This window comes from Hypanus sabinus, chromosome 2, assembly GCF_030144855.1.
Source record: "Hypanus sabinus isolate sHypSab1 chromosome 2, sHypSab1.hap1, whole genome shotgun sequence".
Taxonomy (NCBI): Eukaryota; Metazoa; Chordata; class Chondrichthyes; order Myliobatiformes; family Dasyatidae; genus Hypanus; species Hypanus sabinus.
In genome coordinates, this window is record NC_082707.1 from 70,529,505 (window position 1) to 70,601,593 (window position 72,089).

The window sequence follows — 72,089 nt, forward strand, 5'->3', positions numbered from 1 at the left end:
CTGCTTGCAAGGGTAAGTCAGGAGGGAGTCCAGTGGGGAGGGATGAAAAGACAAGGGAGTCACATAGGGAGTGAACCCTTCAGTGAGAGGAAAGTAAATGGAGGGAAAAAATATGGTGGTGGGATCCCACTGGGGATAGCAGAGAATTATGTGCTGGATGCAGAGACAAGTGGGGTGGCAGACATGTGCGAAATGGGAGAGATGCATGTTAGGGCAGCGTTGCTGGTGGAGGAAGGAAAGCCCCTTCATCTCAATAGTGCTGGAATAAAATACCTCATCTGGAGAGCAGGTGCAGTGGAGATGGAGGATGGTGGCATTTTTACAAGTGACAGGGTGGGAAGAGGTATAGTCCAAGTAGCTGTGCGAATCAGTGAGTTTATAAAATATATCAGAAGATAACCTGTCTCCAGAGATAGAGACAGAGATCAGGAAAGGGGAGGGAGGTGTAGAAAAAGGACCAGGTAAATTTGAGGACAGGATGAAAGTTGGGGGCAAAGCTGATGAAGCCGATGAGAGTATAGGTGCAGGAAGCCCCACCAATGCAGTCGTCGATGTAGCGTAAGAAAAGTTGGGCAGTGATACCAGTGTAGGTCTGGAACATAGACTGTTCAACTTAGCCAAATAACAGTCAGGCATAGCTGGGACCCAAGTGAGTGCCCATGGCTACACCTTGGGTCTGAAGGAAGTGAGAGGAGCCAAAGGGGAAATTATTGAGAGTGAGGACCAGTACCACTAGGCAGAACAGAGTGGGAACAGGTTGGGTCTGTTGTCTAGAATGAAGTACAGATGGGGGATGGAGGTGTAGAGTGAAAGGAGACAATCGGGGCTGGGGAGCTTGAAGTCATTGAAAAGATCCGGAGCGTGTGAAGTGTTACAGATTTAGGTAGGAAGGGGCTGAACCAGGAGGGATAAAACACAGTCGAAGAATGTAGGTATAAGTTCGGTAGAGCAGAAACAATGAGTCTATCTGGTTTGTGCACTTTGAGTAGGAGGTAAACACGGGAGGTGTGGGAACTATGAGGTTGCTGGCAGTGGATGGGAGATCTCCAGAGTTAATAAGGTCAGCGATAGTGTGGGAGACAATGGCCTGGTTCACTTTAGTGGGACTCTGTTCAAGGGGTAAGTAAGAAGAGGGGTCTGATAGTTGTCATCCGGTCTCAGTAAGGTAGAGGTCAGTCCTCCAGACTAGTACAGTGCCCCCTTATCTGCAGGTTTGATGGTGAGATTAGGATTAGTGTAAGAGGGTGGAGAGCAACACATTTGGAAGGAGTGAGGTTTGAATTGAAGAGAGGAGTGGTAAAGTCAAGATGGTTGATGTCTCGTCGACAAGATGCAGAGCAGGCAGAAGACCAGAATAAGATGTCCAGCACGAGGAGGAGGATTTCAGACAGGAGAAGGGGTCAACCAAGTGGACTGGAGAGTACTTGCCAAAGAAGTAGGCACGAAGATGGAGGAGGCAGAAGATGGCAGGCACAGAACTCACTGAGGTGCACGTGTCCTTACTGTGGACAGAATGTTCTGCCTCAGAGAGGGGAAGTCCAGGGGGAACTGTGAAGTCCCACCATGAATGAGAGCTGGGATCGGGGAGGGGGGAGGAGAAGGTTGGTAATGTTTGAGGAGAGCGGAGGGTTGTGGTTTTCAGGGAAGGTGTGTTGGGAGGAAGGTGGTGTCTCTGAGGACCCAAGAGCTGATGGAGGGACCTACGAGACATGGGAATGATGGTGGGGGAAGAGGAAACTGGGATTCTAGCGGCAGCATGTAAAGTCCCAGCCTGGAGATGCTGTCGGTCAAGGTTCAGACTGGAGTCAGATTTGGAGGTTGAGCTATAGGCCCTTTGAAGGTGTCCAGGGTTGTTGGAACCTACATTGATGGCGGTGGAGTCTAGATTCTGAATCAGGAGAGGCTCTGCTTGGCATCAAGGCTGCAAAGCACAGTGTAAGCATTAGGATGGAATAAATGATCAGTTATGGAAGTAACTGTCAACATTTCGGTTGAAAAGTGGGCAGATCAATGGAGCACTTGTAGATTCTTGGATGTTCTGTTTTGTATGCACCAATGAATGAGTTTCTTTATTAGGAGCTCAGCCTCACCATCAGTAGATGACCTCAGCACTACAGTGATCCAGGTTTTACAGAGCTGTTTCAGAACACCCCAATTGCTGAACAATGGGCTGAGTGAGGTGCTGAGATGCAACAGAGTCCCTGCTCAGTCAAAGGCTTTGGCTGAGGTTGAGTTTGGGAATCAGTGATCTGGAGGGGAGGATAGAATTGCTCAGTATTTTACAATTACATGTTCCAACATAGACAAACTTGCAGAAACTAGGTATAGTAAAGCATCAACTTAATTTTTACTTCCCAAACTATTGTCTTCTATGAATACTTGACTACTAAACGGTATGGACACTGACTAAAATCATGATAGATTAAAAAAATAAATTACCCAATTCTTGGCAGAAGTAAAGTTAAGATTATTTTTGACCTTCTTTCCATTTTTGGGTGAGCATTTAAACTCTGGTACCCAAAATGTGAATCAGTTGAGAAATAAGTTATGCAAGCCATTATATTATTCAGGGAACCACAAAATCACCCAAAAGAGACCATAAGACTGTAAGAGGTAGGGGCAGAACTGGCTGCTTCACTATTTGATCATGGCTGATCCAGTTCCCTCTCCACACCATTCTCCAGCCTTCTCCACATCACCTTTCATGCCCTGACATGAAGAATCTAGGAACCACTGCCTTAAATACACCCGATGATGTGTCCTCCACAGCTGCCTGTAGCTGTAAGTTGTATCACTGCTATGTATGTTTAAGTATTAAAGCATGAGATAAGTTCCATGTATACCAATTATATCAGCAATTGTTCGGGAATGACTTCTGAAGCTTTGATAACGATTGGAGTAGTCAGGCCAAGTAGTTAACAGTGTAGCAGATGCAATAGTGTTTATATTAGGCCTTTTCAACATGGACAGAGTAACATTCATTCTCTCACTTTCATCATGAATCACTCTCATCTGTTTTAATAATCCAAAAACATAACACTAGAGACAATATGGTCCCAAGTCTGGAACATGAAAGATCATCATCCAATACTGCTAAGCAAAAGAGTTCTTTTTTTGTTCTGAGAAATATGGCAAAATAATGTATAGTTACGTTGCTACAAATAATAAATCATGACACAATTTTCCTCAGTCAAATATGAATAAGCATTGTATGTAAAAATGTTTGCTGAAATTTTAAATTTACATATTCTTATGCACCCTTTATTTATATTGGCATACATATGCTGTAGACTGGTAATAATCAATAAATGCAATGGAAGATTTTTTCTCTATAGTATTGCATTAGTTCATGTCCTCATAGGGACATTTGATGGCATCCATATTAAACTTCCTGCTAAAAATTCCCAATTATGTTCAAATTATGTTTAGGTAAATTCTGAACTGGAAAAAATATATAATTTGCAATGAAGATTGAGCTTCTATGCCAGTGAGCAGAACTTCCAGAGGAAAGTAGATTTAGTCAGAAACAACTAAGTTACTCTCCTCCCAGCAATGTACTTACAAAATCTGTGAGGGAGTGATTCACATTAGAAGATAATTGAAATCAAATGCTTCAATGTGACATAAAGAAGACAGTTTTATATCATATATGAAACAATATAAACTCTCCTAAAGCTCTGGCGTCTGCCATCTAAATAGTCCAATATGGCATTATTTTAAAATAATTGAAGACTTCCAGCAAATGCTGTCTTCTCTTAATTTAAGAGAGTCAACAGCTGCAGCTGTGTATGTAACATTCTGAACATTTGCAGTGTAGAGAAATTCCTAGGATGTATCATTGAAATTCTCTCAAGTTACAACACTCATTTTATTTTTTTCATTGCATTTGAAAACAAGCTGCTGGATTATCAAAGAAAGACATTTAAGCAGCTAATGCTTTTTATTTTAATTCTCAGAGAGAAAGGGAGGTTAACAATGTAATTTTCCAGTGGATAAATCAGGTTGTGTCGTTGCAAAAATGTGTGTTAATTATTCCTTCCAATGATTCCTAAACGACTTAGAAGATGAATTTATGGAGCAGTATGGACTTCTGCTGTTTCATTCTGGAAAATATTAATATTGTTACAGAAAGTGTGTCCATCCCTCATCATGACTATTGAAAAATGACATCACCAATATACACAAACATTGATCATGTAGTTACCAATGAAGATGCCACTCCACAATTTTCACCACACAAACTGATTTCTGCATCATATTTGCAAGAATTGTGAAAGGCAGTCCTGATGAAGGGTCTCGGCCTGAAACGCTGACTGTACTCTTTTCCATAGCTACTGCCTGGCCTCCTGAGTTCCTCCAGCATTCTGCGTATATTGTTTGGATATGAGGCATGTAGCTATCAGTACATTAGCAACAGTCATAAAGTAACGGTCCAGAGAGTCTGAGCTATCACCTTAGGTCCCAGGGTCTGCCACGTTGGCAAATAATTTGTACTTCGCCATATTTGATTCGGATAAATTAAATTCTGTGTGAATTTTTTGACCATGTTCATCACGGCATGCTCTCCATGCACTATTCACATAGCCATCCTGTGTCTGTACTGTAGCCATTCTGCAGAGTAGAGCTGTCCACAAGCAGCCTTTAGATTTCATGCAACATGGATGAATGGATCCCATTCCTGGACTTTCACTCCAGACAGAAGTTTACTTTAACTGATAATAAAAATTAACTTTGAAAGAGATAGCATAGATTTAAATAAACAAATTGAATGAAAATTAATTAAAACGTTAGGATTATTCCAGAAAAAAAGGACAGTTACCTGCATTTAGCTTTTCCATTCAGTTCTCCAACCACCATTCAGATGAATGGATGGGGTATTGTTGCAATGGACTCATGTTGTATTTTTCCACATGGTTATGAGTGGGGACACCTGAACACACCGGAGTAAACCTGAGTGGCCCGGTGAGATGCCACAGCTGAGCACGACTGAAGTCTGCCCCTTGAACTCAGCACTGAGCCAAGCAAGGAGAGGAGATCAGTTGCATTCATTTGTGCCTTCTGTGTTGCAGTACAGAGATATGAAGATCAGCATGAGCTTACCTGGGTACCACAGAACTGCCCACCAATGAAACGCATGATCCAGCCACTTAGTAAAGGTTTAAAAGGACAATCAATTGACTACTAACTGAAAACGCTCATTAGATTTCTACCTTGGTATGAATAGAGCACCCTTCTTTTTAAATCCAGAGTGACATGCAGTCAAGAGGATGCCTCAGCGCCTGCTCAAAGCAAACTACTTTGGTTGGAAATGATACATTACTATTCCGTAATAGTTGAATCAATATATCTTCCCGATCTGGGCATAAATTGAATATCAGCAAAGAAAAACATAATTTATATAATAAAACTACATTCTGGCCAGAGTCATCAAATGATTTATCACAATCCAGCAGAACCTATATAAAATTCCATCATCTCTGCCTTACGTTTTGCTTTACTGGAAAATAGATCATTCAGCAAAATCACATTTTGCTCTCCCTTGTTACATTTATTGATAAATGGAGGGTTACAACAAAGTCAAGAGTCTGCAAACTTGCCAGTAATTGTGATGTCATTAAAAATAAATGTGAACTTTTGCAACTAAAAATAGACAAAATCTGTAATTTAACTCTAAACTCTACTGGGTGAAGAAACGTGTATCTGCAAAACAAAATACTTGAGCTTATATCATAACACACTGCAATCTGGTCTGAGCTATCAAATAAAGCTTAAATTCAGTGGAACATGCGTAAAAATTCTATGATGCCAACCCTATAAACCGAGGTTACCATCATGACACTTTTAGCTAACTCAAAATGCCTTGTGAAAGGAATATTGGGTTAAGTGTGACCTTAAGTCATTGTAAGGCCTGAACCATGGTTTAAGACACAATTAAAAGATGGCCCCAAGACTGAAACTTTCTGTTCTTAATGAAAACTGGGTGATGCTGCTGTACAAAGCTACTGTCCCGCAACCCTTGTACAGCTCCTTACTGAGAAACAGAATTATCGTCCCAGCAGCAACAAATATAGCATGTGAGTTACAGCTACAGGAGAAATGAGATCCTGATGACTTTGGGACCCTTGTTCCAATCAGATGGACATTTGCAATGAATGACAATAGACAATAGACAATAGGTGCAGAAGTAGACCATTCAGCCCCTCGAGTCTGCACCGCCATTCTGAGATCATGGCTGATCATTCACTATCAATACCCAGTCCCTGCCTTGTCCCCATATCCCTTGATTCCCCTATCCATCAGATATCTATCTAGCTCCTTGTTGAAAGCATCCAGAGAATTGGCCTCCACCGTCTTCCGAGGCAGTGCATTCCACACCTCCACAACTCTCTGGGAGAAGAAGCTCTTCCTCAACTCTGTTTTAAATAACTGACCTCTTGTCCTCAATCCATGCCCTCTGGTAGTGGACTCTCCCAACATCTGGAACATATTTCCTGCCTCAATCCTATCAAATCTTTTAATTATCTTAAACGTTTCAATCAGATCCCCTCTCAATCTCCTCAATTCCAGTGTGTACAAGCCCAATCTCTCCAATCTCTCTGCGTAAGACAGCCCTGCCATCCCAGGAATCAACCTAGTGAATTTGCCAGAATGTCCTTCCTTAAACCTGGAGACCAAAACTGTACACAATATTCCAGGTGTGGTCTCACCAGGGCCCTGTACAAATGCAAAAGGACATCCTTGCTCTTGTACTCAATTCCCCTTGTAATAAAGGCCAACATTCCATTTGCCCTCTTCACTGCCTGTTGCACTTGCTCATTCACCTTCATTGACTGATGAACTAGGACTCCTAGGTCTCTTTGCATTTCTCCCTTACCTAACTCTACACCGTTCAGACAATACTCTGCCCTCTTGTTCCTGCTTCCAAAGTGGATAACTTCACATTTATTCACATTGAATGACATCTGCCAAGTATCTGCCCACTCACCCAGCCTATCCAAGTCTCCCTGTATTCTCCTAATGTCCTCTTTGCATGTCACACTGCCACCCAGTTTAGTATCATCAGCAAACTTGCTGATATAGTTTTCAATGCCCTCATCTAAATTGTTGACATAAATCGTAAAGAGCTGTGGTCCCAATACAGAGCCCTGTGGTACCCCACTAGTCACCTCCAGCCAGTCCAAGAAATACCCATTCACTGCTACCCTTTGCTTTCTGTCTGCCAACCAGTTTTCTATCCATGTTGAAATCCTGCCCTCAATGCCATGAGCTCTGATTTTACTCATCAATCTCCTATGTGGCACCTTATCGAATGCCTTCTGAAAATCTAGGTACACTACATCCACTGGCTTACCCTCGTCTAACATCTTTGTTACACCCTCAAAAAACTCCAACAGATTAGTCAAGCATGATTTGCCCTTGGTAAATCCATGCTGGCTTGGCCTAATCCTATTACTGCCATCAAGATGTGCCACTATTTCGTCTTTAATAGTGGACTCAAGCATCTTCCCCACGACTGACGTTAGTTCTCCATTTTCTCCTTCCCTCCCTTCTTGAAAAGTGGGATAACATTAGCCACTCTCCAATCTTCAGGAACTGATCCTGAATCTAAGGAACATTGGAAAATGATTACCAAAGCATCCGCAATTTCCTGAGCCACCTCTTTTAGAACCCTCGGATGCAGACAATCTGGACCCGGGGATTTATTAGCCTTCAGTCCTATCAGTCTACTCATCACAGTTTCTTTCCTAATGTCAATCTGTTTCAATTCCTCTGATATCTTATGACACTGGCCCATCCATACATCTGGGAGATTGCTTGTGTCCTCCCTGGTGAAGACAGATCTAAAGTACGCATTAAATTCTGTTGCCACTTCCCTGTTTCTCATAACAATTTCTCCCAATTCATTCTTCAAGGGGCCAACATTGTTCTTAACTATCATCTTTCTCTTCACATAGCTAAAAAAGCTTTTGCTACCCCCTTTTATATTCCTGGCTAGACTGAGCTCATACCTGATTTTTTCTCTCCGTATTGCTTTTTTAGTTAAGATATGCTGTTCCTTAAAACTTTCCCAATCATCTGTATTCCCATTCATCTTAGCCCTGTCATACTTCTTTTTCTTTAATGCTATACAATCTCTGACTTCCTTTGTCAACCACTGTGGCCCCTTCCCCCCTATGAATCCTTCCTTCTCATTGGAATGAACTGCTTTTGCATCTTTTGTATTATCCCCAAGAATATATGCCACTGCTGATCCACTGTCTTTCCTTCCAGGGTATCCGCCCATTTAACTTTGGCCAGCTCTTCCCTCATGGCTCCGTAGTCTCCTTTATTTAATTGCAACACTGACACCTCTGATCTGCCCTTATCCCTCTCAAATTGTAGATAAAAACTTATCATGTTATGATCACTACTTCTTAATGGCTCCTTTACTTCAAGATCACTTATCAATTCCTGTTCATTACACATCACCAAGTCCAAAATAGCCTCATTCCTGGTTGGCTCAAGCACAAGCTATTCCAAAAATACATCCCTTAGACACTCCATAAACTCCCTATCCTGGGGTCCAGCACCTACCTGATTCTCCCAGTTCACCTGCATGTTGAAATCTCCCATAATGACTGCATTACCTTTAGCACATGCCAATGTTAACTCGCTAATCAACTTGTACCCAATATCCACGCTACTGTTTGGGGGCCTGTACACAACACCCATTAGGGTCTTTTAACCCTTACTGTTCCTCAGCTCAATCCACACAGACTACTTTCCCTGTTCCTAAGTCACCCTTTGCTAAGGACTGAATCTCATTCCTCACCAACAGGGCCACCCCACCCCCTCTTCTCATATTTCTGTCTCTACGATAGCACGTATACCCTGGTACACTCAATTCCTAGGCTTGATCCGCTTGCAGCCATGTCTCTGTTATCCCAACAATATCGTAGTTCCCCATTTTCGTCTAAGCTTCAAGCTCATCTGTCTTATTTCTGACACTACGCGCATTTAAGTATAGAATTCTTAGCCCATTCCTCCTCTCTTTGCTTAAAACACTGTCTATTGTACCTAACCCAGCTCCTTGAACTTCCATCGGGCTAATTGCACCTTGAATTTTGATGACCTTCTCAAGATCACTCAAACCTTCTACACATTTAACCCCATGCTCCTTCTGACCAACCCTCTGTACATATAACTTTTCCAACACATGTTCTGTCTCACCTTTCTCCTTTACACAATTAATATTTGGGAAACGTGTATTCCCCACCTGTCCCTTATCCTTCATCATATCATCTTCTCTCCTATTCTGGATCCCTGCCCCCTGCACATCTAGTTTAAACCCCCCCAAGCAGCACTGTCAAACATTCCTGCAAGAATGTTAGTACCCCTCCGGTTCAGATGTAGACCGTCCCTTTGAAACAGATCCCAACGTCCCTGGAACAAAGACCAATTATCCAAAAACCTGAACTCTTCCTTCCTGCACCATGCTCTCAGCCTCGTATTAATGTGCATAATCATTCTATTCTTCGCCTCACTCGCACGTGGCACAGGTAGAAATCCCAAGATTGTCACCCTGGAGGTCCTGCCTTTCAGCTTCACTCCTAACTCCCTGAACTCTCTAAGCAGGACCCCCTCACTCACCTTACCTACATCGTTGGTCCCTACATGGACCACTACATCTGGGATCATGCCCTCGTTCTCAAGAATAGCCTGCACCCGATCTGCTGACAATGACTGTTTCAGCCTAGTTCAACATCTCAATCAAACTACTGTCCTCTCATTTTACAGGGCTTGTATTAAAACATTTGTAATGTTATATGTAAGTGGTAGCATGTTAGAATTTAAAGGCAGTCGGCTGAAATATATTAGAAAGAGGAACAAGTTATACTTTGGTGAAGGTGACAATGTATCAGTTGTTTTAGTGGATCCTAGAAGCAGTCTATTTTAAGATAGTGTGTGATCTATTAGTGCAATGAAAAATGGTTGTAAGTAGTACAGAGCCACAGCAATTTAACGACTCACATCTGAATCTGACCTCAGATGCTGTCTGTGTGGAGCTGGCATGTTCTCTCCTTGATTGCATGAGTTCCATCCAAATGCTGCTCTTTCCTGCCAAATCACAATGATGTTCTGGTAGATCAATTGGCTACAGTGCATTATCTTTAGAACAAATGGGTGGCAGGAGAATTGGAGGACTTCATGGACATCTAGAGGACCATAGGTTACACGGAAGGATGTGGGTGAATAGGATTCCTGGGAAAGTCTGAGAACTAGCGTGGAGTCAATGGACTGAATGTTATATGAAGATATGAAACATACATTTTACATTATTGATGAGCTCATGGAATGCGTTATTTGATGAAGGTGGAGTGATGCAGATTTGTTGTTGGTGGATAATCATATCATTAAGATGTTATTAAGATACTGCAACTTTTTGACTGGCTAGAACTTCCTGCTGGCTCATTGTCCATGTCAGCTGCTTGCAAATTTGCACTTCCTGTTCTTATATTGAATGGGTTATCCAGTGAGAATCTTGCTCCATCAAGCAATGCTTATTGCAGTCAGATCATATAACTGAAGCCACATCCACAGGACTGAAATCCATAAACATTTAAAAATAGCTCTGACATTCATAAAAACATAAATTAATTATAATTCATAATTTGTATTAACTAAATTTACACAAAAATCATTTTAAAACATCATATGAAAGGTGATCATCCAGAAATGCTAATCTTGTTTCTCTTCTCAGATTCTGCCTGATCTGCTAAGTATTTTCAGCATTTTATACATTTAGTTCAGAATTCCTGAATCCACAGTTCTTTTTTTGACTTTTGGATTTATCTTTGAATGTCATTCAGCTTTTTGAAAGAATCACTTCTACGACCACAGAATGATGGATGCACGAATTATACATAATGTAATTAATGCCTTCAATGGCTTAGAAGCGTAATGGTTAGCACAATGCTTTAAAGTACCAGCGACTCATGTTCAACCACAAGCAAGAGAAAAATCTGCAGATGCTCGAAATCCAAGAAACACACACAAAATGCAGAAGGAACTCAACAGGCCAGGCAGCATCCATGGAAAAGAGTAATATGGTGGAATTCTTCATTAAGATGGAGAGTGACATAGTTAATTCAGAAACAAAGGTTCTGAACTTAAAGAAGGGTAACTTTGAAGGTATGAGATGTGAATTAGCTAAGATAGACGGGCAAATACTTAAAGGGTTGACGGTGGATATGCAATGGCAAGCATTTAAAGATCGCATGGATGAACTACAACAATTGTTCATCCCAGTTTGGCAAAAGAATAAACCAGGGAACGTAGTGCACCTGTGGCTGACAAGGGAAATTAGGAATAGTATCAAGTCCAAAGAAGAAACATATAAATTAGCAAAAAAAAGAGCAGCACATCTGAGGACTGGGAGAAATTCAGAGACCAGCAGAGGAGGACAAAGGGCTTAATTAGGAAAGGGAAAAAAGATTATGAGAGAAAGCTGGCAGGGAACATAAAAACTGACTGTAAAAGCTTTTATAGATATGTGAAAAGAAAAAGATTGGTCAAGACAAATGTAGGTCCTTTACAGTCAGAAGCAGGTGAATTGATCATAGGAAACAAAGACATGGTAGACCAATTGAATAACTACTTTGGTTCTGTCTTCACTAAGGAGGGCATAAATAATCTTCCGGAAATAGTAAGGGATCGAGGGTCTAGTGCAGGGGTGGGCAAACTTTTTGACTTGTGGGCCACAAAGGGTTCTAAAATTTGACAGTGGGGCTGGACCAGGAGCAGATGGATGGAGTGTTTTGGTAATACACCTCATAAGAGAAAATAAAATATCATGGGATATGTAGAAAACATGTGCTTTTATTTCAATTGAAAATGAACAAATGCATTACAACAAAATATCTGTCTTTGAAGTCCCATGGTATTTAGCTATTTATTGAAATGACTTTTAAAACACTGAAAATTAAATGAATAAAATACAGCTATTTTTAATAGTAACAGTTATTATTTTAAAGCACTGAAAATTCTGTTATCCTTCAAGATATTATCATCATCACTCTCCTCCTGCCTGTCTTTATTTCAAAAACGGTAGGAGATGCAGGTCTACTTGTCCTGCTCCTTCTTATTCAATTGTCCCCTGTGCCAAAACTCAACAACGACCAGCACAAGGACAGAACAGTGACAGCGCGCCAGTATGCGGAGCGCGTTATTTGATCTGGAGAGCATTTTTTATTTTGAGAACGTACGTGCACCTGCGCACTACTCATGTCCATCACTTAACAGAAATGACATGTAACATGTAAGGCTTATTGAAAAAAATATTTTCAAATGCATTTTTTCCATAACACAATGAAGAAACTTATTTTTAATTTCAGTGGGAACAGTGTTGTTGGTCTCCCTTTTTAGCCAGCGCATCAAAGTCTGGATTTAGTTTTGTTGTGGCGATTCTCAGGATGGATATGAGGTGTTGGTCAGTTAACTTGGATCTGTGGCTGGCTTTGTTGATGTTCATGACGCTGAACGCCTGTTCACACAAATAGGTCGAGCCGAACAAAGAGTAAAGCGCAAATGTGGAGTAATACGCTGCACCTCAACAAAGGTCAATGTGTAGCGGTGTGCTAAACGCAGCGCTAAAATTACGACACGGAGTTGGTAACTGCAGTCGAAGAAAAAAACTTTATTCGAAATGCCGAGCCTCACTTTTAAGCCTCCCTCAACCTGCCCCCCGTGGCGCAGAGGCTCCAAAGCTCTGTGCTCGCAAATCCCCGCAGGCTATCTCCCTTAGCCGGAACGGTAGCTAATTGTGAGCCGGTTCGGATGTTTCAGGAAATGGGTCGCCACAAATGTATATAGAGTGCGTCATCTATTGGGAAAACGCCAGAATTGCGGGGAAAAAACGTTAACAAGGTTTATTAATATAATTTCATCAAGTTCTGCGGGCCGGATTAAAAAGCTTAACGGGCCGCATATGGCCCGCGGGCCGTAGTTTGCCCATGCCTGGTCTAGTGAGATGGAGGAACTGAGGGAAATACATGTTAGTAGGGAAGTGGTGTTAGGTAAATTGAAGGGATTAAAGGCAGATAATCCCCAGGGCCTGATGGTCTGCATCCCAGAGTGCTTAAAGAAGTAGCCCAAGAAATAGTGGATGCATTAGTGATAATTTTTCAAAACTCCTTAGATTCTGGATTAGTTCCTGAGGATTGGAGGGTGGCTAATATAACCCCACTTTTTAAAAAAGGAGGGAGAGAGAAACTGGGGAATTATAGACCGGTTAGTCTGACATCGGTGGTGGAGAAATTGCTAGAGTCGGTTATCAAAGATGTGATAACAGCACATTTGGAAAGAGGTGAAATCATCAGACAAAGTCAGCATGCATTTGTGAAAGGAAAAAAATTTCTGACGAATCTTATAGAATTTTTTGAAGATATAACTAGTAGAGTGGATAGGGGAGAGCCAGTGGATGTGGTATATTTAGATTTTCAAAAGGCTTTTGACAAGGTCCCACACAGGAGATTAGTGTGCAAACTTAAAGCACACGGTATTGGGGGTATGGTATTGATGTGGATAGAGAATTGGTTGGCAGACAGGAGGCAAAAAGTGGGAGTAAATGGGACCCTTTCAGTATGGCAGGCAGTGACTGCAAGGCTCAGTGCTGGGACCCCAGTTGTTTACAATATATATTAATGATTTAGAGAGGGAATTAAATGCAGCATCTCCAAGTTTGCGGATGACACGAAACTGGGCGGCGGTGTTAGCTGTGAGGAGGATGTTAAGAGGATGCAGGGTGACTTGGATAGGTTAGGTGAGTGGGCAAATTCATGGCAGGTGCAATTTAATATGGATAAAAGTGAGGTTATCCACTTTGGTTGCAAGAACAGGAAAACAGATTATTATCTGAATGGTGGCCGATTAGGAAAAGGGGAGGTGCAATGAGACCTGGGTGTCATTGTACAAGTCATTGAAGGTGGACATGCAGGTACAGCAGTCAGTGAAAAAGGCAAATGGTATGTTGGCATTCATAACAAAAGGATTTGAGTACAGGAGCAGTGAGGTTCTACTGCAGTTGTACAAGGCCTTGGTGAGACTGCACCTAGAGTATTGTGTGCAGTTTTGGTCCCCTAATCTGAGGAAAGACATTCTTGCCATAGAGGGAGTACAAAGAAGGTTGATGGGATGGCAGGACTTTCATATGAAGAAAGACTGGATCGACTAGGCTTATACTCACTAGAATTTAGAAGATTGAGGGGGGATCTTATTGAAACATATAAAATTCTAAAGGGATTGGACAGGCTAGATGCAGGAAGATTGTTTCCGATGTTGGGGAAGTCCAGAACGAGGGGTCACAGTTTAAGGATAAAGGGGAAGCCTTTTAGGACCAAGATGAGGAGAAACTTCTTCATACAGAGAGTCGTGAATCTGTGGAATCTCTGCCACAGGAAACAGTTGAGGCCAGTTCATTGGCTATATTTAAGAGGAAGTTAGATATGGCCCTCGTGGCTAAAGGGATCAGGGGTATGGAGAGAAGCAGGTACAGGGTTCTGAGTTGGATGATCAGCCATGATCATACTGAATGGCGGTGCAGGCTTGAAGGGCCGAATGGCCTACTCCTGCACCTATTTTCTATGTTTCTATGTTTCTATGAGTACAGTCAACACTTCGAGCTGAAACCCTTCGCCATGAATCAGTCCTGCTGAAGGGTTTAGGCCAGAGGCGTCAACTGTACACCCTTCCACAGATGCTGCCTGGCCTGCTGAGCTCCTCCAGCGTTTTTATGTGTGGACCCAAGTTCAATTCCTGCCGCTGGCCATAAGGAGTTTGTACTTTCTCCCATGACCATGTGGGTTTCCTCCAGGTGCTCTGGTTTCCTCCCATCATCCAAAGATGTACTGGTAGGTTAATTGGTCATTGTAAATAGTCCCATGATTAGACTGGGATTTAATTGGAACATTGTTGGGCTGGGTGGCCTGAGGGGATCTTCCTGTTAAAATGGTGCTACCAAATGTGTGCGACAGCTTCTGGTAGTCAAAAAGCTAAGAAATCCGACGTATAAACATCACTTTATAAACATCATTTATAAACAACAAATTATTCTAAATTATTGTCACAAACAGTAAAGGAGTAGCGATGTCAAGGTGGGGGTTCGGGGGGGGGGACTTCACGTGATGACGTAGTGTTGAGACGTTGGGAACCCAGCTCCCTCGTAAAAAGTAATGAAATAAGGTTTAAATGAAGAAGAGTTAACAAGTATCTATTAGAAACTATTTATAAGTAACTCAGGATTATCTTTTGATCTGGCTCCTAAACCAAAACAGAAGAAAGCCACAACTTCGAAGACTGCGCAAATCGGCGGGGAAAAAGGCTTAACAGTCTCGGCGAAGCCTCGGACTCAAGTTGGATCTCCTCCCAGCGAAGTGCATGGTACTTCCGATGATGTGGGACCGGAAGTTGCAGCAATGTTGGCGGTCTCTAAGAAACCGCAAGAACAACGCATGCGCGGAAGTACGCATGAACAGATATTAACAAAACTACAAATCCCAACTACGGCTGGAAGTGAAATTGGAAGTGGATTGGAAGTAGAAATAGACTCTTTGGGAGATTCAGAGGAAGAAGAAGAGGAAAAGAAGGATGAGATTAAAGGAGACATAAAAGATATCCTGATATATATGATGAATGAATTAAAAGCTATAAGAACAGATATGATGAATGAATTTAAAGCTGTAAGAACAGATATGATGAATGAATTAAAAGTTGTAAGAACAGATATAAGAAGGATACAGAATACACTTGATAATGTGGTGGGAAAACAAAAGAAGATGGATAAATAAAGTTAAAGAGATGGAAGTAAAAGTGGATGAAAACACTGAAAGAATAGACAAGATAGAAGTGAATAATCTTGCCTGGACAACAGAAAGAAAACGGATGTTGGAAAAAGTGGATGCGCTTGAGAATTCTAGTAGACAAAATAATATTAAAATTGTAGGTCTTATGGAAGGTACAGAGGGAGAAAATCCAATAAAATTCTTTCAAGAATGGATTCTGCGGATTTTGGAAATGAAAGAAGGAAGTCAAGTAATTGAAATTGAAAGACCACACAGAGCTTTAAGATCAAGATCTCAACAAGATCAAAATCCAAGATCAATTTTGATAAAATGCTTAAGGTACCAAGATAAAGAAATGATCTTGAAGGCAGCTACTCAAGGTGCTAAAAAGAGAAATGGGCCATTGATAATAGAAGGAAAAAGAGTTTTTTTTAATCCAGACATCTTCTGAAGAGGCGGAAGGAACTTAATCCAGTGAAAAAATCTTTATGGGAAAAGGGCGATAAATTTTTATTGAGCTACCCAGCAAAATTGATAATTTTCCTGGATAATGGAGAAAGAAGTTTCTTCGTTGACTACTGGAAAGCGGAGGAATTTGTACAAGAATTACCTGATGTCCATGAAGAGGAGTAAAGAATTATAGAAATGAAATGGACTAATGATGAAGACTGAAACAAGATTGGACTTGATGGACATTTATAAAGGAAAAAATAGTCGAGGAGTATTAATTGGGAGTAGAGACATTAATTATTTGTCTTTTTTTTCTTCACTAATATACTTTCTTTTTTTTTGCTGGGGAGCTGGAGGAGCTCCTGATCAATGGCTACGAGTTTCACATGTACAATCATGGCGATTGCCATGACCTGTAAAATGGGGGGGGGGGGGTAATGTTGTGTTCTTTTTATTCACAACATTAGTGGGGGGGGTATTTTGTTTTTTTTTCTTATTTATTAGTTATCTTTCTTCTATTTTTCTTCTTTTTTGCCTGGATGGTTGCGGAGAGACTCATAGCAATATGGAGAATTTTAAAGAGCTCACAAGGTACTATAAATGATTAATTTACTTAATTTATTTTAATGTTAATGGAATTAATGGACCTGTGAAAAGAAGAAGAGTTTTAACATATATTAAGAAAATGAAAAGATAGATTAAACTCAAATATGTCTCATCAATGTTTTCGATGTAATCAAGAAATTGGTACTTTTTTTACATTCTACTTGGTCTTGTTTTAAAATTCAACCATTTTTGGATAAACTTAAGACCGTTATTGGAACGAATTACTGGAGTACAACTTCCATAGAGTCCACTATTATTTTTATTAGGAGATATTGAAGGGACTTATATTTAACTATGAATCATTGGAATAATGAAATACTTAGTTGTATTCCACTTGAAAAAATTATGTATAATCTAAGAAATGAATATGATATATTTTTGAAAATTTGGTTTCCATACTTATAAAAAATAGGATTAAATACATAGGTCCTTTGAAGATAAAATTATAGTAATTGGGGAAAGTAAAAATAAATAACAAAATTATTTTGAACTCCATGGAGCATGTGGGGATCCTCCGATATCCAGGCAATTTTTCTCTTCTTTTCTTTTTTTTTCTTCTTTAGATAAGGGTTAAGGGGGGGGGAGGGTAAAGGGGAGGGGGGAGGGTTAATATTATTTTTCTTTTTTTTATTATCACATTTATTCTTTGTAATTTCTAAAATTTAATAAATAAATAATATTTTTTAAAAAAAGGTTGGGGTTCAGGGGATGAACCAGAATGGTGTGTTGCAGAATTAATTATTGCAGTTGGAGTTCTGGTACTCATACATCTAGGCTGGGAGCAAGGTTGGATTGCTCTGGGCCCAAGTAGAGGAGATGCTTGTACAACTGGCCAGGGTATGAGGTTAGGCTGAGTTGATTTGTAGAGCTTGAGTGCGGCTTCAGACTGGACGATGAAATCTGGGCCTGGAGCAAGTCACTGGGTGGCATGATCTAGGCCCGAAGCCTTTTGTATCAGTGGTGTCTGAGTCACAGTGCGAAGTGTGATACCCTGTTTAGACAAATTAACTACTGGCTCAGATTGGAGGTGAGAGCTGATTTTGCTCACTCTCCACGATCTTCACTCCTCTCTCCAGGGCGAGAGCCTCCTGCTGTTCTGTTGTTTGGTCAATTTGAACTCTGGCCCAGATACACTGAAAAGACAGGATGTCGACTGGGATGAGATCCAATTTCGCTTGCTCTCTGCGACGGTCAACTCCATGGTGCTGAGTCTAAGAAGACTGCCCCCGCCACTGTGCCCCATGCCCGCTAATATGATTAAGTGATAAGCAAGCCTTTCGGTCTAGTCTGGGTTCAGGTCTGAGGACTGAATTTTGGTTTCAAATGCTGTTGTTTGCTTCAATTGTTTGCATGATTTGTAGTTTTTTCTTTCTCTCCCACATTGAATGCTGATTTTAATTTTATTCTTTTTTTCTTGAATTGGGTTCTTTCAGGTTTCTTGCTTTGTGGCTATCTATGAGCAAGCAAATCTCAAGGTTGCATAATTTATACATTTATTGATAATAAATGTACTTGATTCTTAAAGGGCCTATTCATGCTGTGTTTCAATAAAAAGAATAAAATAAAATAATATCCAAGAAAATATTGGAAATACAGAGCAGGTAAGGTAGCATCTGTAGAAAAGACACCATCTAACATGAAGTTGATTTTCTCATGTCATCATCACTTAAATGTCATCAATAATCTGTTAGAACTTGTCTCTAAAGTTATTTTGGGCAATTATCGTGATTGTTGAATATTGATCTGTTGGAACCATGGAGTGATTGATCTAAAAAAAGTGAAGGAAGGGTGATACTTGCTCTGCTATTTCACTTGATATCTAAACTGCAAGGGTTGTCAAGAGACTTTACAAACCATTTGTTTTCATGATTTGAAGTGAGGTGGAGAGAGACCATTATAGAGGCTATTATAGACATTGGGTGAAGGACAAATGGATTTTAGAGGCTATTTTAATTTGTTTTATAGTTTAAGATCACCATTGCACTTATATCAAGGAAATTATACATTTTAATGGCGCTACAAAAATTCTTGAATCTCCAGCTTTTGGGTTCATGGAGCATGAATCAGACCTGTTTTTGTTTGACAGGATGTACAGATTCATGAGATGAAAGATGCATTGTGACAACCGGTTAGAACGGACTTCCAATAAATCATCCAAGGAATCACAAAAAGGAAGTCATAAGGAAATCACAAGAAGGAAATCAGTTCATGTGTCACAACTGTAAAACAAGTTGAGTTTGATTTAATAATTTATGAATAAATTTTGCACACTATTTCCACTATGGCTACAAATCTGACAACAATCGGCAGACAAGACCAAGACAAACAAAGCAGTAAACTTCAGATGTTATCTGAACATCGATAAGCCTCAGAAATATGTGCTCACCATTTGAACAATGAAAATTGATTCATCTTATTAAGCGTAGTTACGAATGAGAAGTTATCAATGAAGCTTTTTCACAAAAGGTTCCAATGTGAAATCTTAAGGTAACCACCCAGTTCAGCATCCAACATGAACAAAAATGCTAATTTAATGAAGTGCCATACTGGTGCCATGGTTATGTATCAGTGAAATACCTTGAACCCAGACACTGAAACTTCAACTTTGTCATTTTAAAGTTTAAAAACAGATAAACAAAAGCACATGCTACGTGTTCTTTCATAAGTCACATGCAATATTTGATTGGAAAGATTCTGCTGCAACTTCAGTAAATGGTCCAATATGTATGCTATTTGTTCATTTGTTACAGCGTAGAATCTGTGTGTAAGAATATGGGGATTTGTTAAGTTACTGCTGCAAACTGTCTTAATGTCTTTACTTTAGAAAGTGAATTGCTGTGCCGCGAAGTTCAGGACTGCCAAAATCAATATTCTTTCAAGAAATTTCTGCTTCAAGCAATGCGAACGCAAGCCAGCACCTCACCCCTAGTTTAAAGTTCTGATCCTTATCAGGATTAATTCAATAAAGATGTAATGTATTTCAGTCACAGCTTACAGAAAACTGTCAGATCTCACCAGGTATAAACTTTCAACAGAGGACACTCACACCGTGGCTTTAATTTAGGCCTAGAATGTTGTTTTGATTATATACTTATCCCTTCTTTTCCCCTCCTTTTGGTTAAAATTGAGAACAATAAACCCTGGACCACAAGTGATTACTGTAATTTAAGGCATATTCAATTAGCTGCTAATGTTCTGCTCTCTCCTGCAAGTTTAAAACCATTCTGGTGTCACATTCAAGATAACCACATGCACAAAGCATTATTCTGTTTTGCAAATATAATTACCTGCAAAGGGGAAAATAAAGAAAAATAAATACATTTTATTAAATAATAGTGACCCTGAATTTGGCCAAAACAAAATGAATTAATACCATTTACATACCAGATTTGAATTCATTGTATATTTCATAAATTTTGAATTGTTTATATAAAGCTATCAAGATGTAAAAGAGCACGTGATGTATGGTTTACTGGGGTGTCTCTAGTATCTAGTTATAAACATATTCTACTGATATCCATCACAGTAGTGTGAAAGAAGCCTTTATAGACGAGTCATAGCAGACCTAGAGTATTTCAGTGACCATTAGAGACATTTAATGGGCAAAATACAATTACAGGTTCTGATGAAAATTAAGTTAATATGGAAAACAGATAGGGAGTAAGTTAGATTGTGTTATTGCGCTTTATGGCCATAAAAAGAGGAATTCTGAAAGACTGTCACAGTAATAAACTACTGTTCAAGTTATAGGAAGTGTGATTTTTATGCAGATTCTCTTTTTATGGTTTTCCTTTGAATTGAGTCAATAAATCATTTTGGTCTGGGGCGGGGTTTGCCTTCAGTTGCCACTTCATATTTTCCTGTCACTAGCACTTTCCAAGTTGTAGCCAAATGCAAATGCAAAGGTGGATGAATACTACCAATACTGCACTAACGGTAATGCTGACGGTGCAAAGCAGGACTGGCTACAGAATAGTTACAACATGGGAGCAGTACACTCGGTCCATTGAATCGACACTTCACAGTAGTTCAGATAGTCCTACTCCTGAGGCCTCTCCTGTAGTCTTAAAATTTCTTTCTCTTCAGCTTCTCATCCTGCAGTCTACTGAACACTATCATTGATCATGCCTCTGCTGGCAGCCCTGGCAGTTCATTCAAATCCTACCAATTTGCTGCATAAAAACATACTTTCATTATGTCACTTTTAATACTTTTAGTAATGACATTCATCTCATATCCACAGATCTTGATCCTTCACACTAACTCTTCTCTCTATTTATCTTTTTCTCTCTCTATATATTAACCTTTCATAATTCTCAATATCTATATCAGATCACTTAGCCATCTTCAGTCTCCCAAAGAAAATTAACCCCGGCTTCTGCTGCTCATTCCTGCACGCTGTGCAACACAGGAAGAAGGAAAGACCGAAAGAAATATGGAAATAAAAATGCATATGAACAGAAAAAATTATAACAAAAGAGAAACAGAGGAACAAAGAGAAACAAAAGAACAAAATAAAGCAACGCATGGAAAGGTAAAAAAAATCATAAAACAAAGAGAGAATGAAGAATAAAAGGAAATCTGAAAAAGAAGTAAAGAGGATAGAATGGTTCAGAGAACAAAATGAAAGGAAAAAGTAAATAATGAACACGAGGTGCTAGAAGTCCGAAGCAATACATACAAAATGCAGTATCTACAGAAATGAATAAACTGTTGATGTTTCATGCTAAGACCCTTCTTCTGGACTGAAATCAAAGAGGGAGTAAGTCAGAATAAAGTGGGGGGAGGGGAAGGAAGCTAGCTAGAAGTTGATAGGTGAAGCCATGTGGGTGGGAAAGGTAAAGGACTGGAGAAGAAAGACTCTGATAGGAGAGGAGAGTGGAGCACAGGAGAAGGGGAAGGAGGGGACACAGGGGGAGATGACGGGCAGGTGAGAAGAAATAAAAGGACAAAGTGGGGAACAGAAGATGGGAGGGGAAAGAGAAAAAAAATTACCAGATGGAGAAATCGATATTCATGTCATTAGATTGGAGGCTACTCAGATGGAATATAAGGTGTTGCTCCTCCATCCTGAGGGTGGCCTCATCAAAATAATATTTTCATTGACGTACAATGTGAAATTCACTGTTTTCGGGCAGCAGTACAGTGCAAAGACATAAAATCTTTAAACCACAGAAGTAATAATGTAGTGTACCTGGGTTCATAGACCATTCAGTAATCTGATGGTGAAAAGGAACAAGCTGTTCCTGAATCATTGTGCATGAGTCTGCAGGGTACTGTACCTCCTTCCTGATTGTAGTAATGAGGAAGGGCATGCCCTGCCTGATGAGGGTTCTTAATGATTAATGCCCTCTTCTTGAGGCATTGCATCTTGAGGATGTCCTCAATAGCAGGAAGGATCGTGCATCCTGTGCATTGGAGGCTCCATATCTGGCTATAATGCTCTTCACCATACATCGATAGATATTTGCAAGAATCTTTGGTGACAGATCGAATCTCCTCAGACTCTGAATGCTTGCCTTCTTTGTGACTGCATCACTGTGTTGGAACTAGGATAAATCCTCTGCGATGTTAGTGCCCAAGAATCTGAAGTGTCTCACCATTCCCACTACTGAGAGCTGGTGTATATTCTCCTGCCTTCCCCTTCCACAAGTCCACATATCTTTGGTCTTATTGATGTTGATTGTGATGTTGCTATCTCACTTCTGTAAGCCTCCTCTATGACATCTGAGATCCTAGTAACACCAATGGTATTATAGATCAATTTAGAGATGGCACTTGAGCTGTGCCTAACCACGTAATCATGAGGGTAGAGTGAATGGAGCCACAGGCTAAGCATGAATCCTTGAGGTGCCCTGGTATTGGTAATGAAAGAGAAAGAGATGTTATCACTGATCTGCACTGTATATGGTCTCCCAATAAAGATACTGGGGATCCATTTGTAGAGGAAAGTACAGAGGCCCAGGTTTGAAGCTTACATGAGTACCGAGGGAATGATTGTGTTGAATTCTGAGCTACACTTATTTGATAATCAGTAGGCTGGTGAATGTCTTGCAGTTGTCTATGTTCTCCAAAGCAGAACGGAAAAGCAGTGACACTGCATCTGCTGCAGAAAGAAAGAATGAATGAGAAAGAAATATTTGGAGGCAGAAAGATGCATGAGCATATGTTTATACTGTATCTGTCATAATGGAGTGGAGAACAAATTTGTAAATCTGACGGGAGCAAAGGATGTTGGGAATGGTGAAGGTGGAGTGCCATGGGAGGGGTGTGGGACAGTGGCAGAGAAGGAGTGCTAAGGGGCAGGGGTGGCACACCCAGACACACCCAGCCCCGAGACACTACAGAAGTTCATTTGATTCCAAACATTTGGTTTATTGATCCACACAGAATGTCTCTCGGGTGCTTTCCACTCCCTCCCCTCACCCTTCCCCTTTTCCCAACCATGATTCCCCTCTTCCTGCCTCCTTCCCACTCTCAGTCCATAATAGAGACTCATTTTAGAATTAGATTTATCATCACTCATGTGTCATGAAATTTGTTGTTTTTCTTACAGCAACAGTAAGTGCAATACATAAAATTACTGCAGTACTGTACAAAAATCTTAGGCACCCTAGATTTATATATGTACCTAAGACTTCTACACAGCAATGTATATCCTGAATCACATGATAAATGAACAACTCCCATTATAAAAGCAATTGTTAACATCATTAATTTGCAAAGACTTTCAAGCATTTTCTGTACTTCCCTTTATAATGCCTTTATACTTTATCAAGACCAGTATCAAGAGACAGCTGGCTGCTATTTTATTCTATGTGTTACTGTACAGTACTAATTGTCTTACAAATATGACTCAAATCTCCTTTCTCTGAAGAGAATAGTATTCTAAGTTCCATCAAAACACTGCCTGAAGTATACTATGTGCAAATTGTTGCAAAGCTTTAGTTACAACAGAAAATATTAAAAGTTCAGTAGACCCAGATTTCATGTCTTTTTATCAAATGCTATTTTGTATCACCAAAACTTATTAACATTCTGTAGGAGAATTTCTGTTTTTTAACAAATATTATTTCTTTTGGACAGTTTTCCAAACAGTTACCATTGCATGCCCAAGGGGAACATTATATTTATAGTAAGTTCATGTCAAATCTTCCATGTCAGAGTTGACACCGTTTTATTGGCACCCATTTAAGAAATTATATGGAACAATTAAAAGTTATATTGAATAATAAATTGTCTGGCTACTTTACACTTGGATAGTTTTCTGTGACTGAATATTCTTCAAAACAAAAGAAAGGAACTCTGTCCAAGAATAATGCATGTTAATGATGCAAATTAAGGTAAATTATCTGGTTTAAATTCCATTCAGGAGGGGATGGGATGAGGGAATAGAGATTTTTTTCCCCAATCACGATAATTTATGAATAACAAAATCAATTTATCCTTTTTTTAAAGCTTTTGCAAACATCAGAATTCAGGGAACTGTTCAACAGTAATGCTAACTGAAAAGCAACAGTTACCATGAGCTAACCTTTCCAGGGGTATCATGTCCACTACAGTTTACAACCTAGATCACATTCGGAGAAATTTTATTCAGGATGTATGACCAACACTTGCACCCACCCCCCATGAATCCCCCTCGGAGTGATTAAATTGGCTCAAGATGAGACTAATAATTGGCTCAAGATGCAGCTTCAGCAAACCCAGTGATCCATATCTATGTCAGTTCTTAAAATCAAACCTTTAAATACTGTATTACATTTTCAATGGTTTACCTTGGCTGGATTACAAATACGTTATTAGAATCCCCAAAGAGGTTTTAAATTGGTGATATCATAAGATACTGGAAGAAAAGGTTATAATGTGGACAGAAATCTGGATAATTTTCAGCTTTTTTTTTGTTCTCAGGAAAAACTATTTGTTAAGTTTGATCAAAATGAAATAACTGCAAATATCAACACAGTAAAACTAAAGCCTAAAATGTGAAATTGCTTCCAACTAGTTTTATTACCATTTGAAGTAAGTGTATGTAAAGCAGCTAACAAAACACAGTATGTAAACTTGAAATTGAAGGATAAAATGCTTTAGATCGTGAAGAAAATTCCACAATTTCAACAAAAATACAAACAGTATTTTTACAGTATCCTTAGATTTTAAACTGTCATGTTGAGTTATGTCAATTCATGGTGAATGTCAGGGTTGGTTGATGCAATTAACTGGAAAATACAGTAGGTTTTACTTCATGTTTAAAAAATAAGCATCATCTTTAAACTATTTTATGTTGATATACATGCAGTCATTACTTAACTTTTAATTAGTACATTAACTGTTTTTCCAAACTGAGGATTATTTAATGTCCTTGCACTGTTCTGAGTTGACCAATTATTAAGATACTTTCACACACATTACTTTCTAATTTTGTATGTTCCATTACTTTAAATTTTCAGACACACAGAAAAACTTCTCCTGCCAAACCTGATTGTATTGATTGTGTGGCTCTGCTCCCTTGTCACTAGAGTCACTAATTGAATTTTCATTTTCTATGCTCAGAGCAGGATTTCCTGATCAAACACTCAAACCCATTCCCATCCATTCCCTATTAGCTAACATGTTTTATAAGCAATGGGGTCATAAGAAGTGTAATTCCCTGAAAGAAACTCTATACCTGTTTCTTTGAGAGTGAGCAAATGGCCACTGAAAAGATCCACATTCAGATTGTCAGAAACATGAACATGACAAAAATATTCACTTTAATAGAAGTTATAGTTATGATGTTAAAACCCTGGATGTTAAACTCTCTGTCAAAACTTCCTAATATTTGTTTTTGTTATGCTGCTCAATATTGTGTGTGTGCACACGCGCATTCACTCTGAAATAATGTTAATTGTTATTTTTGTCTCGGTGCAAGGAATGGTTTTTTTTCCACAAACTGACAATGGTGATTTATAGCAATCTATCATACTGAAGTTATCACAAAATATGAAGTTTATTATTGAAATTATTTGGAGTCTGACGTGGGTTTTCTTCACACCTTTTCAGTTGGAAATTGAGAAATGTGGTTTCAACTTTGCGAAGCCATTGAGTAGTTCAAATAAATGCTTCTTGGGCTTCCAGCCGTGTACAGATATTGATTTTAATCGGCATTTCAATAACATACTCTGCCATTTTCATCGAGGATGATGCCTGGGCATGTCTGGTCCAGTGGTATTTATATCCCCATCGTTGGTTACTCCTGATTGGTTAGTCATCACCCAATCAGGTTTCTGTTGTCCTCCCTTATTTACAATTGAATTCCAGTTATTACTTAGAGTAAGACCTTAATTTTTGTTAAAATTTTTTCCCACTAGTTTTATTTCAATGGTTTCCTTCACCAAGCAGTACCAAAAGCCATTATGTGGCACAGTAGTGTTGATCTGACGAAGTCAGTCCTATGGCCATTGCAAATGCAGTGTTCTGCCATCGCCATTTTATCCAGGTAATCCAAACGGATACACCTCTGTGCTCCTTGATGTGAATCTCTACTGTGTGTTCTGTCTATCTGATAAATGCTAGCTGTCTGGAATCCCAATTAATCTTTGACCTGCATAAACTGTGATTTGAGCATTATGGGGTTGTGGGTGGTATTAATCCAGTAATTCATCAGGATCTTGCTGATCCTTCCAAAAACTGTGGAAATATAGGTAGCGATGGGTTCCTCCTCATCTTTAGGTTTTCTGGTTTCTCCATTGGCCCTTTTAAGGGCCCAATTGAGTTCCTTCACCTTGTAGCCATTCTGTAGGTATGTCTTGCATGATTGTCTTATTTCCTCATGGAGATTCTCAGGGTTCAAAATATTTGTTCCACGGTTAATCAAAGTAGAAAGAACTTCTCTCATTGGGAGGTGTGATGGTGGCTGTTATTGTTGAAGTATACAGTAAATCCGTGGGAGTGAGTTTCCTATAGACACCATGTCCAAGGCTATCTTCCAGCTTACATAGTATTAGAATGTCCAGGAATGGAAGGTAACCCTCCTTCTCCATCTCAGTCATAAATTGATTGCTTGGATGTATGCTTTTCAGATGGTCATGGAACTTTTGGCATGTCTGGAGTCCATGAGCCCACACTACAAAGATGTCATTGACATATCTGAAGAAACATTTGGGTGTAATGGCGATTAACTCAGAGCCCACTCCTCAAAGCCCTCCATGTACAAATTAGCAATAGCCGGTGACATGGGCAATCCCATGGCCACTCCATCCACTTGTTCATACTTCAGAGGGTCGTTTTCATTTATTCTTAATTCTTATATTGGCACATTTAGTCTGAGGTGGAAACTTTTCCACGTGGTCAGTGGGGTAAGTTTTTTGCCTTAATTGCTTCGATTGAGTACACATTGCAGTATTACAAATAAATACTGTATGCCATTTTTACTGTATCAGCTAACATTGTGAAAAAAGAATAATAACAAGGAAGTATCAAGTGAATAAATATACAATAATTTTCATTTAGCTGCATCATTTAATAAATATCCTAATTAGATTACTGTTTTTGTCTTAACTACTTAGTCTCAAAAAATTATACATTTCATTGATAATTGATGCAAGACATTTTCATTTGTCAGATAACACCATGAGAAAAGATGGTCTTAACAGCAAGAATTGAGAGTGAGTATACAATATTATTTTTAATACAGTTTCAATATTTTAAATATATTCTATTACATTGTGATGATATTATGAAAATAACTGAAGCAAGTAATTTTTCAGCAACAAAACAAATAGTCTAGAATGATTACAAGCTGAGTGTTAATACTCTATTAGGTCTTTCTCTTTCAAACATACAGAGTAATTCTAAACAATTGTGAATCAAGTGTTCATAATAATTCTACATGCATGACCCCGCCTTTGCAATATAATTAATATATTTCTGCACATAGCATTTTCCAAGTAGCGGACACATTTTTCTTTCTTCTTTACTTCACTATATGAAAACGATAGGATTTGTAAAAAGAATCACAGTGAGTTTATTGGTTTTGGAATCTGTACTTAGTAAAATAAACAAAATACCAGTGAAATAATAATATTTTTATTTTAAATATTAAATTGAGCAAAATTATTGATTCTTTTTTAGCATTTAACACTTGAACACTCCCAGCTAACTCCCAATAAAAATCTATGATATATTCTGTTTATTTAGTGCATATTCTTACACTCCATTGTAAGTTAATAGGTAGTTCAAAGTATTCTGAAACTCTGTCATCATTTGAGGGACAGTTGCTGTAATATATTTCAGACAATTTGTTTTGAGATAGGTTAAGAGCCATAGTTGTCATGTATCTTTAGGCAGTAAAATTGTATTCTCTTTTTGTGCATATTGTGAACATGAGTGTATCAGTTTTGTAAAATGTAATAATTTCACAGATAGCCCAGAATTAAATTATTACAATTAATACAACTAATTAAAGAATTAAAACAGTTTAAAGTCCTTTTAAGTTGATGGATTTTTAAAGGTATTATTATACAAATAAAGCTTCACCTCCTTGGAAAGGCACGTGTTGTGTGTCACTTCTTTTATAAAGACATGAGAAATTATAATGAGGATAGTAGTTTTCCTTTTTAATTGATAGAAGACATTACTAAGTCGTGCTTCACAACTTTTTGGCAGATTTGTAGCACCAAAACTGATTTATGTTATGGTTTTCAGGAACCATTTCTTGAAGTCTCATTTTAATTCTTTTTGAGTTTCATCAGGTATGACCTACAGAAGGTCATCTTGAGTGCAAAAAGGCAATTCAATGTGAAGTTACATACACTATCAGGTGGCAGGGTTTACGATAAGGCTGTCATTTACGATAAGGCATAATTTGCCTTAATTAGCTGCATAATTTGCAGTGATGCTTCACTTCCTGATGAGACAATGCCTTTAATGCACATGTTGAAAGGGAGAATAACACTATGCCTGTACAAACTGCACAGCATCTAGCGATGCTGTGATTTCCAACTTAGGGGCCCAATATTAGACCATCTTTCAAGAAGGTGAACCCTTGCAGCATTTGGCATGGACTAGAAGGGCCGAGATGGCCTGTTTCTGTGCTGTAATTGTTATATGGTTATAATGCTGCAAGGTGCTTGATAAGAGCCCAAGAGAGTAACTGTAGGAAGTTTGGCCAGATACTGTTAGTAGAAAAGTAGTCACGTTGATTGAGACAATTCCAACCATACTGCAAGATTACCTTCAGCATTAACATTTCAAAATAGCACTTCAGTACATTATTATGTATGCATGCAGACACATTCAAATACAGCTACCCTGACATTCAGAGGTGCAACCTCTTCATATCAGATGCAAGACTGATTATTACAAGCACAGGCTAGTTCTATATGTTCCGAAGAGTCAGGTTTAGAAAGAACTAGATGGACTTGAACAAAATGATAATGCTTTTGAAAATGAAATCAGAATGAGCAGGTCTCTCCAGTTCTGGTTGGGCCTAGGCATGTAGAGTGTGGCTGTAAACAGACTAAAAAACAGTGCCATTCTGGGCGGGGGTGTGGTCAACAGCCTGCCCCTGCATTTCTAATGAAAAGTATTGTTTATTTTTCTTGTGTTAAGATGCTTGTGTGGGATTATGGTGGAAAGTTCCAGTTCGTTTATTGTTACATTTTAGCTTTCGTTATGCTGTTATTTGCTTGTGTATTTGTGGATCACCCTAACTGTAACCAGGGTGTGTGACGGTCACCACCCCAGTCTGCAGGAGACTGGTTGGGTTCATTCTCCAAGTCGTGATGCCCGCTCTGTTTTGTGTTTACCACAATAAAAACCATTGTTGAGTTAAACAGCTTCCTTGTCTGTCATTATGGATCAAGTGCTCACTACTTTGGTGTCAGGAGTGGGATGCTAGATTGAAGAGATCAAAGAAGAGATTGAAGAGCTACAACGTTGGATAGACCCAAGAAATAAGACGAGGGACTGAGCAGTATGCCTCCCCGCACCTACGTGCAGGGCTCGTGAGGATGGGACCTGGAGGGAAGAGCTGGGAATCGAGCATTGTGCCTTCCAGGGGAGCCCCGATGGAGTGTGCATACCCAGGCTCCCCAAACCAGGGAACAGTGTGGAGCGCATCACTCGTCTTCATAGCGATCTGCATCGGGGAACCCAAGACGCTGTAGTCATGAGAAGATGGGCGCCATGGCAGACGGCACTAGAGCAACAGGAAGATCAAAGGACCTTGGCGATTTGCTCCTCAAGGTCTACCTTGAAGCTCCCCAGATATGACGTTACCAGCTGCCTGGAGCCTTACCTGGCAGAGATCAATCTTGCTGCATGGCAAAATGGGTGGAGCTTCACCGAGACAGCGGAGCATCCTGCCCTGGCACTGAAAGATGCCCTGCGGGCCCTCCTCAACCTAACTCCAGTGCAGCAGCATGACTATAGGCCCTCGTAGTGGCGCTCGAGCGGCATTTCGAACAGAGACCGTGGGCAGAAGCACTGAGGGAAGAACTGTGCAGCTGATGGCGTTGTATGGGAGAAAACTTGGGGGCGCTTGCAGCAGATCTCCACCACTGTGCTCAGCGTGGCCACCCCGAGTTCCCTCCCACGGCCCAGGAAGAGTTGCCCTCCAGGCCTTTGTAAAGGCACTGACAGCATGTTCGCCTGATGTCGCCATCAACACTGGATGAGGCGCTGGCCCAGGTACAGAGAGCAGAAGCAATCTTGGCCACCCAAAGTGTTCCAGTGTCGCCCCGCATTCAGCAAATCCGGGCTTGTGTTGCCGAGGCAGAGGAGGAAACAGATGAGGAGGAGTCCGACCAGCCGACCCCACTGCCAGCCACGAAACGATCTCTGTTGCCGGTGCAGTGAGGCAAGTCATTTAACCCGGGACTGCCCCACACCCACACCACACCAAGGCCCACCGCAACCATCGGCAAATGCCAAGCGGGCAGCACCACCTGAATCCTCCACAGAACCCCTCTGGGTGGGCAGTTTGGGCGAAGAGCAAGGCTTATATGTGGACTGTGTGGTGGAGGGCATCAGATTCCGGACGTTGGTGGACACAGGGTCAACCATCTCCATCATCCGTCCCAGTGTTCTCCCCAGCATGTACCAGCCACCCCTGTGGCGATGGTCACCGGTGACTGTGTGGCGATGCAAGGGAGCAGGAGGCTGTGCATCACAGTGGGGGAAAATGCAGTGGAGCTCGAGGTGTGGCTCGCCAGCATCTGAGAGTCCTACATCCTTGGCCTGGACCTGCTCTGCCGCTGGATGTGTCGGGGGCAACACTCTCCCTCGGTGCTGAAGCCGTGGCTCTCCAGCAGGGCAGCTCCAGGAAGCGGTCCCAGCGGGAGCAGCAATCACCTCCGGTTTCACAGCAGCCCGGGGCAGTGCAGCACACCCGGCAGCAGCCCAACACCACACAGCCGAACCACAGGCAAGCAACGGTGACAGCCGCCAACAGCCATCCCTCCATGGACCAGCAGCGAGCAGGTGAGCGATCCTGTGTTGGCCTGGGTGAGGGAATGGCCGGGTGTGGGACAACAGCCAGAGTGGGCAGAGGTCTCCACCCTGGACCCAGAGACCAAGGCCCCTATACTCACAGTGGGGAACACTGGAGGGTGCGACAGGTTGCTGTTCCAGCGGCAGCAGTTGTACGATGGTGCCAGGGTGCTGCAGTCAGTGGATGGGCTGGTGGGGGACGGCCATCTCAGAGTTGCAAAGACATTGGGCAGGCTTCTACTGACCTGGGTACAGGCAGGATAGGGAACTGTTCGTGCACTGTTGTGTCGTTTGCAAGTCCCAAAATGGACTGATCTGCCAGTCTAGGGTGCCAATGCAGTAGTACATGGTGAGGGCCCCAGTATGGGTCTACTGCCCTTCCCAGAAGAAGGGACTACCCCCAGGCATGGATACCACTGGAAGGAGCCGACCACATCTCTGATGTGGTTTATTGGGTGCGGTTGCCTGAGCGGTGGGAGGCAGTCGTGCTGCACTGGGACCGGCTGGCACCGTGTCAGCCCTTGGCCACCACGAACCAGCAAGGCTGAAGGAAGGGAGGGACACTCCGAGTACCCTGCCTGCTGCATCACAAAATCAGGTGGCAGTGCCAACGTCCACCAAAACTTTGGACCTGGATATGGACTCTTGGGGTTGCCGGGGGTGGGCAGTCTGATGTTCTGGGTGGGGACATGGTCAACAGCCCACCCCAGCATTTCTAATGACCAGTACTGTTTATTGTTCTTGTGTTAAAATGCTTTGTGGGATTATGGTTGAAGTTCCAGTTCATTTATTGTTACATATTAGCTTGGGTTATACAGTCATTTGCTTGTGTATTTATGGTCACCCTAACTGTAACCAGGGTGTGTGATGGTCACCTCCCCCTGTCTGTGTGAGACTGGTTGGGTTCCCTGTCTGGGTCATGGTGCCTGGTCTGTTTTGTGTTTACCAAAATAAAAACTGTTGTTGAGATTAAAGAGCTTCTTCGTCTGTCATTATGGATTAAATGCTCGCCACACAACTATTCTAAATCAGGCCACAGGATGATCAATATCCATTACTAACTTCATAAGATTTCCAAGTAGAGTTAGAGTATTCAGAAAATTAGACTTCCGACACTGAATGTAACAAAATCGTTTGGCAGTAATTGATCATCAACATATGCGAAGGGCTTTACTCAAAAGCAAATCTCTCCTTTGGGGTTTTGTCACCCACATTTTACTGAGACACAACAAATACAATCTCATAAGGAATGAGTCACTACTTGTGTAACAAAGATAACATAATTTGCCATGAGCCCAGAAAAATAGAACCTTGTAATTTTGTTGGAACTGGTCAGGAGAATATACAAGTAAACTATGAAACTGAAGTAAAGCAAATGCACATTTTTTGTTGCAAGAAATGGTTTATATTGCTTTGAAGGTTATTGCCAGCCAAGATAAATCTTAAGGCCATCACCAATACGCTAATGACTTAAAATGTACTAGAGCAGAGTTTGTTTCCAAGCTTATTGGAGTACCTTTCAGATCTTGTGATAGTGATCACAAGTTCGCATCTCTTACTAAAAAAGGTATGCGGAGCAAAAAACAAAGTTGGTAGAAAGCACAGCCATACTGTGTGCAAGAAATTTTTAGCAAATGATTTTCTCCTTGTTTGTTACTATACCATGTACATATTGAAGGTGGTGTATAATGTATCAGATGATAACTTAGTTTCAGTGATGAGCATCAAGATGGGGAAGGGAACGCATTCCCTTTGCTACTTGGACTATCACTAAAAGCACGAACAACTGCAATCTAGAAGAAACTGTAGAAATAACGCTTGTAATCAAGCAATTTGATCAGCTTTTATTGAACAGGTACTTTGCACCAGTGGTGAAGACTACAAAGTTCTGGTTAAGGGATGCAAAGGAGTGTTCACAGGACTGCTTTGAATCAGTGGACTGGACGATATTCAAGGTTTCATTTTCAAATTTGAAGGAATATGCCACAATTTTCGCTGACTTCATCAAAACCTGTATAGAAGGGTGTTGCCATTGAGAACATAATTGACATACTCCAACCAAAAACCATGGATGAACTAGGAGATTTACAATCTATTGAGGGCTAGATCTGTAGCATACAAGAAGGGTGATTCAGAACTGTACAAGAACTCCAGGTACAACCTACAGGAAGTTTTTATTTAAAGAGCAAAAAGTACAATTCCCATCATCAAGAACATATATATATATACAGATAGGTGGTAGACAAGGGCAGGTGACATCATGAAGGATCCTACCACCCTCCACATGGACAGTTTTTCCCCACTCCCATCTGGGAGGAGACTATGTAGCATCCATCTCAGGACAACCAGGCCTTAAAACAGTTACTTTCCCCAAGCAGTAAGGCTGATAAAAACCACCACTCACAAACTCCACCAATACTTTATTATTTCCAGAGTAACAATTACTTTGTTCTCCTTTACACTTGTGTATAGGAAATTAAACGAAACTATCTTGAATCTTCAGTTAGAGACAAAATCAGAAGTATGTCAGTTTTGACAGGGTTTGCAGACCATTACCTCCTGCAAGGTGAAACCTAATATCATGAATGGCCGTGATGCTTCAACTCCCTGATGAGCTCAACACCTTTTATGCATGCTTTCAAAGGAAGAATGCAATTACACCTGTGCGAATGACTGCAGTGTTTAATGACGTTGTGATCTCTGTCTCAGAGGCCAAAGTCAGAACATCTTTCAAGAGGGTGAACTCTTGCAAGGCATCGGGCCTTGATGGTGCACTGAAAACATGAGCCAACGTGTTCAAGGACATCTTCAATCTCCCACTGCTGCAGTCAGTTCCATACCTGCCTCAAAAGGGTGACAATTGTATTTGTGCCCAGCATGAGCTGCCTCAATGACTATTGCCCAGTTGCTTTCACATCTATTGTGATGAAGTGGATTGAGAAGTTGATTGTGGGCAACATCCACTCTTGCCTAAGCAAGGACCTGGACTCGCTCCAATTTGGCTATTGACTCATTAGGTCTACAGTGGCTGCAATTTCACTGGTTCCCCCACTCAGCCTTTGACCACCTGGACAATAGCAATATCATGTCATTCAACATCTTATCCTCAACTCCAAATTCAGTTCTTGTTTTCTCCCTCTGCCTCTGTGTCCTTGACTTCCTTACTGGTCAGTGTGGATTGGAAATAACATCTCCTTCTCACTGACAATCAACATTGGAACACCTCAAGGATGAGTGGTTAGACTACTGCTCTACTCTCTTTACACCCATGACTCTGTTGCTAGGCACAGATCAAACACTTTGCCAATGACAGTACTATTGTTGGCAGAATTTCAGATTGTCATGTGGAGGAGTATAGGAGTGAGATAGATCAACTGGTTGAGTGGTATTACAATAACAACCGTGTGCTCACGTCAGTAAGACCAAGGAATTGATTGTGGACTTCAGGAAAGGGAAGTCTAGGGAACACACACCAGTCTTCATCAAGCAATTAGCAGTAGAAAGGGTGAGCAGTTTTAAGTTCTTTGGTGTCATCATTCTGAATATCTATCCTGAACCCAACATATTGATGCAATTACAAAGAAGGCTCAACTGGGGCTATATCTCATTGGGAGCTTGAGGAGATTTGATATGTCACCAAATTTCTACAGATGAATCATGGAGAGCATTCTAACGGGTTGCATCACCGTCTGGTATGGAGGGATCACTGCACTGGATCAGAAAAAGCTGCAGAAAGTTGTAAACTCAGCTATTTCCATCATGGGCACTAGCCTCCCCAACATCAAAGATATCTTTGAAAGACAATGCCTCAGAAATGCAGCTTCCACCATTAAAGACTCTCATCAGCCAGAACATGTCCTCTTCTCATTGCTACCATCAAGGAGGAGGTACAGGACTGTAAGTAAACACAGAACATTATACGAACAGCTTCCTCTCCTCTGCCATTAGATTTATGAATAGACATTTTATTCATAATTTAATTATGTATTTATATATTATTGTAAGTTACAGCTTTTCTTAGGTTTTCTTTGATGTATTGCACTGTACTGCAGCTGCAGAACAACAAATTTGACAATATATGCAAGTGATATTTCAAGCTCCTTGATATGCACATCACTGAAGATCGCACCTGTTCTGTCACTCCGGCTCCATGGCAAAAAAAAAGAGCACAATAGTGTCTCTTCCACTTCAGGTGACTTAAGAAAATTTGGCATGGGCCCACAAATCATCAAGACCTTCTACAGGGGCACCACTGAGAGCATGCTGACTGGCTGTATCACCGCCTGGTGCAGGAACTGGTCCAACCTTCATTGCTGGGCACCGCAGAGAGTGGTACAGACAGCCCAGTGCATCTATGGACATGAACTTCCTTCCATTGAGGATATCTACAGCAGCTTGTAGAAAGAGGGCCTGGAAAAGCACTGGGGACTCCAATCACCCCAACCATAAACTGTTCCAGCTGCTTCGGTCTGGCAAACGATACCACAGCGTTAAAGCCAGGACCAGCAGGCTATGGGACAGCTTCTTTCCACAAGCCATTAGACTTTCAAATTCACATGTCTGTACATTATAACAGAATCATAACACAAAGATTTTTACTCCTTCATCTTTTGGAATGGATACAAGATTTCAATAAATTCTAAATTCTATTAAACCTGATTCTGATTCTTTATCTTAGGAACTAACCAAATGTTTCATAGATCTCATAGAAACATTCTGAATCTTAAATGGCCTGAACAGATTATATATGACAAAGTGAATTCCCATGGTAGGGGATTCTAGGACAAGAGGGCACAACTTCTGGATTGAAAGACATCCTTTTAGAACAGAGATGCGGAGAAATTACATTAGTCAGAGGGTGGTAAATCTGTGGAATTCGTTGCCACGAGCAGCTGCGGAGGCCGAGTCATTGGATATATTTAAGGCAGAGATAGGTAGGTTCTTGATTAGCCACGGCATCAAATGTAATGGGGTGTAAGCAGGGGACTGGAGATGACTGGAAGAATTGGATCAGCCCATGATTGAATGGCAGAGCAAATTTGAAGGGCCAAATGGCCTACTTCTGCTCCTATATCTTACGGTCACTATTACTGATGTTAGATCCCAAATCAATGCTATCTAATATCAAAGATGTAGAAAGGGATAATCGTATTGCAGTACAGAATGCCTTTGTCATCTACTGAATGTAAATTGGAATGTTGAAAGTGAAAATACGCTGAATATATTCCATGAGGACTTTCCTGATATTGTGCTGGGAGGGGCAAACATGATCCAGGAAGAATGAAGGATGAAAATGGTCTATGAACAGATGGAACATGACCCATAAGTGCACAAAGCAGAGAAATCATTCTGCATCCACTACCACGAGGTTCTAAGTAAGGAGCAGTGATGATCACAGAGTGGAAATACCCCAGCTACTTCAAGAAAAAGATTTTGGCAAAATCATCAAGCAAAAGTGAATAATGCAAACAAAAAAAGAATTCCAAGAAGTTTTGTTTAATAGGCTTTGTTTGGACTGATTTTCAATCACAAGTCAGCAAATACAGATTTTGGCAGAGCTGCAAGGACAAATCACCAAAAAAAAGACTCCTCTGCAGACATGCCCATCGTCAAGGACTCATGAGCAAACGTCATTGAATTGGATGGTATCACTCCTATTTCCATTCTTTCTTATCTTCAAGTATCAAAAGTAGCAGTCATGAGGTCAGTCAGTATGTAAAGGAGGAATTAAGTGGTGAGTGCTACAGGAATATTGCTGATTTCTTGCAGTAGTACAGAACAACTCCAAGCAGTTTCATAGAATATATACCTTGTTCAACCAAATTTGTCTACCAAAATTATACAATAGCAATTGAGTCAAAACTATAATTGTGACAACGATTTCAACCAAAGTAATTTTAGCACCTTGAACTCACGCATGCTGGAGGGAGAAACTATACAAACAGAGAGTTCTGTAACTATTCATGCAGGACCTGAGGGGAGTGATATGATCTGACATAAACTGGAAAGGCTGGTTTTCTGATAGTCTTAAATTTAGTCTGTGATATCCTAGTTGAAGATAGAAATGCCTTTTCTCAATTTGATGCTGGACTTCATTATTACTGTTAAGGAGGTCAAAGCAGGTAGCTCAGAGTGGGTGTGAAATGGAGGATTAAAATAATGAGCACATGGTGTTCAGAATTGTCCTTGTAGACTGAAGTGCTCTGTGAAATGATTATCGAATCTGCATTTAGTTTCGCCAATGTAAAACAATCCAATAATAAACACCAGATTAAATGTTCTATACTGGAAGAGTGAAAATGAAACACTTTTCTGTTTGAAAAATGTTTGGGGTCATGGATCATGAGGAAGGGAAATATAAAGGACAGGTGTTGCATCCCCTTTGGCTAATCTAATTAAAGGTATTTTGAAATTGGTGACAAATCTGAAGTGTTCACATAGATCAAAGAGCGACATGGTAGCATAGTGGTTAGCACAATGCTTTACAGTACAGGCGACCCAGGTTCTATTCCCATTGCTGCTTGTAAGTATGTTCTCCCCACGACTGTGAGGATTTTCTTTGGGTGCTCCAGTTTGCTCCTAGAGTCTAAAGACATACTGGCTAGTAGGTAATTGGTCATTGTAAATTGTCCCATAATTAGACGGGGATTAAACTGGGGCATTGCTGAGCAGCATGGCTCGAAGGGCCAGGTGGACCTACTCCACACTGAATCGCAATAAATAAAAATGATCTCTGCAATGGATTAATCAAGAGCAGAGGGTGAATCATGAAATTGTGGCTCAGTTTAAGTGTATTGCATAATAAATATAATCATCTGTGTTTCAATACATCTGTAAATAAATTAGAAAGAGTTTATCAGCCCCATATTCATGCACAGGGGATCAGAAACATTACTGATGGTATCCTGAGAGCAAATCTGAAATAATTTTCCATTCCCATAACAAAAGAATGCATCAATGTTCATTAATGGCTGCTCTGCCTGCTTGATTTGTCAAATACTCAAAATCGTGAGTCTGGCCTTTAAAATCCTAATTGAATCTATCCTATAAACAAGCATATTGACCATAATATGGTCTCTATAATCAACTTGATACAGTAATGGATGCCATGTACTTAAGACTTGACAAAGCAGGCACATTTTACACATATGGTAAAGTATTCTTCAGATAAGGAAACAGGTAATATGTACTCATTTCACTACAGCTCTTCAAACTGTTTTAAATTATTTCATAGTGTCCAGAGTGTTTAGTTTCTATACAAATATAGTTTTTAAATAGCTTGGGCATTTGAAGCACATTTTGAATACAGTTTTTCTAAGTTTTCAATAAGAGTTATTCATTATTATTTAGTAACTGATATAACCGATGCTATTTCTGACACTTTTAACTTTAGTCAAATACACTTCATCAGCTTTCTAGCTCCAAGATGTCAAATCCATTATTCTTTTAAAGTTACTACCTATCAAAATACATGTGTATTTTATTGATAAAACTATAATTTTTATTATTAACCTCAGGTTGCAAGGTCTTTTTTTATCGTTGGCTGTATCAATGGTAAAACATTGATAGAATAACCAGACAAAAACATCATGGAATTACTGAAGGGCACAATGTTTGTACATCAGTTATTTTCTGCTTTTTTCTCCATCAACATTGAATGAGCTCTTGTGGCATTACAGAGATAGTGATCATCTGGTACTTAATCCAAATTACCCGTTGTTTTACGAACTCAGATAATATCCATTGGCAAATTATTCAAATGTGGAAGGCTCAAGTTTGCATATTCACAGCCCATAAAAATCATTGATTAGAACCCAATTCCTGCAATTATAATTAATTTTTATCCATTGCAGGGACAGCTCCAGTTATGAAACTAGACACTGATTTGAACTTGTACACCTCTGATTTGTATGGCTCAGTGCAGCACTTCTTGGTGTAATGACTCAGTAAAACAGCTTAATTTAAATGAAAATGAATACAATCACCCATCTCTTTAGATTCTCCCATTACACACTATTTTATTGGATAACTTGCAGCTATCACACAATCAGGATCTTGAAAAATTGCCTTGGGATAAATTTGAACTCTTGGATTGTCCCCCGTTTGAAAATCAACATTGGGTATTTTCCAGATAGGTTGGCTGTGATTCAGCCTATTCAGCAGTGAGCCAAAGTTTTAAATCACTCTACATAGGACAGAACCCTTAGGAACAATGATCTGCTAAGGGATTTAAGATGCAAGTTCATGGGTAAGGATTTTAAATACAAAAATTGGGAAGTTGTGTTGCAGCTGTGTGTAATGTTGGTTAGACCACAAATGGAGTATTGCATGTAGTCGCATCACAGGAAGGGTGTGGAGCCTTTGGGGGACATGCAGAAGAGATTCACCTGGGTTAGAGAGAGTTACCTTTAAGGAGAAGTGGGACATACTTTGAGTGTATCCTCAGGAGCATCAGCGGCTGAGGGGTGATCTGATAAAAGTACATTGGTACTTGGAAGTAAGTACAGAGGAGATGTCAGGGGTAAGTTTTTTTTTTAAACACTGAGAGGGGTGAGTGTGTGGAATGGGCTGCCGGTGGTAGAGGTGGATACGATAGGGTCTTTTGATAGGTACATGGAGCTTAGAAAATAGAGGGCTATAGGTAACCCTTGGTAGTTTCTAAGGTAAAAACATGTTCGGCATAGCTTTGTGAGCTGAAGGACCTGTACTCTGCTGTAAGTTTTCAACGTTTCTACAAATAATTATGTCAGCTATAAATATGACAATTAGTTAGGGTTTTTCCCCACCCAGAGTAGAACTGTCATATATTAGCAGGCATGTACAAGGCTATCTATTGATTTATTTATTTATTTACATGCACAAATTACGTTGGATGCCTGGAATGCACTGTCAGAGGAAGTGGTGGAAGCAGATACACTCAGAACATTTAAGAAGAACTTAGGCAGGGACACAAGAAGGCAAAGAAAGGAGCAGTATGGACTACATGCAGGCAGGTGTTATTACTTTAAATTGGCATAATTATTTTGAAGGGCTAGATGTTGCGATGTACTCTTCAATGTTCCATATGCTGAGTACTGGCACTCGAGGCAGTAGGTGGGATACGAAGTTGTTGCAACAAGTAATCACTCAAGATCCACAGAATTCAAGGAGGAAAACTCATTGGTTCAGTCTTTATATCCTGTTGCCCTACTGGTGCCACATTCAAAATGCCAATCAAGACTAATTAAATCTTTGGAATTCCTTTACATTAAAGCAGTTTAAACATTAAGTTTTGCTGTTTAGCCTCTTCATTAACATACAATTCATTTCATGGGAAACATCTTTGACATTAATTTTCTGTAGGATTCTCCTGACTTGTCTTCATAACTTAAAAATCTTGCTTCCAGCTAGAAAGATATGGCAAGGACAGAAAGACAGCTCAATGAAATTCACAACCTTTCCTTTTGCTGAGCAAGATAACAGCCATGAAGATGTAAAGAGTAGTTCAGATATTAACAGTTTTCAAAAAGAAATGACACAATGAAACTTTTCAGTTTGATCTGCGGGGTATGGCATATTATTCTGCAGGGGATGGCATATTAACCAACAATCCAATTTAAAGCAAAGCTTCAATTTATAGCAAAAAAATGGCAATAAATCTGCATAGACTATGACTCAAGAACGTAATGATTGAATGGTTACATAAAATATATGCATTGAACTCAATCGCGTGAGATCATTGCAATTGCAATTAGAATTTAATGCATTAGATAAGTGGTGAAAGATTTGTGAATCTTATCCAGTTTTTGTTATTTATTCATTACCAATTCATCTGTGTTCCATCAGTTATTCCCATATATATCATTTAATCATAATCTTCCACATCATCTAAAACAATTGATGATAAATTAGACCTAATTTTACCGTGGCAGGGCATCTAATAAAACCTGCTTTATGCTAAACTTGCCCCTAGGCAGTTGAAGAAAACTTAGTCTAAAGATTTCTGAACAAGCAAATTAATAGCGACATGCCAAAGTTAACTGATCACTAAAATTAGAATGACGAGGGCCTCTTGCTTAAGTAATAAGATTTAAAAAGTGAAAACAATGCAATGACAAAGGGGGTTGGGATGGAATTGAAGTGGAAGAATTCATTATAAAAAGAGAAAGAGAACAAGAAAAGGAAATAATTTTGAATTGTAAGGGACCAAAAGACAAATTATTATCATTATTGTAAGTCTGACATTTTTACAGCATTCCTGGATAATTCAAAACCTGAAGTATTGACCCTTCATACTCTTAGTTGTTAATTTTCAGTGTCAAGCAATTGAGTGACAGCAGAACCAGAAACAGAATCCAGCTTATTAGCACTGACATATGTTGTGAAATTTGTTGTTTCTGTGGCAGCAGTACAGTGAAAGACATGAAATTGATTATAACATAAAATAATTAAATAGAAGATATCAAGGGCTCATGGGTTCATGGACTATTCAGAAATCTGATGGCAGAGGGCAAGAAGCTGTTACTAAAATGTTGGGTGTGGGTCTTCAGGCTCTTATACCTCCTTCCTAATGGTAGTAACGAGGAGAAGGCATGTCCCAGATGGTGAGGGTATTCAATGATGAATGATGCCTTTTTGAGGTACTGCCTCTTTAAGAGATCCTTGATGGCAGAGCTGTTCAAATTTCAAAGTAAATTTATTTTCAGAATATGTACATGCTACCATATACAACCATGAGATTTGTTTTCTTCTGGTTGTGCTCAGTAAATCCAAGAATTATAATAGAATCAATGAAAGACCACACCCAACATGGTGAACAAACAACTAACACACAAAAAAGAAAATAAATAAGCAATAAATATCAAGAACATGAGACGAAGAATCCTTTGGAAGTGAGTCCATAAGGTATGGGATCAGTTCAGAGGTGAGGCAAGTGGAATTGAAAAGAAATTATCCCCAATGGTTCAAGAACCTGATGATTGAGGTGTAATAACTGTTCCTGAACCTAGTGAAGTGAGTTCTGAGGCTCCTGTACCTTCTTCCTGATGGCAGCAGCAAGAAGAAAGCATGACCTGGTTGGTAGGACTCCCTGTTGATGGATACTGCTTTCCTGCAACAACACTCTATGTAGATGTGCTCGATGTTGGGGAAGGCTTTACCCGTGATGCACTGGGTCGTATCCACTACTCCTTGTAGGATTTTCTGTTCAAGGGCATTGATGTTTCCATACCAGGCTCTGATGCAACCAGTCAATATAGTCTCTACCACAGATCTATAGATGTATTAGATGTAATGCCAAATCTTCGCAAATGTCTAAGTAATTAAAGGTGCGACTATGCTTTTTGTAATTGCACTTACATGCAAGGCCCAGGACAGGTCCACTGAAATAATAATGCTAAGTAATGTAAAGTTGCTGACCCTCCCCCCTCCTTATATCCCCTGACGAGAAACCAAGTAATGGCTCATGGACCTCTGTTTTCCTTCTCCTAAGGAAATAATCAGCTCCTTGGCCTTGCTGACATTTAAGTGAGAGGTTGTTGTTGTGGCATCACTTAGCCAGGTTTTCAGTCTCCCTCTTATATGCTGATTCATCGCTAACTTTAGTTCAAACTGCGACAGTGGTGTCATCAATAAACTCAACTATGGCATTGGAGCCATGCTTAGCCACACAGTCATAAGTGTAAAGTGAGTAGAGCAGGGGGCTGAGCACACAGCCTTGTGGTGTACCTGTGCTGATGGAGATTGTGGAGGAGGTATTGTTGCCATTCCAAATTGATTAGGGTCTGCAAATGAGGAAATTGAGAATCCAATTGCTCAAGGAGTTATTGAGGGCACGGTCTTGAAGCATATAGATTAGTTTTCAACAGATGATAGTTTGCACCTGTAATGGACCGAGCTGAGGCTCCACACCTGACAGTGATCACACTATCAACATGAGTTTCTGTTATGAAAAAAATTTTCATGTCTTAAATTTGCTTTTTACAGCCAGATGAACATGTTGCTAAGAAAACAGAATTGAAAGCTAAGATCAGAGTTGGGCAACCAACACCATGATTTTTAAATACTCTTATTATATTTGCATCTCTGTTATCATTTATCCTTCAATAATGTTTCCATTATTTTGTTGCAAAATTCTAGCTCAACGATTAAGTTGCATATTGTTTTGGTCCACTTTAAGCAAAAATATAATGCCACATTCATCATTAGAAGTGCAAAAAATACTAAAGGAAGCAAGACTTAGTACTGATAACTAATTTATCTTGTCAGGAGCTGTAAACTCTACAGAAATTTCATAGTTCAGAATCCTTTACGATACAACAATGTGTTTGAAAGAGTATTAGGAAGCACCCACTGACCTACATAGTAACCCTGTCATAGTTAGAGGGAATTATTTGAGTCAAATTTTAACTACACCATAGGCATACCATAAGGTGATATCTTTAAGTTGTTGATACTTTCCAGATAAAGTAATTTTTCTTTTAAATTCACCTTCTCCTTAAAATACAAAATAGATATATGCTTCATGCTTTCATTATAGTCAACTTGAATCAGTCAGATACAGCCAGCGCAAAAAAAGACTGCAGTGGTGGGCCTACAAGGAAAATATTGTGGTTAGCCAAATGTTAATCTGCACTATTCTGCCTTTTGGTTCCAAAACATGATTGAACCTATGTTTTCCCCCAAATTAAATAGAAAACCACCATTTTAATATATTATAATTGCAGAAAACAATTATAATATTTGTGTCATTATCAATGACAGCTTATTTTTCACATATAACAATTTCTGTAAAAGAAAGCCTTTGAGTCGTTCTGGTTCAGTGTCCATCTGAGGCAGTCTCCTGGGATCAAGGATAACTTGTTTCCACTGCAGTTCTGTGGGTTCAGAGGAGACTGAAGCAATCACAGTGACTGTGGGTGGCAGTTGGAGCAGAAGGTGGAGAGTAAAGCAAGTTGTTTTATGGTACACTCCTTTGTCGTCCACACAGGGCTTCTGTTTTCCCCTGCTCTGTGGTCCGCAAAGTTCTCAATACTGTATCAGATCCTGTTTCTCTAGAAGTCTCAGAAGTCATTAGGGATGTTGCATTTCGTTAAGGAAGCTTTGAGCATATGAATCTGGTTTTCTCCCAAGACACAACTTGTGATAGAGATACTGACGGGTGTCAAATGACTTAGCCGGCCCAAATAGGTGTAACTGGTTCCTAAATGTCAGGGATGTTGACCCAAATCAGCACATGGATGGAAAGCTAATTTAGAAGATTTTGTAAAGGCAACATTGGTGGTATTTTTCCAGTGACTTGACATAGCCATTATCAGTCATGCAAGTCTCAGAAGCTTAGTAGGGGGTTTGGTAGACCATCAATTCATTACAACTCTGAGATTTTAGTCTTCAAGGACTCTTTTACTTAATTGACCAAAAGCTTTGCTAGCACATTGAAGGCAGTGGTTAGTTTTGGTAATGGGTATTAGAAAAGCAGATATTTTGCAACATATATCTGCTTGCTATATGCTGGCTTCTGAAATAAGGAAGTGATCCATTTTTTTCCAGTGTCATATGGTATACATTAATTTGTGGAGGGCAGTGAACCAGATATACTGTATGATGTGTAGAATCCTATTACGCTAATGTGGAAACCTGAGGACAGCTGCACTTTTAAGCTTAAATGCATTTTGGTAAAGTATGAAAAAGGAGTAAAACTGCTCAGGGAGAGAGGGAATGCCAGGAATACCTGTCCTTCTCTAATTCCTTAACAGAAGAGGATGGTGTAAATGAAAATTCGAAAAACTTTGACTTATATTACAACTTTCACAAAGGATATCTCAAAACACATCACTTTATTGAAATATTATTTATAAAGAGAATATTCTTATAGTTTTAGAACATTGAAAATACATCATTGCATCACTGGAACAGGCCCCACATCCCTCAATATTGTGCCAAAATAACTATATTGAACTAATTAAATACCAAACTAAACTAATTGCTTTGCCTACACTATATTCATTTTCCTTCCATTTCATGCATTTTTATGTGCCTATGTAATAGCCTCATGAAAGGCCCTGTCTGTCATAATTGCCTCCAATACACCCCAAGCAGCGCTTTTCAGGCTCCCATACACCTCCTTTGTACTTATCCCTTTCACGCCTGGTATTAAATATTTCAACCTTCAAAGAAAAAGATACTTGCTCTGTACTCTATCTATGCCTTTCATAACCTTATAAACCTTCATCTGATTTCTCTTCTGCCATTCTAGAGAAAACAACTCAAGTTTGTCCAACTTTTGCTAATAGCACATGCCCTCTAATCTAGGCAGCATCCTGTTAAAACCATTGTGCATACTCTCTAAGGCCTTCACATCCTTCCTATATTGGGTTGAACAGAAATGAATGCATACTCAAGATGTGACCAAAGACTCTGATAGCACATTGAAGGCAGTGATAAATTTTATAACAGATACCTGCCTTTCCTGAGTGCTGTCTTCTGAAATGTAAGAAGTGACCCATAAAATTTTAAATTATCATCCTTAATTATTTGTATAGAGGTGCGGAGTTATTGACACTACTGTGTATATTTGATACGATACAATAGCCCATGTCAGTTAGGATACTATTTTTTATTGTTTTTCTTTGTTTTTTTTTTCATTTTTCCATTTTTTGTAACCTACTATGAGTTTGGGAGGTTATTATATTTGGATTATTAACTGTATTTGTATTCTAACCTTATTAATTATGTACTCCCAAGCTCTCTGTACTCAATGTTTTTCTTCTTATGTTTATTTGAAAACTAATAAAAAGATTTAAAAAGAAAGGAAAATTTTAAAGCTGCAACATAATATCCCATCAATTCCTCGACTAATAAGGCAAGCATGTTATATACCTTCTTTACTATCCTATCAACCTGTCATAGCTCCCTGAAAGTGTAGCCACTTTCAGTGACCTATGAACTTGGACTCCAACATCCCTCTGTTCATCAGCATTGTTAAAGATCCTGCCCTTAACTGTATACTGTCTCTTTCCATTTGATCTCTAGAATACAACACGTCACATTTGGTCAGATTGAACTTCATCTCCAATTTCTCTTGTACACTATGCATAACACCACCAATCTTCATATAATCTGTAAATTTACTTATTCACGTTTTCATTCAGATCACATATTTCATAAACAGCAGGGTCCCAGTATGCATTCCTGTTGAACACCACTAATCACAGACCTCCAGCCAGAATAAGTCCCATTGACCACTGTCCCCTGTTTTCAATAGGCAAGCCAATTCTGTATCCAAATGACAAATTCACCATGCATCCCGTGAATTTTGGACTTCTGGATGAATTCAGATTCAGATGCAGATTCAGATTCAGTTTATTGTCATTTAGAAACCACAAATGCAATGCAGTTAAAAAATGAGACAATGTTCCTCCAGAATGATATCACAAAAGCATATGACAAAACAGACTACACCTGAAAATCCACATAACATTTGGCAATCCCCAATCCAGAGTCCGGAGAGGCTGCTGCATGTTAATATCACACTACCGTCTAATGTGTTCCCCGGAAAGGAGCTCCAAATCCACTAGACAAAAGCAAGACCAAAAACTAAAGCTACAAGACCTGCACAAAACTACATAATTACAACATATAGTTACAACAGTGCAAACAATAGCATATTGATAAAAAACAGACTATGGGCACAGTAAAAATTGCCCATAAATGCCTTACTAAAATTTACCAAGACGACATCCTAAAGTTTCAAAGTTCAAAGTACATTTATTGTCAAAGTAGACAACCTCAAGGTTCGTCTTCTTGCAGGCTGCCACAAAACAAAGAAACACAATAGAATATATTAAAAATACAAAGACCATCAAACACCCAATGTGCAGAATAAAAGAACAAATTGGACAAACAATAAAAAAACAAACAAACATCACTCAGAACGTTAAGCACAGAGTCTCCGAAAGTTAGTCCACAGCCACAGAGCCAGTTCAGCACTGACGTGTGAAGCAGGTCTAGGCGTCTGATGGCTGCAGGCCATAGCCATGGAGCCAGTTCAACATTGAGGTGAGTCCCAATGGTTGCAGGCCACAGCTGCAGTTAGTTCAGTGCTGAGGCGAGTAAACCTCATGGAGTGTTGAGCTGAATCCTAGTTCATTCTTTTTCCTTGGCCTTGACACCTTGATCAAATTGCACAAATATTTAAAGAAACTAAACAAAAGCACATGGAACATGAACTATAGAGTCCAGAGTCAACACTACCTTCATTAATCTCCTTCGTCACCTTCTTGAAAAGCTCTATCAAGTTAGTAACGTACAACTTACCCTGCACAAAGTTATGCTGAGTGTCTCTAATTAGGCCATGATTTTCCAATTGCTCATAATCCCTTTCCCAAGAACTCTCTCTAGTAACTTCCCTGCCACTGACGTGAGACTCACCAGTCTATAATTTCCATGATTATCCCTGCTTCCTTTGTTGAATAATGGAACAACATTAGCTACTCACCAGTCTTCTGAGACTCTCCTGTGGCTAAGGAGAGAACAAAGATATCACTCAAGGCCCCAGCAAGCTCAGCTCTTGCCTCTTTAATATCTGGGGTATATCCCATCAAGCCCTAGGAACATCCACCTTAATCCTCTTAGAGTCCCTATGTAATTTCCTTTATCTTCTAATACCATAGCAAATTAGTACACTCCACACTTATCTAACTATTCTCCATGTTGTTTTCTTTGGCAAATATGGATACAAAGTCCTCATTTAGGACCACACCCGCATCCTCCACCACCAAGCACTTGTTCCCTCCTTTATCCTTGAGTAGTCTTACCCACTCCCCATTTAGCCTCTTGCACTTTATGTATGTACAGAATGTCTTGAAATTCTCTTTAATTCTACTTGTCAAGGGCTTTTCATGGCCCTTCTTGGCTTTCCTAATTTTCTTCTTGTGTTCTTTTCTGGCTTCTTTATGATGTTCAAGGGCTTTCTTTAATCTTAGCTTTCAAAACCTTATATGCATTTTCATTTTCTTCTTGAATAAATTCACCACCTCTCTCAACATCCAAGGTTCCCTGACCTTGCCTTCATTATCCAGCCTTCTAATTGGAATATACCTGTTTTGTATTCTATGCAGTTGGACTTTAAACTTCACCCACATGTCAGATGCAGATTTATTCACACTTAGCTCTCCCTAGTTCCTGCCTAATACTATCATAATTTGTCCTGATCCAATTTAATATTCTCCCAAATGGTCCAGACTTAACCTTATTTATTGCTACAGTATCCTAAAACATAAGGAATTGTGATCACCGTTCCATAACTGTTCTCACATTGAAAGGTCAGGCACCTGGCCAGGTGTATTACTCAACCCCATGTCCAGCATGCCCCTCTTGTCACTGGATTATTTGCACATTAATTTAAGAAACCCTCTTGGATGCACAAATTATTCCCCATCTAATCTTCTTGCACTAAAGACTTCCTGGTCTATTTGAAGGAATTTAAGACACCCATCACAAAAATCCAGCTGTTTTAACAGCTTTCCATAATCTGCCTTCATATCTGTTCCTCAAAATCTTGTTGTCTATTGGGAGTCTGCAGCAGAATACCATCGGAGTGCTTGCATCTTTCTTATTTCTGAGTTTTACCCATATGGACTCAGTGGATGAACCCTCCATAATATCCCCTCTGTGTGCAGCTGTGATACTGGCCCTGATTAATATTGCAAATCCCCCCACCCCACCCCTTTACTTCCTTCTCTATATTTACTAAAACAATAAAATCCTGCAACAATAAGCACCCATTTCTGTCCTTTTCTCAACCAAGTCTTTGTTATGGCCACAACATCCTGGTTCCATAGTTACATAGTGTAATAAGTTGCCAAAAACTGCAATGTAGTAATGACCAGCCAGCTGTTTCTTAGTAATGCTGATCAAGGGGCTTGCTATTTGCAAGCAGCCCAGACTTGAATCTTCACCAAATGACTTGTTTTTAAGGTGAAAACTCAGAATTTACAAAAGTCAACAAAATCAATCTTATTGACAAATCTGGATACTTTACAGAGGGTTTTACTGTTCAGTTAATGATTTATAATTGAATTTAAAGATATCATAACTGAAATAATTTTAATATGCATGAAATTAACTTCAGTTTATGAGGCATATCCTTAGTAGCAACAGACTATTTGCATACAGGTCACTAGAAAGACAGCATGCCAAAGGAGACTGCCATGGTGAAGAGAGGCAGAAAAAGCATTTCGAGATTCCTGGTAGGGTTTAAAAGTCAGCTAGAGATGCAAGGTTCTGGTTTGAATCAGGCCAGTTCACATGCTGCAAACAGTGGTAGTTTATAAACTATTTTGGCAGGAGAATGGGAACCAGAGTGATAGGGCTAAAGGTAGGGTTATTGATTCAGAAGCAGAGGTGGTGTATAGTGAGGTTGTCAGGGAACAGGCATATGATAGGGCAAAATTGCAATCAGTGGGTTGGGTTACAGTGTTAAAGGGGGACAAATACAGGAATGAAGGTGTTCTATTTGAATGCACTCAGTATACAAAGTAAGGTGGATAATCTTGTAGTGCAGTTAGAGATGAGCAAGTATGACATGGTGGGTATCACAGAGTCATGGCTGAAAGGCGATTGCAATTGGAAGCTCAATATCCAAGAATACACAATCTTTCAAAAGGACAGGCATGTAGGCAGAAGAGGAGTGCCTTTGCTGGTGAAAAATAAATCAAATCTATAGAAAGAGGTGACACAGGATCAGATATGTGAAAAGAAAAAAGATTGGTCAAGACAAATGTAGGTCCTTTCCAGTCAGAAACAGGTGAATTGATCATAGGGAACAAAGACATGGCAGACCAATTGAATAACTACTTTGGTTCTGTCTTCACTAAGGAGGACATAAAGAATCTTCCGGGAATAGTAGGGGACCAAGGGTCTAGTGAGATGGAGGAACTGAGGGAAATACATGTTATTAGGAAAGTGGTGTTAGGTAAATTGAAGGGATTAAAGGCAGATAAATCCCTAGGGCCAGATGGTCTGCATCCCAGAGTGCTTAAGGAAGTAGCCCAAGAAATAGTGGATGTATTAGTGATAATTTTTCATAACTCCTTAGATTCTGGATTAGTTCCTGAGGATTCGAGGGTGGCTAATGTAACCCCACTTTTTAAAAAAGGAGGGAGAGAAAAACCGGCAAATTATAGACCGGTGAGTCTGACATCGGTGGTGGGGAAAATGCTAGAGTCAGTTATCAAAGATGTGATAACAGCACGTTTGGAAAAAGGTGAAATCATCGGACAAAGTCAGCATGGATTTGTGAAAGGAAGATCATGTCTGACGGATCTTGTAGAATTTTTTGAAGATGTAACTAGTAAAGTGGATAGGGGAGAGCCAGTGGATGTGGTATATTTAGATTTTCAAAAGGCTTTTGACAAGGTCCCACACAGGAGATTAGTGTGCAAACTTAAAGCACACGGTATTGGAGGTATGGTATTGATGTGGATAGAGAATTGGTTAGCAGACAGGAAGCAAAGAGTGGGAGTAAATGGGACCTTTTCAGAATGGCAGGCAGTGAATAGTGGGGTACCTCAAGGCTCAGTGCAGGGACCCCCGTTGTTTATAATATATATTAATGATTTAGATGAGGGAATTAAATGCAGCATCTCCAAGTTTGCGGGTGACACGAAGCTGGGCGGCAGTGTTAGCTGTGAGGAGGATGCTAAGAGGATGCAGGGTGACTTGGATAGATTAGGTGAGTGGACAAATTCATGGCAGATGCAATTTAATGTGGATAAATGTGAGGTTATCCACTTTGGTTGCAAGAACAGGAAAACAGATTATTATCTGAATGGTGGCCGATTAGGAAAAGGGGAGATGCAATGAGACCTGGGTGTCATTGTACACCAGTCATTGAAGGTGGGCATGCAGGTACAGCAGGCGGTGAAACAGGCAAATGGTATGTTGGCATTCATAGCAAAAGGATTTGAGTACAGGAGCAGGGAGATTCTACTGCAGTTGTACAAGGCCTTGGTGAGACCACACCTAGAGTATTGTGTGCAGTTTTGGTTCCCTAATCTGAGGAAAGACATTCTTGCCATAGAGGGAGTACAAAGAAGGTTGATGGGATGGCAGGACTTTCATATGAAGAAAGACTGTATCGACTAGGCTTATACTTGATGGAATTTAGAAGATTGAGGGGGAATCTTATTGAAACGTATAAAATTCTAAAGGGATTGGACAGGCTAGATGCAGGAAGGTTGTCTCTGATGTTGGGGAAGTCCAGAACGAGGGGTCACAGTTTAAGGATAAAGTGGAAGCCTTTTAGGACCGAGATGAGGAAAAACTTCTTCACGCAGAGAGTGGTGAATCTGTGGAATTCTCTGCCACAGGAAACAGCTGAGACCAGTTCATAGGCTATATTTAAGAGGAAATTAGATATGGCCCTTGTGGCTAAAGGGATCAGGGGGTATGGAGAGAAAGCAGGTACAGGGTTCTGAGTTGGATGATCAGCCATGATCATACTGAATGGCGGTGCAGGCTCGAAGGACCAAATTGCCTACTCCTGCACCTATTTTCTATGTTTCTATGAAGATGTAAAATCCTTATGGCTAGAGTTAAGAATCAGTAAGCATAAGAAGACTTTGATGGGAATTATTTACAGGCGTCTGAACAGTAACCAGGATGTGGTCTACAAATGACACCGGGAGATAGAAAAAGTATGTTAAAAAGGCAATGTTACATTAGTCATGAGAGATTTCAATATGCAGATAGATTGGGAAATTCAAATTAACGCTGGATTCCAAGAGAGAGAATTTGTGGAATGCCTCTAAGATGGCTTTTTGGAGCAGCTTGTAGTTGAGCCCACTAGGGGATTAGCAATGCTGGATTGGGTGTTGTGTAATGAACCAAATATGAGCCTAAGGTAATCGAACCCTTAGAAACAGTAATCATAGTGTGACAGAATTCACCCTGCAATCTGAGAGGGAGAAGCTAAAGTCAGGTGTATCAGTATTACAGTGGAGTAAAGGGAATTACAGAGGTATGGGAGAAAAGCTGGCCAAGGCTGATTGGAAAAGAACACAGGCAGGGATAACAGCAGAGCAACAATGTCCAGAGTTTCTGGGAGCAATTCAGAAGGTGCAGGGTGCAGAGGAATTATTCTAAAGGCAGAATGATGAAACTATGGCTGACAAGGCAAATCAAAACCAACATAAAAGCAAACGAGAGGGCACATCATAGAGCAAAGATTAGTGGAAAGTTAGAGGATTGGAAGATCTGTGAAAGCCAACAGAAGGCAACTAAAAATACTATAAAGGGGGAAAAGATTAAATATAAGATTAAGCTAGCCAAGAATATCAAAAGTTATACTAAAAGCCTTTTCAGATATATAAGGAGTAAAATAGAGGTGAAAGTAGATATTAGACCACTAGAAAATTAAGATTGTAATAGGGGACAAATGAATGGCTGATGAACGGAAAAGAATTTCGCATCACTCTTTACTCTGGAGACACTAGCAGCATGTAGGAAATTCGAGAGTGTCAGGGGGCAGAAGTGAGTGTAGTTGCTATTACTAAAGAGGTACTGTTTGGGAAACTGAAAGGTCTGAAGGTAGCTAAGTCACCTAGGCCAGATGGACTACATCCCAGGGTTCTAAGAGAGGTAACTGAAGAGACTGTGAAGGCATTAGTAATAATCTTTCAAGAATCAATAAGTTCTAGCATGTTTCCAGAGACTGAAAAATTGCACGTCACTCCAGAAAGGAGTGACTTCAAGTGACATGTCACTTCAAGAAAGGAGTGAGACGTAAGAAACAAAATTGTAGGCCTGATAGCCTGACTTCAGTGGTTGGGAAGATGTTAGAGCTGATTGCTAAGAATGTGGTTTTGGGGTACTCGGAGGCACATGAGAAAATAGGTCAAAGTCACCATAGTTTCCTTATGGGAAAAACTTGCCTGACGAATCTGTCGGAATTCTTTGAAAAACTAACGTGCAGGGTAGTCAAAGGAGAATTTGTGGATGTTCTATACTTGGATTTTAAGAAGGCCTTTGACATGATGCCACCCATGAGGTTGCTTAGCAAGGTTGATGCACCATCAATAACTCTCTCTGAGACGTGAAGGCGAGGTATCGGCTTTTATTGACTGGAAGAAGGAACAAGCAGTAGTTGACCACCATACTACATCCTGGAGACTGAGGGCCGGGCTCAGGCCTCAATCGCCTTTATACGGGGGTCTGTGGGAGGGGCCACAGTCAGTGGGAGGGGCCACAGGAGCAGTCAGCAGGGGACGTGTCCAGACAGGTATATGTCGTTCACCACAAAGGTAAGAGCCCATAGAATTACAGAAAAGATACTAACATGGATAGAGCATTGGCTGATTGGCAGGAGACAACCAATGGGAATAAAGGGATCCTTTTCAGACAGGCTGCCGGTGATTGTTTCTTTTTACATTGGAGGTCATGATTCAGATGATGAAATTGATGGCTTTGTGGCTAAGTGTGTGGACGTTATGAAGATAGGTGGAGGGGCAAATAGTGGTGAGGAAGCAGAGAGGCTGCAGAAGGACTTGGACAGGTTAGGACAAGGGTCAGCAACCTTTACCACTGAAAGAGCCATATGGACCCATTTCCCACAGAAAAGAAAACACTGGGAGCCACAAAACCCGTTTGACATTTAAAATGAAATAACACTGCATACAACGTTTTTTTTGCCTTTATGCTATGTATAAACAAACTATAATGTGTTGCATTTATGAAATCGATGAACTCCTGCAGAGAAAACAAAATTACATTTCTGCATGCAACAAAAACATTTTGAACTCCGAAAAAAAGACGTTGGGTTGAAGGTTACTTTTAAGTAAAATACTTAATGTCTATTTGAGTCCTTCTTGTATTTATGAAAAACGCCGAACTTAAATTTTCCGCCAGCAGCAAACCAAAAATAACATCAGCCAGCTGTCAACCTGAAAAATAAAAGGGCTATTTCACTGAACAATGAAAAAATATGAATATACTTAAAATAATAGGCAAGTAAAATATTTATCATACTTGGTTAATGGGATTTCTGCTCCTGGACCTCAGCGCACAGCATCTGCACATCAGGGCTGTATGACGTCACCTTCATCTTTACACAGGATCGCAAGCTGTCATCTGTGAGGCGTGCGCGATGTTTGTTTTTAATAAAGTTCATGTTGGAGAACACCTGCGCACATACATATGTGGATCCAAAGATCGACAGGACTCCAAGCGCATATTTTTTAATGTTTACATAAATGTTGGGGATAGCATTCCATGTTTCGAACACAAGTTTGTCCGGTTTTAGAAGGTTTTCAATATCACTCCATTTGTGATTCTGAGCAAGAACGGCCTTCTGACGGGCAACATCTTCAAGGTCTGCTGTCAAGCGTCTAGACTTGGACACCCATATGTCTTTGTCGGCTATGTCGGCCAGTTCCATCTCAAGATGACTCACACCTGCCAATGCAGTCGTATTCAGTAGGGATGGATCAATGCTTAGGGGAGTGACCGGGAAGGATAACGTGTATTTTTCCTCTCTGAACTCACAGAAGCGTTTCCCAAACGATGTTTGCATTGCGATGATTGCAGAATGTAAATACTCCGAATTTATCGTGTCGTGACCTTGTTTGAACTCACTCAAATTGGGGAAGTGAGACAAAGTGCCTTTCTGTAAATCTCTGGCAAGCACTGTCAACTTGCGCTCGAATGCCAAAACATCCTCCAACATGTGTAGGGCTGTACGTCCTTTCCCCTGAAGAGCTGTGTTCAGCGTGTTCAGGTGCGCTGTCATGTCTACCATGAAGTGTAGCTTTTACAGCCACTCTGGCTGTTCCAGCTCAGGAAAGGTGAGCCCTTTGCTGCCCAGGAAAGTTTTCACTTCTTCCAGACATGCGACAAAGCGTTTCAGCACCTCCCCTCTGGACAGCCACCGGACTTTGTTGTGCAGCAGGAGATCAGAATATGCGCTTTCCAGCTCGTCCAGTAACAAACGGAATTGACGGTGATTTAAACTTTTTGCCATTATTTTATTGACAATCTGAATGACAACATCCATTACTTCTGTGCATTCCGGAGGAAATGTTTGAGCACACAGTGCCTCTTGGTGCAAGATGCAGTGAAAAGTCAGCAGCTTTCTGTCCAGCGACTTCTGCAGTAAAGCCACAAATCCCTTGTGCGCTCCTGTCATACTTGGTGCCCCATCAGTAGCTACTGACACCAGGTGGGTGGTCTTTATTCCTTTGGCTCTTAAACAATTCAAGATAGCCTCACAGATGTCCTCCCCCCATGTTTGGCTTTTTAGAGGTATCAACTCAATCAGTTCTTCCTGTGGCCTGGCAGAGTTTACATACCGGCAGAACAGCGCTATTTGTTCAATATCACCTTTGTCTTTAGACTCGTCACAGGCAATCAAGTAGGCCACAGCTGAATTGATGTCTTTAATTTGCTGACGTGATGTCTTCTGCCATTTTTATGGTTCTGTCTTTGACAGTCTTTGCAGAGAGGGGCATATCCCTGATTCTCTGCACAATTTCACTCTTGTTTTTAAAGTCCGTGAATAGATGTTCTGAAATCTTAATGAAAGATTCTTTTATATATTCACCATCTGTAAACTGCTTCCCGTGCCTGACTATTTCCTGAGCGGCAATATAACTAGCGTATGTAGTTGATTTTCCAGACTTCATCCACTTCTTGAAATGACTTTTGCTCAGATCAACCTTCCGCATCAGTTCCGAAACGGCTTTTTTTCTCTCATCTCCATCCGGATATTTTTGAGCAAAGGCTGCGTGTTTATTCTGGAAATGTCTTGCGACATTTGACTTTTTGTTGTTTGCTAGTTTCTCATTGCATACTAAGCATATCGGTAAACCAGTCTCGTCAACAGTGAAAGCAAATGAATCTGTCCACGTATCATTAAACGTTCTGTTTTCTTCAGTCACTTTTCTTTTTTTAGAATTCTCCATAGTTAGCCTACCTTGGATCAAAAAATTAAAGAAATCGCGCACTGGTGGGTATCAGGCATTGGCAGTGGTGACATATATTAATAGCAATAAAAACACGCTGTAGTGGTGTTCTACACGCAGTCAGTAAACTGCAGTCAAAGATAACTTTATTCGAACTAAACAGCCTTGCTTTTAAGCCTCCCTCAACCCGCCCCCCCATGGGCGCAGATGTTCCAAAAGACATATACTCACAAACCCCCGTAGGCTATCTCCCTTAGCCTGAACGCTGGCTAATTGTGAGCCGGTTCGGATGCGCCAGGAAATGGGTCGCCACAACATCTTATTTAGATTGTACAAGATCACCATAATCTTCAAATTTAGAATTACATTTCAAAAACTAACAAACTAACATAAAATAAGTTTTAATTAAATACTCACCATTTATTTTCCAAAGCCACAGGGAGCCGCAGCGCAGAGATGAAAGAACCGCATGCGGCTCCTGAGCCGCAGGTTGCCCACCCCCGGGTTAGGAGAATGGGAAAAGAGGTGGCAGCTAGAATACAGAGTCAAGAAGTGTGTGATCATGCACTTTAGTAGAAGGAATAACAGCGTAGACGAATTTCTAAATGGGGAGCAAATTCAAAAATCTAAAGTACAAAGGGTGCAAAGAAATAGAATTGTCTAAAGTCTAATTTGCAGGTTGAATTGGTGTTGAGGAAGGCAAGTGCAATGTTAACATTCATTTCAAGAGGCCTAGAATATAAAAGCAAGGATGTAATGCAGAGGTTGTATAAAGCACTGGTGAGGCCTTGCTTGGAGTATTGTGAGCAGTTTTGGGCCCTTTATTAAAGAAAGGATGTGCTGACATTGGAGAGGGTTCAGAGGAGGGACACGAGAATGATCCTGGGAATTAATGGATTTTCAAATGAGCAGCAATTGAAGTCTCTGGGCCTGTTCTCGCTAGAATTTAGAAGAATGAGGGATACTATTACTCAAAGCTATCGAATATTGAAAAGCTTAGATAGAGTGGATGTCAAGAGGATGTTTTCCTTGGTGGAGGAGTTTAGATTCAAAGGGTGATGCACCAACAATAACTCTCGGAGACAGGAAGTGAATGATAGACTTTTATTAGCTGCAAGAGATGACCACACAACATCCTGGAGGCTGAAGGGGGGAGCAGTGCCTCCAACCGCCTTTATACAGGGGTCTGTGGGAGGAGCCACAGGAGCAGTCAGCAGAGGGGCGTGTCCAGACAGGTATATGTAGTTTACCACAAAGGGACAGCCTTGAAATAGAGGGCGTCCATTTAGAACAGAGATGATAAGGAATTTCTTTATCCAGAGTGTGTTGAATTGTGGATTTGTTGCCACAGGTAGCTGTGGAGACAAGGTCTCTGGGTGCATTTAAGGTGGAGGTTGATTGGTTGATAGGGTGTGAAAGGCTATGGGGAGAAGGCAGGAGAATGGATTTGCAATGGATCAGTCATGATGAAATGGTGGAGAAGACCTGATGAGGCAAATTGTCTAATTCTGCACTTATGTCTTATGGTCTTATAAGGAAACATCTTTTAAAGAACCTATGATAACCAAAAGAAAGAATACCCAAATACTCAATGCATCTGTGATTAAGAGGGAGCAGTACATGTTAACTTGTATAAGTTGAATTGCAGCATCTCCTGTGGCTGAGAACACAAGCAAAATAATTTTATTGCCAGTCACCAGGCATAATAATTGTTCTGCAAACTACATCAGCTAGGAATTTGGATTGTGGATGATCTACCAAGCATACATATTTTCATCCAAATTTCAACATATACTATTTAAGAAGAATGTAATTAAGCTAGAGAACTTGCAGGAAAAAATGCATACAGATATTATCAGGACAGTTGGACTTGAGTGAAAGAGGGAGACTAGAACTGTTTTTCCTAGAGCAAAGCAGACTAAAAGGTGATCACATAGAGATTTATAAAAACAGGAGACATTTATAAAAGCATAAATAAATAAAAACATTTATAAAAACATAAGGTGGATGGGCACAATATTTTTCTGAAGATCAGGGAGTCTAAAACCAGAAGACATATTTCAATGTAAGAGGGAAAAAATTTAAAGGGATTTTGAGGGGCAGATATTTCACACAGAGGGTGGTGTGCATTCAGAGCAAGTTGCCAGAGGAGGTGACACATGTGGTTACAATTGCAATGTCTGAAAGATATGAATAGTTTAGAGGGCTATAGGTCAAATTCAGGCAAACGGGACTAACTTGGTCATCCATGCATCATGGTCTGCACGGATGAGTTGTGGTGGAGGGCCAGTTTCCATTCTGCATAACTCTATGACTCTACGACCCCAAGAGTATCAAATCCTAGGGTATCAAAATTATGTTCTTTCTATCTCATTCACACTGTCAGCTGAGCTACAGGACACAAAATCTTTTCAGATGATGCACAGACAGAAATCATCTGCTGACATTTAACTGCTATTTGCATCTGTGGTTTCCCATTGACATTCTGTTTATAAGAAATTTTCCTTGCATCTTCAGGAATACTTCTACAGAAGGATTTTAAGTGATGTAAATTTCTTTGTATCCTGTCCCTGGTGAACAAAAAAAAAAGGCAGAAATTCAGAATGACAGAAAATTTACCCTCCACATAACAGTCATGGCTTCACTTCAACATTTATCTGGCTCCAAAATGGTTTGAGACACCTTGAATCTGTGAAAAGATGTAAATACATGCACTCTTCTCTTTCCCCTGTAGAATAAATTCTAGCTAGATTTTCAAAGTATGTATTGTTAGATCAACTACTATATATAAGTCAGCAGCAAAGTCTGGCCTCATCGAACAAATCAAAAAATCCAACATTTGCTGCCAAAATAATAGCGAGCATAATGATATACACTACTATTTTAGTGCGAACAGCCAGGCAAAGTCAGATGAGTGACTAAACACTGGCATTAAGAACCTGTTGGCTAAGATGCACTGTTTACCACAAATATATGTTATTTATAATTTAATTGAACCTGACAGGTTTCCTCTACTAGTCAGTAGATAGAAACAGGCACAACACAGAAAGTTGTCAAATCATTTAAGCCCAAGGACTCTTTTATCAACATCATAATACTCTACGCTTTCCAGCATTTCTAGCTATGAGGATTAATTTGTCCTAAGGTTTTAATTAATGTTGGGAACATTTAATTTTTTTGTTTAAACTATTTATTTTCTTCCTGATTAGTTTTGTTCTCTTAATCACGTCCCTCTATTTATTTCTCCTTTCACAGCTGATTTGTCTTTGAATTTGAACATTCTAATTATTCCCTTTGACTCAACCTTCAGACTATCAATTTCAGACTTCTTTAATATAATTAACACTTTAACCACACTTCACTACCAGATCCACGCAAAACACAGGTACAGTAGGGGAAATAAACTGCTCATTTTTTTTGCGATTTCTGTACTCACAGGCTCATCAGGCAAACTTGTGTTGATGCCATTGCCCCAGCACCCCACCGCATATAAGACTTCTGCACTCATCAGGTAATGGCATGACCAAGATTGAGCACCAGCTATTATTTGCCACTCAAACCTCTGGGCAAGTTAAAATCCATTTGTACTTTATCCTCAGTATTTCCTATTGGGAAACCAACTATAAATTTTTTAAAAATCAGAATTATTTTGTATGTTTCTCAAAGAACTTGTGGAAATAATAAATTTTTCATCTACCAATGATATAAGTTGATTATTTGCATTTAGGCATTTTTTTGTTCCTTTAATTGGAGCTTTTGGCTGGGGCTTGAATGGAGTCTGCCAAGCAATCAGGAACTTAAATTGAAACCAGAGTACTCATCCATGTTGTTTTTGTACAGTCCAAAGGCTAAATATCTACTGTCCATTAATGCTTTTGGGTGCTTGGAAAAACTACATGCAGTAGCCATTTTATTATGTATCTCCTATACTTAATAAAGTGGTCACTGAGCTCATGGTCATGATTTTCTGCTGCTGTCGCCCATCGACTTCATGGGTCATCACTTTATGCGTTCAGGGTGCTGTTCTAAATACCACTGTTGTAAAGTGTGGTTATTTGAGTTACTATCACCCACAGAACTGCCACCACTGGATTTTTTTTTGTATTTTGCACCATTCTCTTCAAATCCTAGAGATTGTTATGCTTGAAAATCATCAGGGTCATCAATTTCTGAGATACTCAGACCACCCCATCTAACACCAACAATCATTCCATGGTCAAAGTCACTTAGATCACTTTTCTTCCCCATTCTGATGTTTGGTTTGAACAACAACTGAGCCTCTTGACCACATCTGCATGCTTTTATGCATTGAGCAGCTGCCACATGATTGACTGAATAGATATTTGCATTAGTGAGCGGGTGTACCTAATAAAGTGGCCACTGAGTGGATGATCACATGCTCAGGATCAACTTCTCCACTTGTGACTAGCGTTGCTTCAGCCTTAATATTGCTTAACAAGTAAAAACTATTCAACCAAATGCAGGAAATAATAGCTTTACTTGATAAAAATAAACTACTCCCATTCATACATTGTCCTTCACACAATGTTCAGGTTGTTTTAAAGAACTTTATTGCCTGTTAAATACCTTTCAACAGCAGACATAGTTGTAATGTAAGAAAATCAGCAACTAATTTGCACTTAGCAGCCTTCCATTAACAGCAGGTGAAAAAAGAAATAAAATGCAAATGCTAGCTGTCAGAAATAAAAGCAGAAAATTGCAGAAACACTCAGCTGTTCAGCCACCAGTTGTGGATAAAGCAGAGTTAATATTTGAGAATGGGAAGAGAAAAAGCAGTATGGCTTTAACTACTTAGCTGCCTACTACTTTCAATTTCACAGTTCTTACATTCAAAATCAATGGCGCTGAGGTCTTGATGGTTGAGAGCTTCCATTTGCTCGGGGTGAATGTCTGCCCTTGTCCACCGACATTGATGCTATGGCCAGAATAGTTCACCAGCCTCTCTACTTCCTCAGGAGACTAAAGGAATAGGGCAAATCCTCTTTTAATAGATAGGTAGATAGATAGATACTGTCGGCCCTCCATATCTGCGGGTTTCACATCTGTGGATTCGATCAACCATGGATCAGGATCAGAAAAAAAACCCTTAAATTCTCTCTCCAGCACCTGTTGTTTGAGCATTGTTTGCCTTGCGTCTCATTGGGCAGCAACTTGTATTGTGTGCACCCTTTGTTTCTGTGAGAAAATGGCTCCTAGAAAGCAATTAAGAGGTCAAAGCAATTCCTCAAAGGCTAAGAGGGAGCATAAAGTACTGTAATCTAGTATTGTTTGAGCAATGTTTGCCTCATGTTTTGTTCAACCACTGCTTGTGAGCGAGAGGAAGGAGTTTAAGGCTAGTAAGGGATGGCTGGCTAGCTATGTAAAGCGCTACAGCCTCAAGAACTTAAAGATCATGGGAGAATCGGCATCAGCTGATACCGAGGCAGCATCAGCATTCCCAGAAGAGCTACGATGGTTGTGTCTATACTGAACATGTACAGACTTTTTTTCTTGTCATTATTCCCTGACAATACAGTATAACAACTGTTTACATAGCATTTACATTGTATTAGGTACTATAAGTGATCTAGAGATGATTTAAAGTATACGGGAGGATGTGCGTAGGTTATATGCAAATACTATGCCATTTTATACATGGGACTTGAGCATCCGCAGAATTTGGTATCCACGGGGTGGGGGGGGGGGGTCTGCAGATACAGAGGGCCGACTGTACTTCATTGATCCCAAAGGAAATGACAGTGTGACCGCAGCATTACAAATGCACATATATATTAATATGAGAAGAGAAGTAAGAAGGAGTAAAAAAATGTTACCTCAGACAGTCTAACAGGAGGGGCTCATCACTTCCCCTGCTATAGGTTGACTCATTATAGAGCCTAATGGCAGGGGGTGAGAAAGAACTCATGCTGCGCTCTTTGGAGAAGCACAGTTCTCTTAGTCTGTTACAAAAAGTGCTCCTCTGTTCACCCAAGGCAGCATGCAGAGGGTAAGAAATATTGCCTAGAATTGCGAGGATTTTCTGTAAGGTCCTTTGTTCTACCAGTATGTCTTGTTTGACACCAGTAACAGAGCCAGCCTTTCTATTGAGCCTGTTGGCATCACCCATTTTAATGCCATTGCCCCAGCACAGCGCAGCACAGCATACAGTATTGTACTGGTGACAACAGAGTGGTAGAACATGTGAGGGAGAGGCCTGCATACTCCAAAGGACCTCAGTCTCCTCAAGAAGTAGAGGCAATTCTGGCCTTTCTTGTACACAGCCTTTGTGTTGATGCTCCATACAAATCTGTCATCCAGGTGCACCACAGGTACTTGTAGATCCTCACCACATCCGTATCCTCACCACCAATAGTAACAGGGAGCAATGCAGGCTTAGTCCATCATTGCTTCCATAGGTGCATTGATTTGGTGTACTGCAGGAAACAAGCTATCTGAAACAAAGACAGTCTTTGAATTTATCCCCTCATTTCAAGTATCTATGTTGTATTGATGCTTTGCAAGATGCACACAGACATCCTGGATCTGAACATTTACTCAATCAAACTTTCTACTTCCTTATTAATGAAAACAATGATTAAGGAGTAAAGCCACAATTACAAGTGCTGGGAAGTCGTGAAGATTACCACTTGATGAAATTAGATAAGAGATTGACTCCTGAGGTTTAAAATGAGACTTTTAATCTGTCAAAGGCATTCTGCAGGGTTGATAAACATATTCCAACAATGTAGTTAAAAAGGAATTTCAGAAGTAACCCAGCATCCAGGAAGATGTATTTCTGGCAGGGGCCAAAAATGTCCCTGGCATTACTGAATAGACTTTAGCATGCAGCTGCAATGCATTGATTTTGAAGAGGTGTTGGATATTATTGTGCCGTACTTCATCAATGTGGTGAAAATAAATGTTTAAGGTGGGGTGTGTGTGTGTGTGTGTGTGTGTGTGTGTGTGTGTGTGTGTGTGTGTGTGTGTGTGTGTGTGTGTGTGTGTGTGTGTGTGTGTGTGTGTGTGTGTGTGTGTGTGTGTGTGTGCGTGGAGGGGGAGGGGTGTAGGGGTATATTCAATCAATCAGGCTGCTTTGTCCCTAATGATATCATCTATCTTCACTGTCATTAGAGCTGCATTTTTCCAAACAAGTAGAAAGTAATCTCTAATTATCCTGGTTGTACTTGGTAGATTAAGAGATTTTGGGAAGTTTGTTCAGTTGCCCATCAAACGTGTTGCTACAGCAAATAGATAATTAGTCATCAACATTTACCACCAATCGGGATATTGGTGATTGGTGCCTGTCTCACATTCTCAAACAAGCTGGTGATCAGACTCCTCAGGCGATGAAAACGGCTCTTTACAATGTATCCTCTTGTTGATATCACCTGCCTTGCTACTGCTATTGATCCTCCATTCTTCCCTGTTTCTTTTTATTTTCCTGCTAGTGAGAGCTGTGGCTGGATGTTGACGGCATGCATGACCCAGCAGCCAATAACCAAGAGTGAGGCCCTGCCACTTGATAGAGGGGAAGCTAGTCGGTCATTGTAAATTATACCGTGATTAGGTTAGGGATGAATTGAGTTTTCGGTGGTCACTGGGGCAGCATGGCTTGAAGGGCTGTAAGAGCCTACTCCACACTGTATCGCTCAATATATAAATAAACTAATCAATCAAGTATATAATTAAAGTTAAAGATACCAAGTATTGACCAGTAATGAAAAGGAATTCATTTGGTTTTACAGAATCATAATAAATAGTTATATTTTATAATTTAGCAAATGAGAATCTTGATCAAAAATACTGAAGAGAAAAATCTCACATTGATACAGATAATTCTATGAAAAATATTTTTAAGAAAACATACATGGAGGATTTTGCTTAATTGTGACACATCAAGACGAGTTGATTTCAGCCAAATTAAGCTGGTTAAATGGAAATAGCTAAAAAGTATAAAAAAGATAAACTATCATTTAACTGAGAAACAAATTTTATATTTAAATGAAATACAGAACAAATTTGAACACTACAGTACTATAAAACTGTGTGTTAGTTTCTAATAGTTTTGACAGAGGAATTCATCCAGTTCGCATCCAGTTCTTTTGATTGACTGTAAATGAACAAAATCAGTGCAGAAACGCAAGGCAGATAATGGACTACCTTCATACAATGCTATCAATAATTTTGTCCTCCAAATTTATTTTCATTGGAACATTCAAAATTATTGTTGATACCTTCAAGTTCTTCATAGTTCCTAACTTGCTGAAGTAGTGAAGATGTTTCATTTTCACTCTCACTCATTTCGCCAAACCTGAATGTTTGAAGGCACAGAGAACAAAACAGTTCTGAATTGTCTTATTGCTTATTTCTCACCAACTATCAGTGACAAAAATCACTGCTTTTTGAACAGAAATACACACAACTGACACAATTTAAAAACTGGCCACTCTAAGCATAGTGTTGTGTCTAACAGCCACATAAGTGCATGCAACTGATGCTAGTTAGAAGCTGTTTGCCAATAGTCTTCTGTCCCAATTCAGTGGTATAGTGTCCCAAATAAATGAAGGAAATTCCAGCTGTTTTCTTGATTAGTTCTTGTTCTTTAAAAGGTGTCGCAAATATGCAGCTGCCTCAATTAATCTGTGGCCTGATTAACCGGAATCCACTACATTAATTTTACATGAATGTATGTCAAGAAATACTGAAAAGAAAAGATATTCTCAGAGCATATTCAGGTTTAAATTGAATATAAAACTGTTAAACCTTATATGTAAGGACAGAAGACAAAAAAAGCAAGATGTTATATTTGTAGATTGTGTATTATTGATGGTCTCAGAATGTTCCAAAATTAATCAAAACATGAGTCACAAAGTGGTAGAGAAATCATCTACTTGTGAAAGTAAATTGTAACTATATCATTTGCTTTTACTAGTTAGTGTTAAGGTGTTGTATTTTATTTGAAAGAACACAAAAATGTTTGAACCATTTTAATTTCATTGCAACTTGGGAGGTCTGTGTATAACTAAATTAATTGAATTATTTGAGTATATGCAGATGTTGACATTCTTTAATCAGATTATAATTTCAAGTTCTTAAATGTCAGATCTAATAAGCTCAAACTATACATGTATGAGTCCAGCAATTGAAGAAAACCATTTCACATGAGACCTTCATTTCTAATATCTCTTGTTAGGATTATTTTAGAATTATTCAAAATAATTACTTGGCGCATGCATTTCAAGTATTAATTATTTGACACACTTAATTTAAGTAGATTAAAAGGTGTAAAATTTTTTGACTGTTCTGTACAGCAGTGTGAAAGGTTAAAATTATTTCTTGACAAAACAGTTGAATCATGCAGTTCACTGTTTTTCCTCATAGTATAAATTTGTTTCTTCAGGGATAGATGGGTGATGTCACCCCTTAAACCTTGACCCATTAAAGAACTCAAGTAACTTATAAAAAATAGGAAAACCCAGATGTCTTACAAAGACTTGCAACAGGATGAAATTTACTGCACATTTTGTTGTTAATGTATCGTAATTGAATTTAGATTTTAAAAAGTGTATTGACTGATGGTATTAACGCCCATGTGTTTTGTGTTAAATTTGTACAGTATAACAACATCAAACAATATATTGGCAACTTTAGAGTTCCTAAAAGCAGCTGGTAACTGTGCATTAAAAATGCACAAAGATACAAAAATGCAAGAATTAATCAGGATATGTCAGGTATTATTGTATGAGAGATTATAAACTTATAATAGTCAATAGCAAAAGAAATAAAATGAGAGCAAACATCACTCCTCAAACAGCATAGTTAGTGTTTCACTACTATGTAAGGTTTCATTGCCCGGATGGTAATCTGAGCACCTTCAAGGGGTTTCAGAGGAAAGCAGCAACGAATTAAGCAAATGCAGCTGATATTGCATCATACTCCCAAAAATTCTTCACTTAACTTCAAGTCAAGGGGCAGCTTATAAGAAAATATCTTAAGTCATATAAGGACTATTCTTGGTATTTGAGTCCTTTAACATTCAAAAATATTTACATTCTTATTATGGTTCATCATCTGAGATGGACTGCTGAGTTGATTTATTAAGTCACTATTGTTACCTGTGCAAACTAACTTTCCCAGTTTTCAACATTTCAGTAACATTATATATACATGTTTGATCCTTAATTTTGCAAAAGATTATTTTAGTAAATCTTTGTTTTGTTTAAAATCTTTTCTAGTATGAAATGGATTTCTTATAAATTGGAATGGCTTTTCGTCTCTTCCATACAGCTGGTGAAAGGAAAAGTAGAAATATACAATGCCACTGTGTTGATTGGAAAGTTACATGAGGTGAATCATCAATACACGTCCAATGAAACCTTGAATAAGAATAAAACTTTTGATATAAACAAGATGTTAATTTTCAATAGGGTCTCAAATTTTCTGGAATCATTCTTCTTTTGAATTATTAGGTTTTAAATGCATTAATTGAATCAATATGAAATATCTCCCTACAATCCCTGGAAAGCTCCATGTCCAACCATTGGCAGTGCTTATTCATGCACTGACCAGAGCTGTATAAAGACAGTACAGATGCACATTTCGAAGAACTAGAAAAACACCTCTTCTGGCTTTGGCAATTGGTCAACATCAACTGTAAATTAGAGTAGTTCAAAAGATACTGTGGGATTCATTTTGGAGGTGTCTTCTAAAGAACAAAAGTCAGTATTTCATCCTGTTTAACCCAAGAACATAAAACAAGCAACTACTACACGCTGACAGGAGCACTGAAAGGACTGCTTCACCAAGGTAATTCTCTCCAGTTGAATCAAAGCCAGAATACTGGGATAAAGTTTGAAGGCATAACTAATGGGGTATAGTCACCTTCTTTTTCAATTTGATATATTTAATATTTCTGACTTTCTTTTTTTCATCTGTTAACTTCCCCCATGTCTCCTTTTGATTATAGAATGCCTGTTTCTTTGCTCTTTTTTCATTTTATTCCTTAATTCCCTCCTTATTTCTTTTAGCACAACCAATGAATTATAAAACGTTTACGGTTGAATAAAATACAATTGAGCCGCAAACATAACTCAATTACTTAGGTTAAAAATGCTTTAAACCATCTGGATAGTTCCAGGTAATTGTGGTAAGGAGAGTTCAAGCATATTTGAAAAGCAGTTCTGTCTTCAGGGAAAGGTATTTCTTTAACATCTTCTTTTTGTACAGACAGCATTAGTTACAGAAAAAGGTAACATCTAAAAAAAATACATGCAGCATATTGCTCATAATTTGTATATTTTTCAGCAATTTTGCAATGTATATTTTGCATACAGAAATGAGAATTAAAATGGTAATAGAGGTTTGTTATTGTAATATGGCTTTAAATAATTTGCATACAGTTTCATTAACATCTTTGATTTCTCATGTCCCTCCCAGCTTTTCAAAAATAGTTTCAGTTGCAGCCATATGGATTTTGAAATTGAAGACTAACCATACAGACAGAAAAATGATTATTAGATGTGGCCTGTAGAGAATCCACTTCTGTGTGTACGTCTGAGTGAGAAATACTCAAATAGAACTTTCACTTTTAGTTTTGCCTGATCATGCAGCGATATGCAGAATGCACTGTGACAAGCAATAAGACAAGGCAGCAGGGCAGGAAATACAGAAGCAATGACAAAAATCACATGTGATTATTATATCTCCTGCATCAAAGCAACAAGTTAATCACTGCCATATTTACACAACTGCCATACACTATTAGGCATTAAAGAGCCCACCACAAACCCCTGAGTGATTGAACAAAATTGCAAAGAATGCTCACCAGCCTGAAACATCGACTCTCCACAGTTGTTACCTGAACTGCTGAGTATCTCTAGCACTTTCAGTTTTCATTTCAGAATTACTTTTATTTGGATCCCCAGAGATCCAAAGAATTATTTCAAATTTGGTAGTAAAAATAATATAATTAAGAGAAAGCTTCAAGATGTTCACCCAATGACACTTTAAGATTATTATTACAGAATTTGTTTTCAGCAGAAATCCAAGACTTTTGCTGCTGGCTGTCATGAGTGGGTGTAACATGTATTTAGCTACCTGTAGCAAGGATTTCCCCATTACTGACATGCCCTTTTGTTGCTGCAGGGTCAATGCTCCCTCCTCTCTGGTTTTGAGTTGTTCTTGTTATTGTTAGGAAACTCACTTTTTTGGATGTCTGAAGCTGTCAGGCTTTTATTTATGCCAGTCAAACTTAACCTATTTGTTCCTGCCTCATGTCTTTAAATGGTGGTTCGACCATAAGACCATAACATTTCGGAGCATAGTTTGGATACTCAGTCCATTAGGTCTGCTCTGCCATTCCATCGTGGCTGTTTTTTTTTCAACCCCATTCTCCTGCCTCTCCAAATAACCCTTAGCTGCATTATCAATCAAGAACCTATCAATTTCTGCAACTGTTCCTGACCTTTTTCATGTGGTATGAAATTCTACGTTGATCTGTTGAAGAACTTCTTCCTTATCTAACTTGAATGGCAAAGAATCCTTTGCAAGGGATAACATCGGACAGCATTTTTCTGGATGAAGCCAGCCCACTATTATTGCAGCCCATGGGACTAACCCCACACAACTAGCACACACTTAATCTCAATGTGAGTACTGATCTCACTGACCCTCTTCTTGCTTGAATCAGGCAGTGAGGCTTCAGCAGGGCTTTGCCTGAGGCTGCTTTGTGCTGTGGCTCTTTCTCTGTACTGCCCATGGCAGAAGACAAAGGTGAAGCACAGCTTTGTCTTCTGTAAGAGATTTCAATGGTTTTAATAACTTTAAAGCAATTGAGTTAAAGATGTATGAAATAAATGACCATAAGACCCTAAGATATAGAAGAATTAAGCCATTTGACCCATTGAGTCTGCTCCACCATTTAATCACAGCAGATTTGTTTTCCCTCTCTACCTCATTCTCCTTTCTGTCTCCCCATAACCTTTGACATCCTTAATAATCAATAAACTATTAGACTACCTTTAAATATGCCCAACGACTTGGCCTCCACAACCATCTGTGGCAATGAATTCCACAGATTCACCACCCTCTGGCTAAAGAAACTACAAAGATGTCCTTCCATTCGGAGACTGTGCCCTCTAGTCCTAGTGTTGCAAACACTCCCGGTGTTGCAAACATCCTCTCCACATCCACATCGGGGACCTTCAATATTTAGAAGATTTCAATGAGATTCTCCCTGATTCTTCTGAACTCCAATTTTAAAAGATTGATCAAAACCCACAAAAAAATGAATAATTAAAAATATTAAACAAAATTAAAATGAAGATACAATTACCTCCGAAACAGCAACTCTACTATTCAAACTGAAAGTAACGTGATCTCATGGTGGAGGATTTGAGACGCTCTGCCCCAGTGTGATGAGGTTCCATCCACTGCAGACCAACTCTTAGCCCTCTGTTACTGCAGTGCCTGGAAGGGATTCTGAAACTGACTGAAACTCCAACAGCTGAAGGTAAATGGTTGGGATCAGAGTTGTCAATTCCAGTTCAGTAAAATTCATCTCATTGGCCAGGAAATCAGATTGTACCATCAGTTTCAGCCTACTGCAAATAAAAACTCTTTCCTATTGTAAAATGTCATGTTGACCATTTCTGGGTAATCTTTCAGCACTCTGGAAATTCAATCTGTCTCTTTCCATCAGGAGGTGTGTGTGTGTGTGTGTGTGTGTGTGTGTGTGTGTGTGTGTGTGTGTGTGTGTGTGTGTGTGTGTGTGTGTGTGTGTGTGTGTGTGTGTGTGTGTGTGTGTGTGTGTGTGTGTGTGTGTGTGTGTGTATGAGAGACTCTTCTGATGCTGGCTGTGCACCTCATGGCATCATTCATTGTGTACCTCTATATTTAAATTTGCCAGTGAAATATGTTGACATTTTTCCATATCTTGCTTGTCATTGATCAATCAGATTTTCCTACCATTTCTTGATGCGGCTGTGCAGCCTGAAAGGTCACTCACCCTCTGCCAGATGCCCACTCATTTGTTAATCTAATCACCACCGATACTAATACTAACCTTGGAACGTCTGAATATCTGACAGTTGCATTGTGCTTCTGCTCCCTCTGTCTGCCAGTTACCGGATAAAACCATCTGCAGCAGTGGTGATTGGCATGGGCAGTTCTAATGGTGGAGTCCAAACTTGGCAGCTGCAGTAGAACAGAGTGATTTAGGAATAATGGTGCATAGTTGCCTGAAGGTGAAATCTCATGTGGATAGGGTGGTGAAGAAAGCTTTTGGTATGCTGGCCTTTATAAATCAGAACATTGAGTACAGGTGTTGGGATGTAATGTTAAAATTGTATAAGGCATTGGTGAAGACAAATTTGGAGTATTGTGTACAGTTCTGAATTATAGGAAAGATGTCAACAAAATAGAGAGAGTACAGAGGAGATTTACTAGAATGTTACCTGGGTTTCAGCACCTAAGTTACAGGGAAAGGTTGAATAAGTTAGGTCTTTATTCTTTGGAGCATAGAAGGTTGAGGGGGGAATTGATAGAGGTATTTAAAATTATGAGGGGGGGATAGATAGAGTTGATGTGGATAGGCTTTTTCCATTGAGAGTAAGGGAGATTCAAACAAGAGGACATGAGTTGAGAGTTAAGGGGCAAAAGTTTAGGGGTAACACGAGGGAGAACTTCTTTACTTAGAGAGAGGTAGCTGTGTGGATCGAGCTTCCAGTAGAAGTGGTAGAGGCAGGTTCAATTTTGTCATTTGAAAAAAAATTGGATAGGTATATGGACAGGAAAGGAATGAAGGGTTATGGACTTTGTGCAGGTAGATGGGACTAGGTGAGAGTAAACATTCAGTATGGACTAGAAGGGCCAAGATGGCCTATTTCCGTGCTGTAATTGTTATATGGTTATATGGGCACATGCCAGTAACAGCCCAAAATTCCTTCAGACCTCTTTGTAGCTCATGTCACAACAAAAAAAAGTGAAAGGGAATTTACTTGGCCTTTTGGGCTAATTTTATAATCTCAAATTTAGGCATCATTGTAAAATAATAGAAAGGGCAAAACACAGTGCAAGTCAATGCAACTCAGGACATCTTTTTTTTATCATTTTCCATATCCAACCAATAATGCTTCTATCACATCATCAGTCAGCTTTCACTTTTAAACAGAAATAAGCCTTGGCCTTTCAGCCTAGACATAAAGTATGTCTTGGCTCAGTGTCATTCTTCTAAATGTTTCTGCCTCTTTTCCATTGCTTACCTGCCATTTCTCAGTCTGACAAGCATTCACTATTTGTGGTCTAATCAAGTTTCAATACATTGAGAACAACCTGCCTGATTTTCAATCTTATTTCTCTAGCAAAGAATTCCATTGCTTGATTTGCTTTTATTAATGTGTTTGTTAACCTGCATCTTTATTGTGCAATCATTCCTTCAGGTACTTAACTCTTCCACCCCATTTGGATTGTTATAATCCAAGCAGTGCGGTGTGCCTGCCTCCTTCCTACAAAAATACAACATTTTCCACAAACAATGTTGAAATTAAATTCATTTTGTTCGATCAAGTCCAACACATTCAGCTGAAATATTTACAACATTGTACTTTGCAGATGAACAGTTTTTTGTAGTTTTGCCAAATGTGTCATGTGAAAAATGATCAGAAACCTGCCTTGCTTTTTGCTTGCTCAGTCTCTATGTTCTCACTCTTACTTAAAGAAAAGGATTCAATGAATTATCCAGCACCAATTCATTCATCGTCTGTCTGCAACTCCTTTAACAATAAACCACAGCACATTATGAAATAATAGT